Raw genomic sequence first — 68,960 nt, 5'->3', positions numbered from 1 at the left:
AGTAAAGAAATAAATGGAAAGGAAGCCCTGGAAACGGAGTTAAGAGAACAGATAGAGAGCAGCAGAATCAGAGACTGGGACCGACATGATCAGAAAAACAAAGTCACCAGACAAGAAAGGTAGAAAAAAATCATTTTATTTTAATTTTAGTGTTTGGAATATGTGCAATTTGAGAATTTGCATCTGCTGTCTTATTTTGAAGTGTATAGCAATGTGTTTCTTTCTGTTTTTCTGGTATTGTACTGCATATAGAGTCTAGCTTCTTAGGATTTCAGGTTAATTTTTGAAGAATTTGAAGATGGGCTATCTTTGTTCTGCATGTGTGACTGCAAGGCCAAGTGTCTGAGTAGGGATCTGTTTGTTTGGTTCTGAGATTTTGATATCATATAGAGGGGCATAATCGAACGCGAACGCCCATCTCCATGGGCGTCTATCTCCGAGGACGGGTACGTGAAGGGGCGGGCCAAACCGTATTTTCGAAAAAATGGGCGTTCATCTTTTTTTTGATAATACGGTTTGTGCCGGGCAAATGCATCGGATTTGGTTGGATTTGAGCTGGGCGGTTTCGTTTTTCAGCTATAATGGAAACTGAAGACGCCCAGCTCAAAAACGAACAAATCCAAGGCATTTGGTCATGGGAGGGGCCAGGATTCATAGTGCACTGGTCCCTCTCACATTCCAGGACACCAACCAGGCACCCTAGGTGGAATCGAAGACACTGAACGGTAATTGACATCTGCGCATCCAACTTATTATTTTTCAACAATGGGGAAACTGACAACCTTTCCTAGACCAATGCACAACTCCCTCAGCCAGTGACCTATTTACTAACTCACTAATGATTCTCACAATGGAATCTCTCATAGCCTTATAAATGGTGACAGAATAAGCATCCAATTTGCAAAAGGTATTATTCAACTTTTAGATTATATTCGACACTTGCTTCAGGGACACTGATGCAAACACATCCCAAGTGGTTCCAAAAATGAAATCTGTCTCTGATTGAGGTAAAAGCAAGCCTACAAACCACTGAGTAATGTCTGCAACATTCGGATGGAAAGCATGTGGAAACAACTGAGATGAAATTCCTGGTTTTGTGGTATGTACAACAGCAGTTTCACCACCAAAAATGATCTGTAGACTCAGCTATAGAAGTTGAAATCATGTTATCAAAATATTCTTTCTTAGCCAGTAACACTACTTTTTGATATTGATACAATTCTGTTGCTAACTGCACTTTTGTTCCCTCCTGACAGACTTTTGTGATGGTGGTGGTAGTGAGGGGAGGGGAGGGGAGGGGAGGGGAGGGGAGAAGAGATGCATTTTCACGGTTATTTTGTCACCAGACAGACAGATATTCTTAACCTCTTCTGTAGAATTCTGTCTTCTGTCTAACATGTTGGATTGGAAAGAAGAAAATATACGATCATAATTCGACTTCAGAACTGCATATAGCACAGAAACATTAATGCTTGCCCTAACCACATATATTAAACATCTTTGCCAGAGTGATCAGGTGATACTGCTCCATTTCGGCAGCTTTTGATGCTGTCGATCATGTAGCACTACTAGAGCGATTGGGTCAAATAGGCATCTCTGGTCCTCTTCTTAAAAGGTTTGATGAATTCTTTTCAAACAGAAGATATTCAGTTAAACAAAATCAAGTTTCCCACAACTGGTTCCCAAAAAGTGGAGTCCCTCAAGGATCCCCGATCTCAGTGAATGAGCAGAGACTTTCAGTTTGTTTGATGCTCTGTATTGCCTGGGAGGTGGTTATACCAAACCCTAGCTCTCCTACCTTGGGGAAAGTGAGAGGAAAACTTCTTGAGGTATTATATCACCGTAGAAGCATCCCTGCTGGGCAAAACATGGCTATGTTGGGTATCCTTTTACCTGCTCTCTACAATAAAGATGTGTAAGTTCATCTTCAGCCATGTCTGCTTCTTCATTTTCCATTTTACTGGAACTAGCGGACTGCTTGCCCATCTGTTTTTTAGGACTGCGGTTCTGTTTAGGCAGGGAAGACACATGGGCACATAATATGTTGCACTTACTTTATAAAGGAAACAATATGTGTTCTTGTGAAGTTTTTTTTTAGACCAATTTTTTTTTTTGGCTGTCTCACCATGAAATAGTTAGCTGTAGGGCAGTTTGGTGCAGAGGTCTTATTTCTCCACTTATTTTTTGATAGTTGTGTATTAACCATATTAGACTCACATAGTTTATATTTGAAACAAAAATAGTGAGTTTCTTGAAGAGTGTTTCAAGTTTGAGTTGTGAGTCATTTGATAGTTTTATAAAGCACATGCGCGCATACAGGGCTAAATTCAGTAAATGGCATTCAAATTTGGGCACTGAAAAAAATTAGCGCTAAGTGCTATTCTATAAATGGCACTCTTGAGTTAGGCACAGTTTATAGAATAGCGCTTAGTACCGGGACCTGGTGCAAATCCTCACACTTAAATTACGCATAGCTCTGCAATATTCTATAATAGTGCGCCTAAACTCTAGAAACGCCCCTGACCTGCCCATTCCTGCACCCCCTTTTCGGATCCATGCTTAAAAATTTACAAGCACATCTATATAGAATATGACTAGGAAAATGTGTGTAAATGCAAATTGTTGGCAATTAGCGCCAATAATTGCCACTCAATTATTGGTGTTAATTGGCTCATTCAGTTAAATTGCACATGCAAATTGGACGCACACCCAGATTTGCATGCACAATTTGGAGTGCCATATATAGAATTTGAGGGATATTGCCTTTGTAAAATAAGTGCAACATATGCACCTATTTCTCTTGACAACACAAGCATCCTTATATTTCCTGACACATACAGTGGGGACAGTAATTACATTAAAATGGTGAGGCCTCATTCTGCAGCTTCCACATAAGTACTAGTGATTATACTTGGAAGTGTTGATTTTGCAACTTCAGCCTATAAGCGCCAGCACTTATAAGTATAGTGGCCTGATTTTCAAAAACCTATAATCATAAGTGTTGTCAATTAACCAGTGCAAGCTGCAAAGTGTGTTTTTCTAAAATTTGGAGACAAAAATGAAAAAGAGGGGATTAGGGAAAAGTAAGTTTTTAGAGGGGTAGTTATCAAGCTTCTTTAGGGTACTATCCTGCCTTATTTGTCCCTTTATCTGTGTTAAAGGGTGATAATGCTGGTTTTGGTTAGGTTACTCCATGGTACTTAGTAATGAGATGCAAAACATGCAAATCCATGTAGAACAGTTTATTACTTTGGAAATTCTATAACATAATTTGCAATGAACACCAAGTGTACACAGCAAACCACGCATTGTAACGCCAGGAAAAAGCTGGGTTATTTTCCCATCCTGGAAGCAGAGCGAAGTGTTCTGGCAGATGAGTATAATAAAATTGAATCAGAGAGGTATTCAGGCGCAAGGCCATGTGAAGGGGCATTTTCGATATGATATTTAAGTCTGGCTTTGGATGTCTTGACCTGCACGGTCCATCCAGTCTGCCCAAGAAGATAAATTCATATGTGCTACTTTTTTATTTGTACTGTCCTCTTCAGTGCACAGACCGTATAAGTCTGGCCAGCCCTATCCCCACCTCCCAACCACCAACCCCGCCTCCCAACCACCAGCTCTGGCACAGACCCTATAAGTCTGCCCAGCACTATCCCCACCTCCCAACTACCAGTCCCGCCTTCCACCACCAGCTCTGGCACAGACCGTATAAGTCTGCCCAGCACTATCCCTGCCTCCCACCTCCGGCTCTGGCACAGACCGTATAAATCTGCCCAGCACTAGTCTCGCCTCCCAACCACCAGTCCCAGCACAGACCGTATAAGTCGGCCCAGCACTAGCCCCGCCTCCCAACCACCAGCTCTGCCACCCATTCTAGGCTAAGCTCCTGAGGATCCCTTCCTTCTGCACAGGATTCCTTTATGTTTATCCCAAGCATGTTTGAATTCCGTTACCGTTTTCATCTCCACCACCTCCCGCGGGAGGGCATTCCAAGCATCCACCACCCTCTCCGTGAAAAAATACTTCCTGACATTCTTCTTGAGTCTGCCCCCCTTCAATCTCATTTCATGCCCTCTCGATCTCCCACCTTCCCATCTCCGGAAAAGGATTGTTTGCGGATTAATACCTTTCAAATATTTGAACGTCTGTATCATATCACCCCTGCACTTGTTTCTTCTTTCCTCCAGGGTATACATGTTCAGGTCCGCAAGTCTCTCCTCATACGTCTTGTAACGCAAATCCCATACCATCATCGTAGCTTTTCTTTGCACCGCTTCAATTCTTTTTACATCCTTAGCAAGATACGGCCTCCAAAACTGAACACAATACTCCAGGTGGGGCCTCGCCAACGACTTGTACAGGGGCATCAACACCTCTTTTCTTCTGCTGGTCACACCTCTCTCTATACAGCCTAGTAACCTTCTAGCTACGGCCACCGCCTTGTCACAATGTTTCATCGCCTTCAGATCCTCAGATACTATCACCCCAAGATCCCTCTCCCCATCCTTACCTAGCAGACTCTCACCGCCTAACACATACGCCTCTCTTGGATTTCTACTCCCTAAGTGCATCACTTTGCATTTCTTCGCATTGAATTTTAATTGCCAAACCTTAGACAATTAAAACATCTTTAAAAGAAATATTCCAAATAGTAGTCACTGAAAATAAACATTGATTTCCAGCAGTCTACAGAATAAAGGAGATTCCAATTGTCACCAAAGGAAGTTGGATAAAGTAGAAATAAATTAACATCAAAATTAGAGCAGGTGGTATTCCAATTTACAATCTAACCAAAATTCAAACATCTATTTTCTCAGTTCTTTTTTCCCATGCATTACCAAAAATCTAGACAATTGTTCAGGTTCATAGAATATATATATCTATTATTTTTGAAAAAAATTAAACATTTGCATGGAAATCTTAATTGAAATGTGGCTTCTATTTCCAAAGATTTCTGCTTCAATTCCAGAAATTTCTTTCTCCTTTGCTGAGTCCATTTAGAGATATCTAGGAAAATCAAAATCTTATTGCCCATAAACTGAGGTTGTAAGTTCTTAAAATACAGTCTCAACAAAGCCTCTTTATTTTGTATAAATACAAAGGAAATTATCAAAGTTGCGCAGATTTTGATTTCTTCTTTAGACTGCTCCAAAAATCCTGATATATCCAATGATTCAGATGTTACTACTGGTTGTATAGGAGCTGATTGAAAATCTTTTCCTTGTATTTTTCTTTTATCCGTAAGGTAATATAATTTTTGCAATGGATGAAGAGATTGATCTTGATATTTGAAAATCTCCTTTAAAAGTTTATTAAACAAATCTCTAGCAGGCATGTATTGTGTTTGAGGAAAATTTAGTAAACGTAGGTTTAAATTTCTAGAAGAGTTTTCTATATATTACCAAACGATCTCCTGCTATTTGAGATTGCTGTTCTTAAATTTTAATAAAGTCCGATTCCATTGCAACCTGTTTAACAGAAATCGCTTCAAATTTTTGTCTAGAATTATTAAATGAGACTGAGATAAATGAAATACACACCTTATGCAGGGCTTCTAGGGCCGACCAAATAGATTCCAGGGTTATATCCTGGGGTTTCACCAGAGGCTGGATCACCATCACGCAGCACAACTAAGCTTCCTCCTCGAGATTAACATTCCGGGTCACCCTCGTTGTCGCTCCTTCTAACGCCATTCCTGGCGAGGCCTGGATTCCCCCCATCACAGAAAGATCTTCTGCCATCTTCTCTGGCGGGGTCTGCCGCCCCTTCGAGTCCTCGTTCCCACTCGGTACTACGGCCCCATCAGATTGCGGCAGTGGGGGGGCTAATGGTCCTAGCGGGCTGAGCGAGAATTCGATCTCCAAACCGGGGCTCTTCATTGCCCCAGTAACGGAAACGCCCATCGGTGTGGAAACCAAAAACGCCGAAATGGAAGTTTGTCCCAAAGAGGGGGTCTCCAGCCTGGGGAGGGGAGGTCCCTTTGGCTTGCCCTTTGTCTTTAGCATGCTCTTTTACTCAAAAAAAGGTGAGGAATTTTGTTCTCAAGCAGAGCGTTCCACTCCTGCGTCCTGCTCAATCGCCATCTTGGAATCCCCTTTAAATTTTATTTTAAGATAAAGCAGTGTGGTAGCTGTGCTTTTTTGTTTGGTTTATTTGTAGTTGTTAATTTGTAATGTACTGAATGGAATATTTGAAATTTTTGTCTGCTATTTTTATAGCAAGGGGACAATAGTTTTGTTTTTCTGGTAATATCCTGCATGCCAGAGTCTGGTTTAGGGGGAGGGGTTAGCTGACTTTTTGTCTACATATTTTATTAGTTTATGGTCAGTCAAGGATTCTTTTGTTGGGCCTAGGGACTTGTGTACTATTTTCAATGTGGCTACTTTAGGGGTGTGGTTATCGTAGGGATGGAGCTACAATGACCCCACCCTTAAGGTTGACACTATATGAGTACCAGCACTTTTTTTCCTACAAAAAAAGCACTGCCTATATATATGTAAGGGCTCACACTTCCTACCACAAGTGTAACAGGTAGAGTGGGATCCCCTTCTCTACAGTGCTCTGCACTGACCACTAGGCTACTCTGAGGACCTGCTTGGTGCTCTAATAGGACTGGCTATAACATCTGAGGTTGTCATGTGCTGTTTCTTTCACATCTTTGTGGGGTGGGAGGGGGTCAGTTACTATTAACAGAAGGAAAATAATCCTGAAATTTCACTGACATTTTCTCTGTCATTTCAAACACATGCATATTTCTAGTAAATGCCACAATTTACATGTATAGATGCTGGAAAGATGATCTCTTTATGTTATAAACCTACATCAACATGCAGCGTACTTCATGAAGCAGATATGTAAATCAAAGTATGCAGCTGGCTGCAGCTATGGGAGAATTCAGAGGCCCAACTAAGGAGACTTAGATCCAGTGCTTTTTTTGTAGGAAAAAAGATGCTGGTACTCATTATGGGCGGGGTCACCACATATGGCTCCATCTCTGTGATAGCCACACCCATATTAGCCACAACCCTTATACCAGCCATGACACATATAAACAGGAATCATTGAAAATATTATACTAGTATAGGAGAAAAAAAGAACTTGTGATTTTTTTCATTATAAATAATTTCTGTAAGCTGTTACAGCTCCAGTATACCCAGTGCAAAAGAAGACAGCAGATGTAAATTCTCAAATTGGACATATTCCAAACTTATGTGCTACAGTTAAGTTTCTTCATCAGAGCGTACTTTGGCTTTACTAAATATTTCAGATGTTCTCTTCAGGGAGCAACTGAACATCAATACACAAGGACTCCTGAGGCAGGCCAGAGCGGCCGAAACACGATTCATGTCGAGTCCAGTCTTTATCAATAAACTCTTGCTGTGAACTTTTTTTGAGTCCAGTAGTAGTTTCATCGACATCATCCACCTTGTCACCTTCGCTGTGCCTTTCTCTTGGTTTGTAGAAGTTTATTTTCTTCAGTGATTGTCGACCCTGTCCTCCCCTCCCATCGATGCCCAGCGATTCTCCTCTCTCCCTTTCCCTCCCCTTTCATCCATGTACAATGATTCTCCTCTCTCCCCTGCCCTCCATATCCAGCAATTCTCTCTTCCCTGATGTCTCCTCCCATCCACGTCCAGTATGTGTCCTCTCTCCCCTGTCCTCCCCTCCCATCCATGTTCAGCGATTCTTCTCTGCCCTCGTCCTCCCCCGCCATTCACGTCCAGTGATTCTCCTCTCTTCCCTGACCTCCCCTCCATGTCCAGCAATTCTGCTCTCTCCCCTGCCCTCCCCGCCCATTCATGTCCAGCAATTTTCTCTTCCCTGCCCTCCCCTCCATGTCCAGTGATTCTCCTCTCTCCCCTGCCCTCCCATCCATGTCCAGCAATTCTCTGTTCCCTGCCCTCCCCTCCCATCCATGTCCAGCGATTCTTCTCTCCTCTGTCCTCCCCTCTCATTCACGTTTAGTGATTCTTCTTCCCCCAGCTCATCCTCCTTCTCCACTGCCTGCCAGCCAGTGATGCAATAAAGAAAGGCTGCCAGTGTCGAGGCTTCCCTCTGTGAGTCCCGCCTACTTTGTTTCAACTTCCTGTTTCCACATAGGCGGGACTCGCAGAGGGAAGCCCCGACGCTGGCAGCCTCTCTCATTTACTGCACCATCTGTGCTACCGAGTCCCTAAAAAAAGTAACAAGGGGAGTGAGAGGAAGGGTGCAGGACTCACTGGGAAAAAAAAGATGCCGGTACGCCGTACCGGTGCGTACCGGCACAAAAAAAGCCCTGCTTAAATCTTTCATAAGAAAACTGGGTGTAAAGAGCCTCTCACTTATAGCCCTGCACTATACATTTTCCAGCTCATTTCTGGCATTGGCAGAATCAGCTGATTGTAACATGCCTGGGAGGGAGGTGCGTAACACTGAAGTGTGGATCCCCGAAAGTGTGGGGATGGGGCAAACACCCCTGATTTTCCCCCTCTAGGATTTGCACTCTATGCAAAAGTTGATAAGCAAAAAATGAATAGAGAAAATTGAAGATTCCATCTGTAAAGGACTTGCCACCTAGCTGAAAAGCAATATCGATAGATGAGAGACAAGTGACAGGAATACGGATTATAGAACTGGTTACAAGTGCAGGAAAACCCATAGTCTGGAGAATACAGAAAGGTTTTACCCCTACCTTAAAGTTTCATGATAACTAAAGATTAATAAGCAAACAGTATATAAGTGGATACTTTATCATTGGACTAACAGAGTGAAAAGTGTATTATTAACTTGTGGGAGTTAACAAGCAATAGTTATTAAAATAGCTTTTTAAGGTAGAAAGTGAAGGGATATAGTAGGAAAAAAGAAGAAAGGAGAACCACAGGTAAGATAATGGAAGAAGGTGTGGCAGTGAACAAATGATCAGGAAATGAAAAGGAGCTAAAAGATTTCCTTCCATAGAGAACAAGAAGAAATGAGGGCTGAGATATTCGGTTTGATGCTATGAGATTTTGCATAACAGAATAAGGAATTTGCCTCACAGTGAGACTGGAGATGCACATAAAGAGGATCAAGAAGGGGAGGGTAGAGCCCAAGGTCTGAGATTGGGAGATGATTTTGGCTACAATGTTCTGAAATAGATCAGAAAAGTAGAGAAAAGGGAAACATAACGAGCAAATGGTTATAGTAATCTAAGAACTATTGAGGGTAAAGATGAGACTCTTGTCCCTTCTTTTGTAAGTACAGTATATTGATCATTCATATATACTTAAAGTTCTGTCTCATAAAGAGCCACACGCAACACATTTTGAGCATCTTTCTCCAGATCATTAACAAAGCTGTTTAACATATAATATGTAGTACCAAAGGATATTCCTCCTGCAGCCAGAGAGCCAAACACAGGAATAGTACTCAGAAAATATTCGACTGCCATGAGTGCACCACCTGCAGCCTTAGTTAGCAGCTTAAAGACAAGATCAACAGATATTTCATGGGCCACTGGGGACTTTATGGCAGCTTTCAGGATGTCTATGGGCTTGTTAACCTTCTTAGCAAGTTTAGCAAGTGACTCTTCATCTAGACCAAATGCTTTGCAATAATTTGATAGAGCTTTTACCAAGATGGCAACATCACAAGCAACAGAGAGACCTGGCACAGGAATGACAGCAACAGTACATGACACTGTGGCTAATTTCCATATATGCTGTTTTAAAGCTTCTTTTTTCTTTTCTAACACCTTTGATGAAATGTTGGGCAAGGAGAGAAGAAAAGCATGCCTCTTATGCATGGGCAGTTCTGCCTCCAGTGTGTCCTGCAACAGTTGAAAATCATATTTTTCTAAATCCCAACTCGTTATAAGAAAAACTTGGGCTTTCACTTTCTCGTTCTCCAGGCTTTCTGTACAGTTTGATCTGATTATGTCCAGGATCTTTCCTTCATCATAGCTAGATTTACGACGTCTTTTTGATGCATCCACATCTGCATCCACTTTGCTGCGCACAAAGTAAAACTTTTTCCCCATGTCCTGAATATCACGAGCCAGCTTGACATGGTTGGATTTGAAGCGTTCTGAAGCAATGATAATAAAAAAGTCATACCGACTGAAATTAACTTTCTCAAGGTATGTATGTGCCTGAAAATTTGGAGTTCCAATTCCTGGAAGGTCCCATATAATTATATTTAGGTTCTTTGGATGTGGATAAGGGGTAGGCTCCAATGTAGTTTCATTCACACCTGTCTGAGCTGATCCTTCTTCTTCATCATCCAGACCCCTGATGGCATTAACAAAGGTTGATTTCCCAGATCCTGACTCGCCAGTGATGGCAATGTTCAGTTTGGCAGATTCCATTGATTCCAGAGTTTCCATGATTTTAGAAGCAGCCTCAGTCAGGTCCCCTGATTCTACTGCAGCCTTGAACTCATCAATTTCCTCTTGAGAGATTATTTCATATTCCTCGCTGGGATCAGTATCAGCCATTTTAGTTAGCAGGGTTGTGTGTGCTTCAAATTGCAGTAAGGACAACTCTTTCCAGAAATGTCAGCCTTTCTTAGTGATTCAGCTTAAAATAGAAAAGAGGCACATTATATTATTATTATTATTATTATTATATTAGTAAGTCACCTAATACAATTCATAATATTACCACTATAAGACCTTAATGTTCAGAGATTCAAACTTTGCTGCCCCTTTTTATAATAACTCACAAAATTTTAATTTTCAGGGCCTTCAAATGAAACATCTCTGAATTGTACCTGTAAGGCAAATGTACTAGAAAATTGAAACGGGAAAATGTGTATGCAGATTTCACAAGTAGTACAGCGTTATTATTAACTCAGATTAATTAAATCCATTCAATCTTTAATATACTCCCCTGCACTGAATATCCTGATGCATTCCCTAGTAATCAGTCAGTTAGATTACTGCGATTCATTATACATGGGTATCCGAGTTAAAGATCGTCACAGACTGCAGATTGTCCAGAATACAGCTATTAAAATCATCAATGGTCTCAACAATTTTGATTTGGTCACACCCTACTTCTAAAATGCTCACTGGTTGCCCATCTCTCACACCATCACATACACAATTTTGAAGTTAGTATTTAACATTCATATTTTTGATGAACCTCCCTACTTAGCATGCTATTTAGTTTTATATCTTCCTCCTTGGGCACTCAAATCTGCACACCTTCAACATCAAAATGTGTGTAACTATAGGGAAATTCACCATGAACACTCTAGACATTCCATTTTTTCACTCCAAGCTCCTAAACTTTGGAATTCATTACCTACTCACTTGCGTCAGTGTTCTTCCATTGACCAATTCAAATCTGAGCGCAAAACCTTTTTCTTTTTTGAGATGCATTTTCCAATGTCCCAAGATCACTCCATTAAATTCCATTGTTTTCATGGGATTGGTAGAGTGTGGCGCAGAATACCTCTTGTTTGATCCCCCACCTTCTTTCCTATTGTATTTATTTTATTTATTTATTTGTAGCATTTGTATCCCACATTTTCCCACCAATTTGCAGGCTCAATGTGGCTTACATTTGCCGTAATGGCGGTTGCCATTTCTGGGTAACAGAATTACAAATGGTATTGCGGTAAGGTGCAATCATACATGGTAACATACATGGAACATAACATATATGGAACAGATCATGGTGTATATATATATATATATATACACACACACACCATGTGCATACATACATGGTAAAGAAGAATACATTGTGGTATTGCATGAAGGTTCCTGAGTAATAATTTAGATTGTCACATACATTAGGTCATCGATTATAGAGAGACCCTCTTCAATATAAGGTTTAAAGTGATAGTGCTTGATTATTCATAGCAAAGAGGTTATTCAGTCATGTGAAAGGAGTTCAGTTTTGTGTAGATCGTGTATAATGTATTATTTAGTGTTTAAGATGGATGTTTATGATATGCATTCTTGAAAAGATCTGTTTTCAGTAGACTTCGGAAGATGGTTAGGTCTTGCACTGTTTTTATGGGCTTCGGTAGTGCGTTCCATAGCTGCATGCAGATGTATGAGAAACTGGTCGCGTATGTGGATTTGTATTTTAGCCCTTTATAATTAGGATAGTGGAGATTGAGGAATGTGCGTGATGATCTTTTTGCGTTCCTAATAGGCAAGTCTATAAGATCTGACATGTAGGTCGGGGCTTCCCTGTAGATGATTTTGTGGACCAGGGTGCAGACTTTGAACGCAATTCGTTCTTTTTGTGGGAGCTAGTGTAGTTTTTCTCTTAGGGGTTTGGCGCTTTCGTATTTCGCTTTTCCAAATATGAGTCTGGCTGCTGTGTTTTGAGCGGTTTGAAGTTTCTTAATGATTTGTTCTTTGCATCCGGCATAAATGGCATTGCAGTAGACTAGATAGCGAATGCTACATACCTGTAGAAGGTATTCTCCGAGGACAGCAGGCTGATTGTTCTCACTGATGGGTGACGTCCTCGGCAGCCCCCTCCATCGGAAAGTTTACTAGCAAAGGCCTTTGCTAGTCCTCGCGCGCCCATGCGCACCGCGCATGCGCGGCCGTCTTCCCGCCCGAAACCGGCTCGAGCCGGCCAGTCCAGTATGTAGCAAGACAATACACTTCAAGGGAAGACTCAACTCCAAAGGGGAGGCGGGCGGGTTTGTGAGAACAATCAGCCTGCTGTCCTCGGAGAATACCTTCTACAGGTATGTAGCATTCGCTTTCTCCGAGGACAAGCAGGCTGCTTGTTCTCACTGATGGGGTATCCCTAGCCCCCAGGCTCACTCAAAACAACAACCATGGTCAATTGGGCCTCGCAACGGCGAGGACATAACTGAGATTGACCTAAAAAATTTACCAACTAACTGAGAGTGTAGCCTGGAACAGAACAAACAGGGCCCTCGGGGGGTGGAGTTGGATCCTAAAGCCCAAACAGGTTCTGAAGAACTGACTGCCCGAACCGACTGTCGCGTCGGGTATCCTGCTGCAGGCAGTAATGAGATGTGAATGTGTGGACAGATGACCACGTCGCAGCTTTGCAAATTTCTTCAATGGAGGCTGACTTCAAGTGGGCTACCGACGCAGCCATGGCTCTAACATTATGAGCTGTGACATGACCCTCAAGAGCCAGCCCCCGCCTGGGCGTAAGTGAAGGAAATGCAATCTGCTAGCCAATTGGATATGGTGCGTTTCCCTACAGCCACTCCCCTCCTATTGGGATCAAAAGAAACAAACAATTGGGCGGACTGTCTGTGGGGCTGTGTCCGCTCCAGGTAGAAGGCCAATGCTCTCTTGCAGTCCAATGTGTGCAGCTGACGTTCAGCAGGGCAGGAATGAGGACGGGGAAAGAATGTTGGCAAGACAATTGACTGGTTCAGATGGAACTCCGACACAACCTTTGGCAAGAACTTAGGGTGAGTGCGGAGGACTACTCTGTTATGATGAAATTTGGTGTAAGGGGCCTGGGCTACCAGGGCCTGAAGCTCACTGACTCTACGAGCTGAAGTAACTGCCACCAAGAAAATGACCTTCCAGGTCAAGTACTTCAGATGGCAGGAGTTCAGTGGCTCAAAAGGAGGTTTCATCAGCTGGGTGAGAACGACATTGAGATCCCATGACACTGTAGGAGGCTTGACAGGGGGCTTTGACAAAAGCAAGCCTCTCATGAAGCGAACAACTAAAGGCTGTCCTGAGATCGGCTTACCTTCCACATGGTAATGGTAAGCACTGATTGCACTAAGGTGAACCCTTACAGAGTTGGTCTTGAGACCAGACTCAGACAAGTGCAGAAGGTATTCAAGCAGGGTCTGTGTAGGACAAGAGCGAGGATCTAGGGCCTTGCTGTCACACCAGACGGCAAACCTCCTCCAATGGAAGAAGTAACTTCTCTTAGTGGAATCTTTCCTGGAAGCAAGCAAGATGCGGGAGACACCCTCGGACAGACCCAAAGAGGCAAAGTCTACGCCCTCAACATCCAGGCCGTAAGAGCCAGCGACTGGAGGCTGGGATGCAGAAGTGCCCCTTCGTCCTGTGTGATGAGGGTCGGAAAACACTCCAATCTCCACGGTTCTTCGGAGGACAACTCCAGAAGAAGAGGGAACCAGATCTGACGCGGCCAAAAAGGAGCAATCAGAATCATGGTGCCTCGGTCTTGCTTGAGTTTCAACAAAGTCTTCCCCACCAGAGGTATGGGAGGATAAGCATACAGCAGGCCCTCCCCCCAGTCCAGGAGGAAGGCATCCGATGCCAGTCTGCCGTGGGCCTGAAGCCTGGAACAGAACTGAGGGACTTTGTGGTTCACTCGAGATGCGAAGAGATCTACCAAGGGGGTGCCCCACACCTGGAAGATCTGTCGTACCACACGGGAATTGAGCGACCACTCGTGAGGTTGCATAATCCTGCTCAACCTGTCGGCCAGACTGTTGTTTACGCCTGCCAGATATGTGGCTTGGAGCCCCATGCCGTGACGGCGAGCCCAGAGCCACATGCTGACGGCTTCCTGACACAGGGGGCGAGATCCGGTGCCCCCCTGCTTGTTGACATAGTACATGGCAACCTGGTTGTCTGTCTGAATTTGGATAATTTGGTGGGACAGCCGATCTCTGAAAGCCTTCAGAGCGTTCCAGATCGCTCGTAACTCCAGGAGATTGATCTGCAGATCGCGTTCCTGGAGGGACCAGCTTCCTTGGGTGTGAAGCCCATCGACATGAGCTCCCCATCCCAGGAGGGACGCATCCGTGGTCAGCACCTTTTGTGGCTGAGGAATTTGGAAGGGACGTCCCAGAGTCAAATTGGAGCAAATCGTCCACCAATATAGGGATTTGAGAAAACTCGTGGACAGGTGGATCACGTCCTCTAGACCCCCAGCGGCCTGATACCACTGGGAGGCTAGGGTCCATTGAGCAGATCTCATGTGAAGACGGGCCATGGGCGTCACATGAACTGTGGAGGCCATGTGGCCCAGCAATCTCAACATCTGCCGAGCTGTGATCTGCTGGGACGCTCGCACCCGCGAGACGAGGGACAACAAGTTGGTGGCTCTCGTCTCTGGGAGATAGGCGCGAGCCGTCCGAGAATCCAGCAGAGCTCCTATGAATTCGAGTCTCTGCACTGGGAGAAGATGGGACTTTGGATAATTTATCACAAACCCCAGTAGCTCCAGGAGGCGAATAGTCATCTGCATGGACTGCAGGGCTCCTGCCTCGGATGTGTTCTTCACCAGCCAATCGTCGAGATATGGGAACACGTGCACCCCCAGCCTGCGAAGTGCCGCTGCTACTACAGCCAAGCACTTTGTGAACACCCTGGGCGCAGAGGCGAGCCCAAAGGGTAGCACACAGTACTGGAAGTGGCGTGTGCCCAGCTGAAATCGCAGATACTGTCTGTGAGCTGGCAGTATCGGGATGTGAGTGTAGGCATCCTTCAAGTCCAGAGAGCATAGCCAATCGTTTTGCTGAATCATGGGGAGGAGGGTGCCCAGGGAAAGCATCCTGAACTTTTCTTTTATGAGATATTTGTTCAGGGCCCTTAGGTCTAGGATGGGACGCATCCCCCCTGTTTTCTTTTCCACAAGGAAGTACCTGGAATAGAATCCCAGCCCTTCCTGCCCGGATGGCACAGGCTCGACCGCATTGGCGCTGAGAAGGGCGGAGAGTTCCTCTGCAAGTACCTGCTTGTGCTGGAAGCTGTAAGACTGAGCTCCCGGTGGACAATTTGGAGGTTTTGAGGCCAAATTGAGGGTGTATCCTTGCCGGACTATTTGCAGAACCCACTGATCGGAGGTTATGAGAGGCCACCTTTGGTGAAAAGCTATCAACCTCCCCCCGACCGGCAGGTCGCCCGGCACTGACACTTGGATGTCGGCTATGCCCTGCTGGAGCCAGTCAAAAGCTCGCCCCTTGCTTTTGCTGGGGAGCCGCGGGGCCTTGCTGAGGCGCACGCTGCTGACGAGAGCGAGCGCGCTGGGGCTTAGCCTGGGCCGCAGGCTGTCGGGAAGGAGGATTGTACCTACGCTTACCAGAAGCATAGGGACCAGTCTTCCTTCCCCCGAAAAATCTTCTACCTGTAGAGGTAGATGCTGAAGGCTGCCGGCGGGAGAACTTGTCGAATGCGGTGTCCCGCTGGTGGAGAGACTCTACCACCTGCTCGACTTTTTCCCCAAAAATGTTGTCCGCACGGCAAGGCGAGTCCGCAATCCGCTGCTGGATTCTATTCTCCAGGTCGGCGGCACGCAGCCATGAGAGCCTGCGCATCACCACACCTTGAGCAGCGGCCCTGGACGCAACATCAAAAGTGTCATAAACTCCTCTGGCCAGGAATTTTCTGCACGCCTTCAGCTGCCTGACCACCTCCTGAAAAGGCTTGGCTTGCTCAGGGGGAAGAGCATCAACCAAGCCCGCCAACTGCCGCACATTGTTCCGCATGTGTATGCTCGTGTAGAGCTGGTAGGACTGGATCTTGGCCACGAGCATAGAAGAATGGTAGGCCTTCCTCCCAAAGGAGTCTAAGGTTCTAGGGTCTTTGCCCGGGGGCGCCGAAGCATGCTCCCTAGAACTCTTAGCCTTCTTTAGGGCCAAATCCACAACTCCAGAGTCATGAGGCAACTGAGTGCGCATCAGCTCTGGGTCCCCATGGATCCGGTACTGGGACTCGATCTTCTTGGGAATGTGGGGATTACTTAATGGCTTGGTCCAGTTCGCAAGCAATGTCTTTTTCAGGACATGGTGCAAGGGAACAGTGGACGCTTCCTTAGGTGGAGAAGGATAGTCCAGGAGCTCAAACATTTCAGCCCTGGGCTCGTCCTCCACAACCACCGGGAAGGGGATGGCCGTAGACATCTCCCGGACAAAGGAAGCGAAAGACAGACTCTCAGGAGGAGAAAGCTGCCTTTCAGGAGAGGGAGTGGGATCAGAAGGAAGACCCCCAGACTCCTCGTCAGAGAAATATCTGGGGTCTTCTTCGTCCTCCCACGAGGCCTCACCCTCGGTGTCAGACACAAGTTCACGGACCTGTGTCTGCAACCTCGCCCGGCTCGACTCCGTGGAGCCACGTCCACGATGGGGGCGTCGAGAGGTAGACTCCCTCGCCCGCATCGGCGAAGCTCCCTCCGCCGACGTAGTCGGGGAGCCTTCCTGGGAGGTGGCCGCGGTCGGCACCGCACGCGGTACCGACGTCGGGGACCTCAACCTGGGCGATGGACCAGCCGGCGCCACGCTCGACGGTACCGGAGGCGCAAGCACCGCCGGTACCGGAGGGGTAGGGCGCAACAGCTCTCCCAGAATCTCTGGGAGAACGGCCCGGAGGCTCTCGTTCAGAGTGGCTGCAGAAAAAGGCTGAGAGGTCGATGCAGGCGTTGACGTCAGAACCTGTTCCGGGCGAGGAGGCTGTTCCGGGCTGTCCAGAGTGGAGCGCATCGACACCTCCTGAACAGAGGGTGAGCGGTCCTCTCGGTGCCGATGCCTGCTGGGTGCCGACTCCCTCGGCGACCCAGAGCTCTCGGTGCCGACACGGGGAGGAGACCGGTGTCGATGCTTCTTCGACTTCTTCCGAAGCATGTCACCGGAGCTCCCCAGCACCGACGAGGAGGACGTAGAATCCATCCGTCGCTTCCTCGGGGCCGAGACCGAAGAGGGTCGATCCCGGGGGGGCTGTACTGCAGGAGCCCTCAGGGTAGGAGGAGACCCACCCGAAGGCTCACCGCCACCAGCAGGGGAATGGACAGCCCTCACCTGCACTCCTGACGATGCACCTCCGTCCGACGACATCAGCAGACGAAGTCTCGGTACCACCTACGTCGATGCAGTCGCCCGATGCCTCGGCGCCGATGCAGAGGTCCTATGCCTCGATGCAGTCGATGGAGCGGCAGCCAAGGAAGATGGTCCGGACGCTGACGACGTCGATGCACTCGATGCCTCCGGTGCCGATGCCGACGAAGAGCCCGAGAACAAAACGTTCCACTGGGCTAATCTCGCTACCTGAGTCCGCCTTTGTAACAGGGAACACAGACTGCAGTTCTGAGGGCGGTGCTGGGCCCCTAGACACTGAAGACACGCAGAGTGCCTATCAGTGAGCGAGATTACCCGGGCGCACTGGGTGCACTTCTTGAAGCCGCTGGAAGGCTTCGATGTCATGGGCGGAAAAATCACGCCGGCGAAATCAAAGGCCGAAATGGCGAAAATTGAAGCACCAAAATTTAAAGGGAGAAAAATCTCGACCGAGGCCAAACTAGGCCTACCCCGACAACGAAAGAAAACTTACGGGGCAAAAGCTGTGAAAATTACGGGAAGGGCAGAAAACCCGAAAGGGTCTTCCGGAACACTTCCGGAGCGCTTCCCGAACTTTTTCAACGAAAAACAAAGAAAAAACATGTCGAAAAGGACGCGCGAGGTCGACTCTCTGGGGCACGAACGGCGTAACACGACCGTACCGAGCGCGGACGAAAGAAGACTGGCCGGCTCGAGCCGGTTTCGGGCGGGAAGACGGCCGCGCATGCGCGGTGCGCATGAGCGCGCGAGGACTAGCAAAGGCCTTTGCTAGTAAACTTTCCGATGGAGGGGGCTGCCGAGGACGTCACCCATCAGTGAGAACAAGCAGCCTGCTTGTCCTCGGAGAAGACTTAGCACCATTGATTGTACTAGGCTGCAGAATACTTCCCTTGGGAAAAAAAGTTTGATTCTTTTAAGTTTCCACATTGAGTAGAACATTTTCTTTGCTGTATTTTTCGCATGGTCTTCAAGTGTGAGATTTCGGTCAATTGTGACTCCCAGTATTTTCAGCCTATCTGAGACCGGAAGTGTGTAGTCTGGGGTGTTTATGGTATTCGTTTTGTTTGTGTTGTATTGTGAGGACAGGATGAGACATTGTGTTTTTTCTGCGTTTACCTTTAGTTGGAATGCATCCGCCCATGAGTTCATTATTTGGAGGCTGTGTGTGATTTCATTTGTGATTTTGGTTATGTCTTGTTTGAACAGGATGTATATCGTGACATCGTCTGCATAGATGTATGGGTTGAGTCCTTGGTTGGATAGCGATTTGGCTAAAGGTGTCATCCTTAAGTTAAAAAGGGTTGTTGAGAGCGGTGATCCTTGTGGTACTCCACATTCAGGTTTCCATGGTGTTGACGTTTTTGAGTTTGAAATCATTTGATAGGGTCTTGCTGTTAAGAAGCCTTTAAACCATCTTAGTATGTTTCCTCCAATCCCAAAGTAGTCTAGGATGTTCGGGAGTATTTGGTGGCTGACCATGTCGAACACGCTGGACATATCAAATTGTAGGAGTAGCACATTGTTTCCAGTTGCAATTAGTTGTTTAAATTTGGTTATGAGAGTGGTTAACACTGTTTCAGTACTATGGTTAGATCGAAATCCTGATTGTGATTCATGTAGTATTGTGAATCTGCTTAGGTAATTGGTGATTTGTTTGGTTACCATACTTTCCATTAGTTTTACTATCAGGGGGATGGATGCTACTGGTCGATAGTCGGTTGTGTCGTTTAATTTTTTCTTTAAGTCTTTGGGTATGGGTGTAAGTAATATATTTCCTTTGTCCTTGGGGAAAAGTCCATGTTGTAGCATGTAGTTCAGGTGTGACGTAAGGTCTGTTATGAAGCGTTTGGGGGTGAATCTTATTAGGCTGCTGGGGCAGATATCCAGTTTGGAGTGGGTTTTGGAGAATTTGTTGAGTGCTTGATTGATAGTATCTTCGGTTAGCAGATCAAAGTCATTCCAGGTTCGGTCAGCTGGGTATTCACCAGGAGTAGGGTCCAGGCAGTCCATAAATTTTTCGTGATCATTGGTATTGAGTGGTAATGTGGATCGAAGTTTTATATTTTTCTCATTGAAGTATTTGGCAAGTTGGTCTGCCAATGGGGTGTCTATGCTGGCTGTGGTAACCGGTGTGGTGTCTATTAGTTTATTCACGAGTTGGTAGAGTTTCCTGCTTATTTTCGAAAGAGAAAGACGCCCATATTTCGAACCAAATCGGGAGATAGGCGTCTTTCTCCCGTGGGTGCCCAAATCGGTATAATCGAAAGCCGATTTTGAGCGGCTTCAACTGCAATCTGTCGGGGAAACGACCAAAGTTGACGGGGGTATGTTGGAGGCGTGGTGAAGGCGGGACTGGGGCATGGTTATCGGCCGAGGAGAGATGGGCGCCCTTGGCCGATAATCGAAAAAAGAAAGGCATTTTTAGCGCAAATTTGGGTCACTTTTTTTGGACCCTGTTTTTTCACGAACAAGTCCCAAAAAAGTGGCCCAACTGCCCAGATGACCACTGGAGGGAATCAGGGATGACCTCCCCGGATTCCCCCAGTGGTCACTAACCCCCTCCCACCAAAAAAACCCCACTTAAAAAACCTTTTTTGCCAGCCTCTATTCTAGCCTCAAATGCCGTACCCACGTCCATGACAGCAGAATGTGTTCTATCCTGTGACAGCCTTTCCCTGGTTGTGATGTGCATCTCGGGTGAGTGTGACACCTTTTCTGTTATGTGCACTGCAGAGTCACATCAGCAATGCATTGTGGTGGATGTAGGGTATTGGGCTCCGTGTTTCCACTAGCTTGTGTTAAATGCTCACGATGTTGGTAGGTGGTAGGCTCTACTCCCATGGTGCTTTTCCCCCTGCCTACTGAGTCAGAGTGTGCCCTGTTTTCTTTCTGGTAGTCCATGAGGTAGTGGCCATTTTTGTAAACCAGTTTTAGATCTCTTTCATGTGTTAGCCACGTTACAGAACCTAGTTCTTACCTTGAATGTTACTGAAAGAGGGCATTATACAGCATTCTGCCAGCTCTGCACTACTGCTCATCTCAGTACCAGGGAGACTCGTTGCCAGTGGGGCACAACCTCTGATCTGCAGTTAACTGTGAGTAAACGTGCTTATTCCAATAAGGGACGTTATCGGAGCGATTAGGCTTCAGGTGTCAACTGTTGTGCCAAGGTTATACAGCAGCAACAAGTCCTAGAGGCCTGCGTGTATGCAGGTCCCTGGAGCACTGTTAGAGGGTACCGCAGTGCACTTCAGGCAGGTGGAACCAGGCCCATCCCCCTCCCACCTGTAACACTTGTGCTGGTAAACGGGAGCCCTCCAAAACCCACTGTACCCACATGTAGGTGCCCCTTTCACCCCTAAGAGCTATGGTAGTGTTGTACATTTGTGGGTAGTGGGTTTTGGGGGAGGGGAGTTGGGGGCTCTGCACCCGTGGTAAGAGAGCTATGCATGTGGGAGCAGTTTCTGAAGTCCACCGCACTGACCTCTAGGGTGCCCAGTTGGTGTCCTGCCATGTCAGGAGGGCCAGTGTACTACGAATCGTGGCCCCTCCCACGACCAAATGACTTGGATTAGGACATTTGTGATCTGAGCATTTTTAGTTTCCATTATTGCTAAAAAAAACCAAATGCCCAGCTCACAAACGATTAAATCCATGGCACATTTGGTCCGTACAAACCGTATTTTCGAACCGAAAGATGGACGCCCATTTTTTCGAAAATACGGTCTGGTCCACCCCTTCACTTCCCCGTTTTCGGAACTAGTCGCCCATGGAGATGGACGTTCGATTATGCCCCTCTTTATGTGCGTCTTTGTAGTCTGGTCCTATTTTGGTTTTGCAGTATGCTCTTTTGTTGTCTTATTGTATATTTGTATTTTCTTTGCATTTGTTTCCAAGCTTTGAGTGTATGTTCATTTTTTATTTTTTGCCATGCGCATTCGAGTCTCCTGACTTGTGTTTTTAGTTTTTTCAGTTCTTTGTTGAACCAAGGTATTGAGTTGTGTCTTCTTGTGGTTCTTGTTTGTAGTGGTGCAATTTCATCTAATATGTTTCTTAATCTGTCGTCCCAGCTTTGAAGATAGTGTTTGGAGTCTGTCTGTACTAACCATTCATCTTTGTAGATCTGTTTCCAGAATGTACCAGGATCAATCTGTCCTCTAGTGGTGTAGGTTGTGCATTCTTGCTTGGGTTGTGTGTCTTTTTTCCGCCATTGTAGGGCTACATTTAATTTATGGTGGTCTGTATGTTGTTTAGTTTAATAGTCTAGCCCCTTTTTGATTGTAGACTGTACGCTGCCTGGATGGTACTTCCCTTTAGGCAGGATAGTAAATTTTAATAAAGTTTAAAACTTGAGGGCTTAGTCCATTTGTTATAAAATGAATTTCCTTTTTGATTTATGGGTAAAACACATTAATAAATTCAGGACTGAATGGGGAAATTATTGTGACTTTTACACAGCCTCTAATTTTGTCCTTCTTCAGTAAGCTGCATTTTAATTTTCTTTATCTTCTCTGCTGTCTATTAAATCCTTTTTCTCTCACCATAGCTGCAAATCTGGTTATTTGGTTCTTGAAAATCCCTGGTACTCCAATGAGTTTTCCCAAGTTGCCAACTGTACTGGATCTATGGACAACTGGATGTCTCTGTAGTTTTTTTTTTGGTTTGCTTGTTTCCTTTTAAGCACACCACTGTCTTTTGCTTTACTTTACCTTGTTAATATCCCAACTACCCATATTTTCACTATTTCCTGAAACATTGTATGATATCTTTGATTTGGTCAGTTATTTCAGCTTAGAAAAAATTCTTTAGAGCTGATATTCAGCAGGTTTTATCTGGGTAGGGGTGGCTAGTACCTGGATAAATCCCACTTACAACATCTAAACCAGGTTTTTCAGAAACATCTGGATAATGGTGCTCAAAATCTATAGAGATTGCTTCAATACTATCCAGATAGTACCGGGGCTGTCCAAGGGCTGAGTTTCACTTATATAATCAACCAGTGGTGATATTCAGTCTGCTAACTGGGTAACTGCCTGAATAAAGTTAGGACAGCTATGTGTCCTAACCTTACCTGGTGAGTTATCTTGGTACCAGCCTGAAAATTGTCGGTACCCAAATAAGTCCCGGTGGCCAAGTAATACCCTGATATCCATATACCAGCATTGACTATTTGGATTCACCCAAGCTCTGGCTCCTGAACCAGTTAAAAAAAAACTATTCCAGATAAAAGCAGCCTTTCCTGAAGAACTGGGCATACAAGGGGACAGGAAATTCCCAGGCTGGAGTAGGACTTGAAGACAGGGAAGATCTCAGGTGCCTAGGATGTTTCTCTGTGGGAAGGCTAATGAGGAAAGGATCCCTCGGTAGGAAGAACCTCCCTGGGTGCACAAATAGTATATAAAGGCTCCCAGAGGGACCAGAGGCGTGGAGCTCCTGCAGATTCCTGACTACAGCAGTGTCTGGCCCCAAGAGCAGTGGATAATTTGTTTAGCTCCTGCTTTATCCAGGGAGGCCCTGGCTACGTTTTGGGGTTTGTCTCCTGCGGAAGTAGCGGACTATGCCTGTCTTAAAAGGGCCATCTTGGACAGATATGGTTTGAGCAAACAAACATATCGCCGGCGGTTCCGGTTGAAGGTGGATGGAGGGGGATACTCCGAGAGCCCTGGCTCAAAAACTCAGGGACCTAGCTATTAAGTGGCTGGAACCGGACAACAGGTCAGTGTTGCAAATTATGCAAGAACTTGTGTTGGAGCAGTTTCTGGAAGCTCTACCCAAGCTAGTAAGAGTGGACTTGGTTAAAAGAGGGTGTGAGACATTTGAAGCAGCAGTCAAGGGGATGGAATGCTAATTGGCATCTCAATGTTTTTTTTTTTTTTTTTTTGGGGGGGGGGGAGGTGGTTATCCCTCAGTCAAAGGGCATGTCTTTTAGAAGTCCTCCAGGATATAATGAAAGGGGGATGGTGGAGGAGAGGCAGTGTTATCGGTGTGGGAAACACTTATGTCACCAGGTCCCCCTTCTGGTGATAGGCCTGGGCTGCTCCTGCTTAGCCTTCCTGGCTTCACCATTGGCTAGAAGGCTCCAACCACTGTTCGGTCCTTGCTCTGTACTTGCTGGCTCTGACACCCTTTCTGAATGGCAGTCACCCATCAGTATTTTACGGCAAGCTCCAACAAAATGCACAGCAACTGCAAGGCTTCTTATAATTTAGAGGTTTATTAGATTTATTCCCTGGTCACATAGGCACACCCTTATAGGTTTCCCTTTTCAAACATAGTCCAGCTCACTTTCTTAGGAAGTCTTAATAAGTGTCCAGCTACTTCTGACGCTGCTTAACTCCTCAGCAGTTTGTCAGTTCCACCAGATTTGCACCCTTCGTGCATTCCCTCTTACAGTCTCAAATGATTCAACAAGATAGTTTTTAATTTCACTTCTCCCCACCTTCCCTTCTTCCATAATGCTCCTTTTCCTCATAGGTAATACATCAGGCTAACATCCTCCACAGGCTTCTTCCCCATTGCATCAACCTTCTTTCCCCAGTCCTAAACAGTTCTGGTATTGTGGCAGACAGGAAACCTTTTACTTTACCCCCTTGGGTCTGTGCTAGAGCTGAAATCTCCATACACTTCTCCTCTAGCCCCACCACTGCCTCTATTTTATCATACTCCATAGCCTCCTCCCCACAGGGTTTCCACAGCTGCTCCTCATCACCCTGATCAGAGACCATTTCCCAATCATTCTCCCCACCCTCCAGCTCCTGCAAGTTTTGCCTAAGGTGTGATGCATCCTGGGAATGGTAGTTCCTTCTCCTACTCAATATTTTGACCGGTTTCTTAGCCACTAGGGGGCGAATCTCATGCATAGTAGGTACCTGAGAGTGAACCTTTCTCTTCTTTAAGAATACCTCCTTCTCGAGCCTCTGACTCCGCACTCTTTCAGTCAGATCTTTCCCAGACTCCTTACACCGGCTAAGAGCAAATATTCAGTGCTACACCAGATAAGTCGAGTGGTTTAAGATAGGCCTGCAATTTAAAAGGCCTATCTTTAACCGCTACTAACATAACTGACTAGTGATGAATATGTGCTTAGTTGGTTTAGTTGCAACAGGCTAACCCCCCCCCCCCCCCCTAGATATTCAATGCCGGTTCCCAGAAATGGCCCAGCATTGAATATATGGGTCAGTGCCAGCAGTGGCTGCTAAGCGCTGCCTGCCTCTGGCTGAATATCAGTGGAACATATAAAATTAAGAACATAAGAATAGCCATGCTGGGTTAGACCAATGGTCCATCTAGCCTAGTATCCTGTTCCCAACAGTGGCCAATCCAGGTCACAGGTACCCTGCAGAAATCCAAATAGTAGCAACATTCCATGCTACCAATCCCAAAGCAAGCAGTGGCCTATGGACTTTTCCTCTAGGGACTTGTCCAAACATTTTTTAAACCCAGATACTAACTGCTGTTAGTACATCTTCCGGCAAAGAGTTCCGAAGTTTATTCGTTGAGTGAAAAAAATATTTCCTCATTGAGTAGGCCCTAGTCTTTGTACTTTTTGAAACAGTAAAAAAAATCGATCCACTTCTACCCGTTCTGTACCAATCAAGAGGGAGGTAACTACACAGAACAGCAGTGCAACCCTAAAATCATAGGTATGGAGAGGTAGCTTACAGAGTGGCAGTTACAATCCTAACCACTTTAACGGGCAGATCAGATGGGCTGCATTGGTCTTTATCTGTTATCATTTACTACATAGGGGGGGGGGGGGGCTGGAGGTTCAGTCCCTTTTCTGGGGGGGACCATAAGCATGAAAATGCATGCTAGACAGGGCTCCCTATTCCTCCCCAGTGCTCTGAAAACCCAAATGCCAGCTCCGAGCTGGGTTTGCTGTGGGAGCAGTACCAATGTTTGGTGCACTGCCTGCTGAGCACTGGGGAGGAATACCTAATGCCTTGTTTAGCATGCATTTGCATGCTACTTGCGCTTAGAGCCAATGAGCTCATTGTTACATATGCTCTCCAGCATTGATCATAGGAAGAAGGCAAACACGGGCACTAATCCAGTACTAATGGCCTCTAGTACCCGCATTTCTCTTTGATCATCGACCCATCAATTCCTATCCCTCCCTCCCCACTATGGTGCCTGAGGTTCTCTCTCAATTCCCTCTCCCTCCTCCCTCCCACATTGCCCATGGCTCTCTCTCAATTCCCTCCCTCTCCTCCCCATGGTGCCTCCGGTTCTGTCTCAATTTCCTCCCTCCCCCTCCCCTGCACAGTCTGGCATCTCTCCCAGCCCTCCCCTCCCGGACCTGACTGTGGCTCTCCCTGCACCTGCAGTACCTTTTTAAACAGCAAATCTTTGGCCTCTCCCCCTCCCCTCCCCTCCCCTCCGCTCCAAGACCTGACTGAAGCTCTCACTCCACACCCCCACAACTGCACCCACAATACCTTTTTAAATAGCAAGCCTTCTACCCTGCAGGGCAGCAGCAGTCAAACTCTACAACTTCCTATTTTCAGACGGGGCGGACTAGGTCAGAGGGAATGCTTGGCGCATGCCACAGGCAGTCTTTGAGTACAGCTGCCACTGGCCTGCAGGGCCAAAGGCTTACTGTTTAAAAAAGTATACCAGGTGGGGGTGCGGGTACAGGAGCAGAAGAGGGAGTGAAAGGGAGAGATGCAGTCAGGTCGAGAGAGCAGGGAGTGATGCCAGGCAGCATGCAATTAATTGTTAATTACAAACATATGAACATACTGGGACAGACCAAAGGTCCATCAAGTACAGTATCCTGTTTCCAACAGTGGTCAACCCAGGTCACAAGTACCTGGCAAGATCCCAAAACAATAGAATGCATTTTATGGTACTTATCCAAGAAATAAGCAGTGGATTTTCCCTAAAACCATGTTAATGGCTTATGGGCATTTAGGAAAATAGCCAAACCTTTTTTTAAACCCCGCTAAGCTAACTGTGTTTACAACATTCTCTGGGAATGAATTCCAGAGTTTAATTACACATTGTGCGAAGAAATATTTTCTCCGATTTGTTTTAAAATTACTACTTTGTAGCTTCATTGCGTGCCCCCTAGTCCTAGTATTTTTGGAAAGAGTAAACAAGCAATTCACATCTACTTGTTTCACTCCACTCATTATTTCATAGACCTCTATCATATCTCCCCTCGGACATATTTTGTCCAAGCTGAACAGCCCTAGCTGCTTTAACCTTTCCTCAGAGGGAAGTTTTTCCATCCCCGTTACCATTTTTGTCGCCCTTCTCTGTACCTTTTCTAATTCCAAAATTTTGGGGGGAGATGCGGTGACCAGAATTTCACAAGGTACTTGAGGTGCAGTCGCACCATGGACTGATATAAAAGCATTATAACATCCTCATTTTTGTTTTCCATTCCTTTCCTAATAAAACCTAACATTCCATTTGCTTTCTTAGCCACCACTACACACTGAGCAGAGGGTTTCAACGTATCATCAACGATGACATCTAGACCTTTTCCTGATCAGTGACTCCTAATGGGAAACCTTGCATCACGTATCTATAGTTCGGGTTCCTCTTTCCCACATGCATCACTTTGCACTTGCTCACATTAACATCATCTGACATTTGGATGCCCAGTCTCGTAAGGTTCTCTTGTAATTTTTCACAATCCTCTGGCAATTTAACAACATTGAATAACTTTGTGTCGTCAGCAAATTAAATTACCTCACTAGTTATTCCCATCTCTATTCATTTATAAATATGCTAAAAAGCAGCAGTCCTTGTACAGACCCCTGCAGAACCCCACTATCTACCCTTCTCCATTGGGAATACTGATTATTTAACCCTACTCTCTGTTTTCTATCTTTTAACCAGTTTTTAATCCATGAAAGAACACTACCTCCTATCCCACGACTTTCCAATTTCTTCTGGAGTCTCTCATGAGGTACTCTGTCAAATGGCTTTTCAAAATCCAGATACACAATATCGACCAGCTCACCTTTATCCACATGTCTATTTACCCCTTCAAAGAAATGTAGTAGGTTGGTGAGGCAAGATTTCTTTCCATGTTTGCTTTGTCTTATTAATCCATGCTTAGATATGTACTCTGTAATTTTGTTACCTATAATAGTCTCTACCATTTTGCCCAGCACCAACATCAGGTTCTCCAGTCTATAATTTCCGGGATCACCTCTATAACCCTTTTAAAAAATCGGTGTTACATTGGCCACCCTCCAATCTTCCGATACCATGCTTGATTTTAAAGATAAATTATAAATTACTAACAATAATTCCACAAGTTCATTTTTCAATTCTATCAGTACTCTGGGATGATTACCATCCAGTCTAGGCAATTTGCTACTCTTCAAGTTTACAGAAATTTGATTCAGTTTCTCTGACTCATCTGCATTGAATACCATTACTGGCACCGGTATCTCTCTCACATGTTTCTCGGTGAAGACCAAAGCAAATAATTCATTTAATCACTCCACTATGGCCTTGTCTTCCCTGAGTGCCCCTTTTACCCCTCGGTCATCTAGTGGTCCATTTGATTCTTTTGCTGGCTTCTTGCTTCTAATATACCTAAAGACGTTTTTAGCATATGCTTTTGCCTCCAACACAATCTTCTTTTGAAAGTCTCTCTTTGCCTTCCTTATCAGGGCGTTGCATTTGACTTGCCATTCCTTCTGCTGTTTCCTATTATTTTCATTCAGATCCTTTTCCATGCCGGCTGTCGTGTGACATTTCTTCCTCCATTTTTAATACATGGAATATATCTGGCCTGGGATTCAAGGATCGTATTTTTGAACAGCATCCACGCCTGATATAAATTTTTACCTTTGCAGCTGCTCCTCTATGTTTGTTTTTTTACCGTTCTTCTCATTTTATCAGTCTCCTGTGCGTCCTTACTCCAGAGCTTATATCAAATCTCATCATGTTATGAACAGTGTTGTCAAGCGGCCCCCAGCACCATTACTTCCTGCACCAGATCATGCGCTCCACTAAGGACTAGGTCTAGAATTCTTCCTCCTCTTGTTGGCTCCTGAATCAGCTGCTCCATAAAGCAGTCCTTGATTTCATCAAGGAATTTTACCTCCCTAGCATGCCCTGATGTTACATTTACCCAGTCAATATCAGGGTAATTGAAATCACCCATTATTATTGTGTTCTCAATTTTGTTAGCCTCCCTAATTTCTGATAACATTTCTACATCTGTCTGTTCATACTGGCCAGGTGGATGGAAGTATACTCCTATCACTACCTTTTTCCTCTTTACACATGGAATTTCAATCCATAGGGATTCTAAGATGTGTTTCATGTCTATTTCTTTCAAGGCCCTCCAACATATAATGGTACACTCCACCAGTTTGATCCATCACTGCAATATAATTTGTATCCTGGTATGACAGCGTCTCACTGGTTGACCAACCAAGTCTGAGATGCCTATTATATCTATTTTTAGTGCAATATATTCTAACACTTCCATCTTAAGTACATAATAAGCACATAAGTATTGCCACACTGGGACAGGCCAAAGGTCCATCAAGCCCAGCATTCTGTTTTCATCAGTGGCCAATCTAGGTCATAAATACCTGTCAAGATCCCAGAAAAGCTCAATACATTTTGTGCTGCTTATCCCAGAAATAATATCACAAGACTACTAACAGAGTGTGCTATGCACATAGCACTTATCTTATGCAGCTGGTGTACTCTTACACCCCGACATGTCCCCGTTTCATAACACTTTATCAAGGGAGAGTACCACCGCATCAAGTTTCTTACTGCAGCATGGTACTCCCCCTTGATAAAGTGTTACGAAACGGGGACCTGTCGGGGTGTAAGAGTACACCAGCTGCATAAGATAAGTGCTATGTGCATAGTTATAAGTATGGCTATGATTAAATGAAATATAGATTGAAGGATTTATGTATTTTAGGAGGTGGGGGGTGAGTCGATGATTAACATAAAAACACGAGCATGTGATTCACCTTAGAGTGAAATGAAAATAGCCGTGTTAGTTATGAGACTCTACCTCACTTAGAACTATATAGCCAACTCGTTAAACACACTCTGTTAGTAGTCTTGTGATATTATTTGAATACTGAGTGAGGCCGTGAACAGTTGGACAGTATCCCAGAAATAAGCAGTGGATTTTTCCCAAGTCCATTTTAATAATGGTCTATGGACTTTTCCTTTAGGAAGCTGTCCAAACCCTTTTTAAACCCCGCTAAGCTAACTGCCTTTACCACATTCTCTGACAATGAATTTCAGAGTTTAATTACATGCTGAGTGAACAAATTTTTCTATGATTCGTTTTAAATTTACTACTTTGTAGCTTCATTGCTGCACTTGGAAAAGAGTAAACAAAAATGATTCACGTCTACCCGTTCCATTCCACTCATTATTTTATAGACCTCTATCATACCTCCCCTCAGCCGTCTTTTCTTCAAGCTGAAGAGCCCTAGATGCTTCAGCCTTTCCTCATAGGGAAGTCGCCCCATCCCCTTTATCATTTTCGTCACCCTTCTCTGTATCTTTTCTAATTACACCATATCTTTTTTTGAGATGCGGCAACCAGAATCGAACACAATATTCGAGGTGTGGTTGCACCATGGAGCAATATAAAGGCATTATAACATCCTCATTTTTGTTTTCCATTCCTTTCCTAATAATACCTAACAATCTCTTTGCTTTCTTAGCCGCCGCAGCACATTGAGCAGAGGGTTTCAACGTATCATCAATGACAACACCTAGATCACTTTCTTGGTCGGTGACTCCTAATGTGGAACCTTCCATTACATAGCTATAATTTGGGTTCCTCTTTCCCACATTCATCACTTTGCAATTGCTCACATTAAACGTCATCTGCCATTTAGAAGCCCAGTCTCGTAAGATTCTCTTGTAATTTCTCACAATCCTCTTGCGATTTAACAACTTTGAATAACTTTTTGTCATCAGCAAATTTAATTACCTCACTAGTTATTCCCTATCTCTAGATCATTGATAAATATGTTAAAAAGCAGTGGTCCTAGTACAGACCCCTGCAGGACCCCACTATGTACCCTTCTCCATTTAGAATATTGACCATTTAATCCTACTTTCTGTTTTCTATGTTTTAACAAGTTTTTAATCCACAATATTTCTTAGGCTTCTGGCATTTGCATATAGGTATTTCAAACTATGTTGTTCTTATTTGCATCTTGCTCAGCAGCTGACAGTGATAATTTGCAATCTTGAAAGTCTGTCTGCTTTTTATTTAAAGACACCTGGTCCCTATGAAGAAAGACCAAGGAGACTAGGGCTTTTCAGCTTGGAGAAGAGACGGCTGAGGGGAGACATGATAGAGGTATATAAAATAATGAGTGGAGTGGAACAGGTGGATGTGAAGCGTCTGTTCACACTTTCCAAAAATACTAGGACAAGGGGGCATGCGATAAAACTACAGTGTAGTAAATTTAAAACAAATCGGAGAAAATGTTTCTTCACCCAACGTATAATTAAACTCTGGAATTCATTGCCGGAGAACGTGGTGAAGGCGGTTAGCTTGGCACAGTTTAAAAAGGGGTTAGACGGTTTCCTAAAGGACAAGTCCATAAACCACTACTAAATGGACCAGGGGAAAAATCCACAATTCCAAGAATAATGTATAGAGTGTTTGTACGTTTGGGAAGCTTGCCAGGTGCCCTTGGCCTGGATTGGCCGCTGTCATGGGCAGGATGCTGGGCTCGATGGACCCTTGGTCTTTTCCCAGTGTGGCATTACTTATGTACTATGGTCTCTACTGCCACCTCGCTAACGGGGTGCCCTATCTTCCCTGTTTTGCTGATATCTTTCAAAGATAGCTTGTCCGAGCCATCCACTTTTGAGTGACTGTCGGCCTTCCCCCAGTTTCTAGTTTAAAAGCTGCTCTATCTCCTTTTTAAATGTTGATACCAGCAGCTTGGTCCCATCCTGGTTAAGATGGAGCCCATCATTATGGAATAGGCTCTCCCTTCCCCAGAATGTTGCCCAGTTCCTAATAAATCTAAAATCCTCCTCCTTGCACCATCACCTCATCCACGCATTGAGACTCCGGAGCTCTGCCTGTTTCTTGGGCCCTGCACGTGGAACAGGGAGCACTTCTGAAAATGTTTCCCTGGAGGTTCTGGAGTTCAGCTTTCAACCTAAGAGCCTAAATTTGGCTTCCGGAACCGCCCTCCCACATTTTCCTATGTCATTGGTACCCACATGAACCATGACAGCTGGCTCCTCCTCAGCACTGTCTAAATTCTTATCTAGGTGCCGCATGAGCAGTGCTGTACTGGAGCCGGCTCGCACCGGCTTGCAAGAGCCGGTTGTTAAATTTTTAAAGTTCTTGCTAGCCGGTTGTTGTGGCAGGCGAGCCGGCTCCCAGGGGCGCCGCAACCTGGCGGTGAGGTAAGCATGGCAGGAGGGCGCCACAAGCCATGCTTACCTCATCCCCTGTTGCTCTGGGGGGTTTAAATTGTTGATTTACCTCCATCGCAGCAGCCGCAGTGAAAGCCCGTCTCTAGCCTTCCCTTCATTCCCGTCAGTGTCCTGCTTTTTTCTGATGTCATTTCCTCTTTCCGCGAGGGCGGGACACTGACAGGAAATGAAGGGAAGGCTAGAGATGGGCTTACACTGCGGCTGCTGCGATGGATGCAGGGGAGCGAGGAGAATTGTTGGGTGGGTATGGATGGCTGGAGGGGGGCAGGGGAGCGAAGAGAATCGCTGGGTGGGTATGGATGGCTGGAGGGGGTCAGGGGCGTGAAGAGAATCGCTGGGTGGGTATGGATGGCTGGAGGGGGGCAGGGAAGACAGAAGAATCGCTGGGTGGGTATGGATGGCTGAAGGGGGGCAGGGGAGAGAAGAGAATCGCTGGGTGGGTATGGATGGCTGGAGGAGGGGCAGGGAAGAGGAGAGAATCACTGGGTGGGTATGGATGGCTGGAGTGGGGGCAGGGGAGAGGGGAGAATCGCTGGGTGGGTGTGGATGGCTGGAGGGGGGGCAGGGGAGGAGAGAATCGCTGGGTGCATGTGGATGGCTGGAGGGGGGGCAGGGGAGAGAGGAGAATCGCTGGGTAGGTGTGGATGGCTGGAGTGGGGGCAGGGGAGAGAAGAGAATCGCTGGGTGGGTATGGATGGCTGGAGGGGGGCAGGGGAAAGGAAAGAATTGCTGGGTGGGTATGAATGGTTGGAGGGGGGCAGGAGAGAGGAGAGAATTGCTGGGTGGGTATGGATGGCTGGATGGGGGGCAGGGGAGAGGAGAGAATCGCTGGGTGGGTATGGATGGCTGGAGGGGGGTAGGGGAGAGGAGAGTTGCTGGACATGGATGGAGGAGAGGGAAGGGAGAGAGAAGAAATGCTGGACATGGATGGAGGGGAAGGAAGAGTGAGGAAGGAGATGAGATGAAGGAAAAGGAAGAGAGGAGAAAAACTGCACATGGATGAAGAAAATAGGCAGAAGCTGGATCCTCTGGACAGTCAAGTCTGCGGAGGACCCAGCTTTTATTTACGGATGTAGGACAAGAAATGAAGAAGAAAGGTGGAAAGTAAAGAAATAAATGGAAAGGAAGCCCTGGAAACGGAGTTAAGAGGACAGATAGCAGCAGAATCGGATACTGGGCCAGCATGACCAGAAAAACAAAGTCACCAGACAACAAAGGTAGAAAAAAATCATTTTATTTTCATTATAGTGTTTGGAATATGTCCACTTTGAGTTTATATTTACTTACTTATTTATGGCATTTTATCCCACATTAACCATGAATTAGATTGGAACCTGGGATCATTAAAAAAAATTTCCTGGAGTAATGCATTGCCCCCCCCCCCCCCAGGCTCTCTCCCCCCAGCTCTGCAATTTTGAGGGGGCAGAGGTGAATGGGGGGGCACAGAGGTGGACGAGGGGTGCAGAGGTGGACGGGGGGGAGGGGCGCAGAGATGGACCAGGGAGAGAGCCTGTTGTTAAACATTTACCAGCACACCACTGTACGTGAGGTACACCACCTTCGCATCAAGCGATCCTCACGTCCACCAGCCACCCAGCTATCTACATGCCTAATAATTGAATCTACAGCTACAATGGCAGTCCTAACCTTTCCCTCCTGTATGAAAAGCAATGGAGACACATTCTCGGTGCGAGAGGATGTTGGATTCCCTGGAGGGCAGGTCCTGGCTACAGGATCACTTTCTGCCTCTCCACAGTGATGCTCTCCCTTCAGGAGACCTTTCTCCTCCACGGCAGCACAAAAGTTGCCAGACTGGAGGTGGGACTTCTCTACTATTTCCCTATAGGCCTGGTCTATAAACCTCTATGTCTGCCTCAGCTCCTTCAGGTCTGCTATTCTAGCCTCCAGAGATCGAACCCATTCCCTAAGTGCTAGGAGTTCCTTGCGCCGAGTATACACATACGACTTCTCACCAACTGGGAGATAATCAAACATGTGACACTCAGTACAAAAGACTGGAGAGCCCCCATCTCTCTGCTGGACTGCTGCCTGCATCTTATTATTGGTGATTTTCTAATTAAGTTACTAATGAAATGGAAATATAGAAACTAATGTCCCTTAAGATTTCTGGTTATATGCTATGCTAATATTTAGTTTTTATTATTATTATTCTTTTAATGCTATTAGTAGGTACCCCTCAATGGATCTAAGTAGACTATTTCTAAGCTAATTGCAGGCAAATAGAGATGCCCTAATTAAATATGCAGTCTCCTAATTGGTTGAAGGGCCTATATATTAGAGATTAAGCCAGGGGTGGGTGGGAGGAAATTGAAGTCTAAACTGAGGCTTCCTGTGGACATGAATTGAGGTTGAAGGGGGGCAGTCTCGGGAAAAATGTCAGGAAGTATCTTTTCAAGGAGAGGGTGGTAGATACTTGGAAGGCCCTCTCACGGGATGTGGTGGAGATGAAAACGGTAACGAAATTCAAAAATGTGTGGGATAAACACAAAGGAATCCTGTTCAGAAGGAATGGATCCACAGAAGCTTAGCGGAGATTAGGTGGCAACACCGGTAATTGGAAGCAAAGCTAGTGCTAGGCACACTCCTACAGTCAATGCCCTGAAAATGGCAAGGACAAATCAAGGTCAGGTATACATATAAAGTAGCACATACAATGAATTTATCTTGTTAGGCAGACTGGATGGACTGTACAGGTCTTTATCTGCCGTCATCTACTATGTTACTGTGTTATATTAGCTGTGTTTTATAAAATTGTTATAGTAACTGTAAAAAAGCCCTCTTAAGTGCTAGCCTATGGAACTGTAACTTTATATGCTAAGAAAAAGCTATTCCCTACACTCCTATACTAAGTGAGTGCAGCAATTCAAAAATAATGTCCTCGAGGTTACCTATTTAATTCTGAGCCTACCTTTCCCTAAGTTAAAAAAACAAAAAACAAAAAACAATTTCCCAGCAAATTCTTACCAATGAAGAGCTCTCCTTCTCTGGAACTGTTCTCACAGCACTTCTTCCAGTCTGGACTGAATAGAACAACTCAGCCCTTCCTCTCTGCCCTAGTAACATCTATGTTTGTTCTTCTTCTTTGGTGATTCACACTGCAATCAAGGCCCGCCCCTTTGAACTTTTCTTTAATAAGTCACTGTGGTTTGATTGACAGATAACTGAACACAGTGCAAATCCTGGTGCCTAAAAGGTAAACTCTCTATCTGTATTGATAGAGATGTCTTTGAAATAACTAAAGTTAAAGAGTCTAAGCTGAGGCTTCCTGTGCCTATTAGCTGTGTTTTATACTATTACCATAGTAACTGTAAAATAGTCCCCTTAAATGCTAGCCTATGGAACTGTAACAGTTTTGTAATCATTATTAATAATGAATGCGTTAATCACAGTGTTAGCTGTGATTAATGTGCAGCCTTACTTCTGGTTAGAATGTATACTCCACTTTTTTTATTTTTTTTCCCATTTTTTTGTGTGCATGTTTCATTTAAAATGAAATTAAAAGCCAAATGAAATTTCCTTTCTTTCTTCTTTGTTTATTTTTTTAAAATTGAAATTCAATGTGAAATTGTGTTAAAATGCTCTCTTTAATTTCAGACAGATGTACATTCCTACCAGCTAGTGTCATTTTTAATTACTACACCAGCAGAGTTACTGAAAATAGTTGCTGCCTTGTGAAGACTTCATGAATGGGGTAAGATACTGTGAAAGACATCCAGGGTGCAGGATAGAGGGAGAGAGATCATGGGTAAAGCAAGTTTTAGAATGATGAGTCACAGGATGAGAGTGAAAGGGGATAGATTCTGGAGAAAACTAAAGAAATATTTCTTTACAGTAAGGGTGGTGGATGCATGGAACCACCACCCAGTGGAGGTAGGGACGAGGACAATAAATGAATTTGAGATAGCATAGAATGAGCATATAAGATTTCAGAAAGAAAGGATCCTCAGGAGCTTAACCGAGATTGGATAGCAGAGCCGTAGAGGGAGGCGGGGCTGGAAGTTGGGAGGCGGGGATAGTGCTGGGCAGACTTATACGGTCTGTGCCAGAGCCGGTGGTGGGAGGCAGGGATAGTGCTGGGCAGACTTATACGGTCTGTGCCAGAGCCGGTGGTGGGAGGCGGGGCTGGTGGTTGGGAGGCGGGGATAGTGCTGGGCAGACTTATACGGTCTGTGCCCTGAAGAGTACAGGTACAAATCAAAATAGGGTATACACAAAAAGTAGCACACATGAGTTATCTTGTTGGGCAGACTGGATGGACCATGCAGGTCTTTTTTCTGCCGTCATCTACTATGAAGTGATTTTGGAGCTGTTGGTATGGATGGGCAGACTGGATCAGCTGCTTAGTCTATATCCGCTGATATTTTCTATGGGGATCTTTTACAAAGGTGTGCAAGCAGTTTTAGTGTGCGCTAATGATTAGCGCATGTTACATGGGCATATCTAATGTTTAAGACGTATAAAGAAAGGCTTGCTGACCTGAACATGTACACCCTGGAGGAAAGGAGGAACAGGGGTGATATGATACAGACGTTCAAATATTTGAAAGGTATTAATCCGCAAACGCACCTTTTCCGGAGATGGGAAGGCGGTAGAACGAGAGGACATGAAATGAGATTGAAGGGGGGCAGACTCAGGAAAGATGTCAGGAAGTATTTTTTCACGGAGAGGGTGGTGGACGCTTGGAATGCCCTCCCGCGGGAGGTGGTGGAGATGAAAACGGTAACGGAGTTCAAACATGCGTGGGATATGCATAGAGGAATCCTGTGCAGAGGGAATATATCCTCAGAAGCTTAGCTGAAATTGGGTGGCGGAGCAGTTGAGGGGAAGAGGGGGTGGTGGTTGGGAGGCGAGGATAGGGGTGGGCAGACTTATACGGTCTGTACCAGAGCCGGTGATGGGAGGCGGGACTGGTGGCTGGGAGGCGGGAAATACTGCTGGGCAGACTTATATGGTCTGTGCCCTGAAAAGGACAGGTACAAATTCAAGGTAAGGTATACACATATGAGTTTGTCATGGGCAGACTGGATGGACCATGCAGGTCTTTATCTGCCGTCATCTACTATGTTACTATGTTACTATGTTTAGTGCAAGCTTATTTTTAGCGTGTGCTAAAAATGCTAGTGCACCTTTGTAAGAGGACCTCTATGTTTCTGTGGTTTCCATTTTTAAAAAAAACCTTTGTTGACTATCGGGCTCATTTTTGAAAGAGAAGGACGACCATCTTTCAACATAAATCGGAAGATGGACGTCCTACTCCCAGAGACGTACAAATCAGTAAAATGGAAACCCAATTTAGGTCATCTCCAACTGCAGTCCGTCACAAGGACGTCCAAATTTCAAGGAGGTGTGTCGGAGGCATAGAGAAGGCGGGACTTGGTCGTGCCTAACGTTTTTGACCCATAATCAAAAAACAAGGGCGTCCCTGATGAACACTTGGACGTTTTTCACCCGGACGTGTTTTTATTACGAATAAGGCATAAAAAGGTGCCCGAAATAACCAGATGACCACCGGAGAGAATCGGGGATGACCTCCTGTTACTCCCTCAGTGGTCACTAACCCCCTCCCACCCTCAAAAAACATGTTTAAAAATATTTTGTGACAACCTCTTTGCCAGCCTCAGATGTCATACTCAGGTCCATGACAGTGCATGCAGATCCCAGGAGCAGTTTTAGTGGGTACTGCAGTGCACTTCAGACAGTCAGACCCAGGCCCATACCCCCCTACCTGTTACATTCGTGGAAGAAACAGCAAGCTCTCCAAAACCCACCATAAACCCACTCTACCCATATATAGATGCCCCTTTCACCCATAAGGGCTATGGTAGTGGTGTACAGTTGTGGGTAGTGGGTTTTGGGAGACTCAGCACACAAGGAAAGGGAGCTATGTTCCTGGGAGCATTTTATGAAGTCCACTGCAGTGCCCCATAGGGTGCCTGGTTGGGGTTCTGGCATGTCAGGGGGACCAGTGCACTACAAATACTGGCTCCTCCCACCTCCAAATGGCTTGCATTTGGACGTTTTTGACATGGACGTCTTTGGTTTTGAAAATCGCTGAAAGTCAGAAACGTCCATGTCTAGGGACGTCCAAATCTAGGGATGTCTAAATTTAAGGATTTGGCCGTCTCTGACAGTATTTTCGAAACGAAAGATGGACGTCCATCTTGTTTCGAAAATACGGGTTTTTCCCGTTCCTGGATTTGGAAGTTTTGTAAGGACATTCAAATCGCAACTTGAATGTTTTTTTTCGAAAATTCCCCTCTATGTGACCCATGTTAAAAATTATCTAGTAATTACAGTTTCTGTTTTTATGGGTTTTGTTTGTTAATTATGGGTCTTATTTTAGAAGCACTATTTGTGTTTTGGGTGTCCCCAAATGCCACAGCATTAACAGATAGTCTCTAGAAGGAACAGAAGGGCTCAGTTCAGTCCTCATCCCCCCCCCCCCCCCCCCAGCTCAACTCTTCATTTATAGTCAATTATTGTAACTAAGAGAACAAGAGGGGAATTTTTAATTTTCATTAGTCTGAATTATTTTAATTAGTTTCTAAGAAGGAAACCCTAAATAAATTACAAATTACAAAAGTCAATAAGATCGTTATATTCATCTGATATCCCTAGTACCTTAAGAAGTTTTTTTCCCCAGAAATTTTATTACAATTTCATACAAAACCAAAATTACAAAGCGCAATGTAATGTAGAAAGTACAAAATACATAGACATATTGTGCATAGGGAGAAGTAAACTAATTTAGTACATATGAGTCCATTATTGCAGAGTGTGTATATAGTCTTTAAGAGGTGACCATATTAGGTTCTTCTTGCTGACAGCTCCTTAAAGATGTGCAGAAGCTAGTTCGTATTTGTAGTATAACAGAACAGATTGCCACAAGAAATGCTCATTTAGAGAAGCTGAGTTTTTCCAATTCGCTTATATCATTTGTTGGCCTATTGTGATTAATATATCAAATAGCAAACTACAATGATCTGTTAGACAAATATCAGATGAACAAGATTTGAATATTATCAATGATAAAATTAAGGTTTATGTTAAGCTTGAAAATCTCACATATTATTTTCCATATTTATTGCCAAAAATGTTTAATTTTTTCACATTCATATAACATATGTACTAACGTACCAATGTTAGCTTGACAATGCCAGCATAAGTTAGTTGCTAATAGTTTTGCATTGTGCATTTTACGTGGGGTCCATACAGCTCTGTGGTATAAGAAAAACATTGATTGCATAATATTTGCTGAAGCAAGCGGCCTAGTCAAGGATGACCAAAGTTTGGGTTGTATAGAATTTGAAAGTTTGTATTTAGTATCTATTTCCCATGTCTCCTGTATTGTAGAGTTAACTTAGTTAAGTAGTTAAGTAGTAACTTTGTAATGAGTTGTAAGGAGTTTCTTATAAATATTAGACACCATGTGACCTTTGCTCATTAGTGTTTTAACAAATTGATATATTGAAGGTTCTTGAATGTCACGTTTTCCAAAAGCAGGAAACAAGACCAGGAACAAGACAGAACTCAGATAGGAACAGCAAGACTTCACCTGCACTAGCCACCCTTCCCCAGGAGTTGAGCCCCTGGCTGCAGGTGGCCGACAGGACTTACAGGATAGGGCCTGCAGTGAAGGGCGACTAAAATGATAGCGGGGATGGGACGACTTCCCTATGAAGAAAGACTAAGGAGGCTAGGGCTTTTCAGCTTGGAGAAGAGACGGCTGAGGGGAGACATGATAGAGGTATATAAAATAATGAGTGGAGTGAAACACGTGGATGTGAAGCGTCTGTTCACACTTTCCAAAAATACTAGGACTAGGGGGCATGCGATGAAACTACAGTGTAGTAAATTTAAAACAAATTGGAGAAACATTTTCTTCACCCAATGCGTAATTAAACTCTGGAATTCGTTGCCAGAGAACGTGGTGAAGGCAGTTAGCTTGGCAGAGTTTAAAAAGGGGTTAGACAGTTTCCTAAAGGACAAGTCCATAAACCGCTACTAAATGGATTTGGGAAAAATCCACAATTCCAGGAATAATATGTATAGAATGTTTGTATGTTTGGGAAGCTTGCCAGGCGCCCTTGGCCTCGATTGGCTGCTGTCGAGGACAGGATGCTGGGCTCAATGGACTCTTGGTCTTTTCCCAGTGTGGCATCACTTATAACATAGTAACATAGTAAATGACGGCAGAAAAAGACCTGCATGGTCCATCCAGTCTGCCCTACAAGATAAACTCATATGTGCTACTTTTTGTGTATACCTTACCTTGATTTGTACCTGTCCTTTTCAGGGCACAGACCGTGTAAGTCTGCCCAGCACTATCCCCGCCTCCCAACCACCTGGCCCGCCTCCCACCACTGGCTCTGGAACAGACAGTATAAGTCTGCCCAGCACTATCCCCGCCTCCCAACCACCAGCCCTGCCTCCCACCACCGGCTAAGTACTTATGTACTTATGGGCCGGAACTGGAAGCTGCAAGCAGCCACTAAAACAGGGAACACTGACAAACATGAGACAAAATTTAAAGCTGCCAGGCAGCCACTGAACAAGAAACACAGACAAACAGAAACTAAATACAAAAGACAAACAAGGAACAAGACTTAGGAAACAAACAAACCCCAAGTCAAACTACACACAGCCTAACCAGAATCAGACAAGAACTAGAATAAAAGCCAAACTAGGCAGAAGAGCAACAAGCACCAACAAACCAGGGCCTTAGGTGATACAAAGGCAAAGCAGAGAATTTCCAACTGGCTAATAAGCCAGGCATCAGCTGAGGCTTAGCTGCAGCAATCACCAGGCAACTACGGGTGCTGTTTAGGTTCAACCAAAGCAAGCAAGTCTGGCAGCCCGGAAGATCCAGACCAGACTGGGCTGAAATCTGGAACGGGTGACAATGACCAGACAGTCCATTGCAGCCACCAGGTCTGGCCACCAGGTGGCGAGAGGAAGGAGAGCATGAAACATGGGCACAACTGTGACAGTACCTCCCCCTCAAGCCCCGCCCCCCCCGACCTCCACAGGGAATTCAGGTCTCCACAGGTAACAATGATGAAACCTACAGAGGGACTTCCAAACATGACCAGGAGTAGCTTGGCTGAAACTTGAACAGGAACCTGGACTGGCATAAGGACTGGCTTTCGCCTCTTGGCTAGAACTGAAACTCGGCTCGGACTCAGCCTCTTGACTGGAACTGGAAGTCAGCGTGGACTCAGCAGCTTGGTTAGCACTAGAACTCAGCATGGACTCAGCAGCTTGGCTGGACTCAGCACCCGGCGTAGACTCGGCATCTCGGCTGGCACTGAACCTTGGAGTGGATTCAGCTTCTTGGCTGGAACTGCAACTCGGCATGGACTCAGTAAGTTGGCTGGAGCTGGAACTCAGCTCGGCCTCCGCATCTCAGCTGGAGCTGGAACTTGGCTCGGACTCCGCATCTCAGCTGGAGCTGGAACTCTGCTCGAACTACGCATCTCGGCTGGAGCTGGAACTCGGCTCGGACTCCGCATCTCGGCTGGAGCTGGAACTCGGCTCGGACTCCACATCTTGGCTGGAGCTGGAACTAGGCTCGGGCTCAGCAGCTTGGCTGGAACCACAACTTTATCCGGACTCAGCATCTTGGCTGGAACTGGAACTCCGCGTGGACACAGCGACTTGGATGAAACTCAGAGCAGAAACTAGACCGGGCCTCCAGGAAGGCAGCAGGCAAGCCAAAACCCTGGGACTACCACAATGCTTTCTTTCTGCGTCCGCTTCAGGAGTGTCCCACAAGCCTGGATCGGAAGTAAGCAGGTTATGATACTTGAAGAGCGAGGTCTTAGGATCAATGGCAGAAACTGGGTTGATAAGGAATCCAAGCCCCCTGAGGCATTCCTGCTCCGCAGCAGCTTCAGGGGTATTCTTCAAGGCTGGGTCAGTACAAAGTTTGTCACGGTACTGCTGGAGCGATATCCCACAAAAAAGGTCAGAAACTGGGTTGAGACCGGAATCCGAACTGGAACCAAGAGCTGGACCCGGCCAGAACCCCGGAGTGCCAACAAAGGAAAAAGTCATAGGCCGGAGACCCAACAGGTAGGATGATCATGCCGAGCTCATGGTCTTTGCATTCTGTCACGTTTTCCAAAAGCAGGAACTACGTTAGTGAGCCCTTGGACCACTGCCGAGGAGCGGCAGTGGCAGGCAAAACCACCCCACACCAGGAACAAGACAGAACTCAGATAGGAACAGCAAGACTTCACCTGCACTAGCCGCCCTTCCCCAGGAGTTGAGCCCCTGGATGCAGGTGGCCGACAGAACTTACAGGACATGGCCGGAACTGGAAGCTGCAAGCAGCCACTAAAACAGGGAACAAACACTGACAAACATGAGACAAAACTGAAAGCTGCCAGGCAGCCACTGAACAGGAAACACAGACAAACAGAAACTAAACACAAAAGACAAACAAGGAACAAGACTTAGGAAACAAACAAACCCCAAGTCAAACTACACACAGTCTAACCAGAATCAGACAAGAACTAGAATAAAAGCCAAACTAGGCAGAAGAGCAACAAGCACCAACAAACCAGGGCCTTAGGCAATGCAAAGGCAAAGCAGAGAATTTCCAACTGGCTAATAGCCCAGCAGCAGCTGAGGCTCACAGCTGCAGCAATCACCAGGCAACTACGGGTGCTGTTTAGGCTCAACCAAAGCAAGCAAATCTGGCAGCCCGGAAGATCCGGACCAGATTGGGCTGAAATCTAGAACGGGTGACAATAACCAGACAGTCCATTGCAGCCACCATGTCTGGCCACCAGGTGGCGAGAGGAAGGAAAGCACGAAACATGGGCACAACCGTGACATTGAGTAAGATCAGATGACAGTAAGTCAGTTTTTTTAATACAGTGTGACAATTGTAGCCAAACATTGTGTATTAGGAAGGTGAAATTGCATTTGAAGCTCCTGAAAAGGTAATACGTTACTTCGGCCCTTTTGACATAGATCATGAATGGTCCATATATTACACTTAGTCCAAGATTCCCAATAGAATATGTTTTGGTTGATTTGAAATTTGTAATTGTTCCAGATCGTTATTCGTGATGTAGAGGGAATGGGTGAATCGAGCAGCTTGTCAAGATTCTGCAAACAAACTTTGGTGTTGTTAATTATAGGATTGTCTAACTTGAAAGGGACTATGTTCATACAAATAAGATGGTGCTTAGGAAAAGAGCGAAATAAAGATTGTTCTAATTGTAGCCATATAGGGACATATTCTTTTTCAGTAGGAAACCAGTGACATTCTTGTTGAGCAATAAATGCTTTGTCAAGAAAGAAGACTCCAAGTTCTTCCTTTTGAGCTTTTAATTTTTTTAAGGAAATTCTGGGGGGTTTGGATTTCCAAAGAAAAATGGTCAGACGTTTTTCTATTTGTTTATAAAACAAGGATTGGAAAAGGACTGGAATCATACTTAATATATAGTTTATTTGGGGGGAGATCATCATTTTGATGGTTTCTATTCTACCCCACCAGGAGATATGTAAAGGATGCCATTGCAGAATAAGGTCCTTGAGGAGTTTGACTATTTTTTCACTGTTGCATTTAATAGTATCCTGTAGTGTGTATTGTAGATCAATACCAAAATATCTAAGTCCTTTAGAGGACCATGCAAGATTGTATGGTTGGATTATATCAGGTACTGCATGTATGTTAAGCGGCAGGACTTCTGTTTTAGATTGATTAATTTTGTATCCAGAGAAAACCAAAAAGGATTGTATAAGAGAGAAAAGAGGAGGAAGAGAGGTCTCAGGATTGGAGATATAGAGGAGTATATCGTCTGCATAGGCGGAGATTTTAAACTGTTCATTTTGACAAATAATTCCTGTTATTTCAGCATGTGAATTGATGGCAAGAAGGAGTGATTCCAAAGCCAGACTGAATAGGTATGGAGACAGGGGACAACCCTGTCTCGTACCTCTTTGTAGTGCTATAGTCTCAGATAAATGATTATTGGCAATTATTTTAGCAGTGGGGCGGGTATAAAGAACTTTGATCTTATTTATAAAATCTGAAGTTGCACCAAACCAGCTTAATGTTTGAAATAGGTATCTCCATTCCACTCTGTCAAATGCCTTTTCTGTATCTGACATTGCTACAATAAGTACATAAGTACATAAGTACATAAGTAGTGCCATACTGGGAAAAACCAAAGGTCCATCTAGCCCAGCATCCTGTCACCGACAGTGGCCAATCCAGGTCAAGGGCACCTGGCACGCTCCCCAAACGTAAAAACATTCCAGACAAGTTATACCTAAAAATGCGGAATTTTTCCAAGTCCATTTAATAGCGGTCTATGGACTTGTCCTTTAGGAATCTATCTAACCCCTTTTTAAACTCCGTCAAGCTAACCGCCCGTACCACGTTCTCCGGCAACAATAGGACATTCTTGAGTTTTGGAGGCTTGTTGCAAATGGAAGAACAGCCTAGTGTTGTCTGATATAAGTCTATTTGGCATGAATCCTATTTGGTTTGGAGAGATAACTTTACTAATTACTTTCTAGCTCTTTGCATCGAGCACACACATATGACATCTCACCAACTGGGAGATAATCATACATGTGACACTCAGTGCAAAAGACTGGATAGCACCCCTCTCGCTGATGGACTACTGACTGCATCTTAGTATTATTGAGTTGTTTAATTAAAACTTCTTAAGGTAGATTATAAGATCTACCTTAAGAAGTTTTAATTCAACAACTCAATAATACTAAGATGCAGTCAGTAGTCCATCAGCGAGAAGGGTGCTATCCAGTCTTTTGGATGGAGTGTCACATGTATGATTATCTCCCAGTTGGTGACATGTCATATGTGTGTGCTCAATGCAAAGAGCTCCTAGCTCTCAGAGAACGAGTCTGTTCTCTCGAGGTTAGAGTAGCAGCCTTGGAGGAGCTGAGGGAGACAGAGAGGTATATAGAGGAGGCCTACAGGGACATTGCAGAGAAGTCCCACCTCCAATCTGGCAACCCCTCTGCTGCCCTGGAGGAGGGAGGCCTTCTAAAAGGAGAGCATCACCCTGGTGAGGCTGGAAGTAATCCTGTAGACAGGACCAGCACACCAGGAAATGCAATATCCTCTCGAACCGAGGATGTGTCTCTAGGGGCTAGTGCCCAGTGGGAAGGGTTAGGACGGCTGTTGTAGTTGGTGATTCGATTATTAGGCATGTAGATAGCTGAGTGGCTAGTGGACATGAGGATCACCTGGTCACTTGCCTGCCTGGATTTTAGATAATACTAGGGAGGAGCCGGCTGTCTTGGTACATGTGGGTACTGATAACATAGGAAAATGTAGGAGAGTGGTTCTGGAAGCCAAATTTAGGCTCTTAGGTAGAAAGCTCAAATCCAGAACCTCTAGGGTAGCATTTTCTGAAGTGCTATCCGTTCCACGCGCATGGCCTAAGAGATAGGCAGAGCTCCGGAGTCTCAATGTGTGGATGAGACGATGGTGTGGGGAGGAGGGTCTTAGATTTGTTAGGAACTGGGCAACATTCTAGGGAAGGGGGAGTCTATTCTGAAAGGATGGGCTCCACCTTAACCAGGGTGGGACCAGGCTGCTGGCATCGGCATTTAAAAAGGAGATAGAGCAGCTTTTAAACTAGAGACTGGGGGAAGGCCGAAAGTCGCTCAAAAGCACATGGTTCGGAATAAGGTATCTTTTAAAGATATTACCAGAACAGGGAAGATAGGGTATCCCGATAGTGAGGTTCCAAAAGAGACCATAGTTTATCAGGTGTCCTTAAATTAAAAAAAAAAAAATCAGACAAAAGATTGCAAATTAATATTGTCAAGTACTAAGCATGATGTAAATAGGAACAACAAACATAGTTTGAAATGGGAGAGAGAATATACTGTATTGCACTAAATGATGTGACAAGGCTACTGCCAGAGCAGCTAGGATGAAGCAGTTAGACCCTGAAATACAAGTACCAGAAGCCAATGGAAGGAGGGAGGCAGAGAGTAGTCTGGAGACAAGGGAATGGATTCCCACCTCCAGCAGAAGGAGCCAGGGGGATAGCCAGGCTGAGCCTATAATTTTGTCACCCACTAGGGGGAGGCAGAGGGAAGAAGCTCAGTTCCCCTGGATACGCAATCAATATACCATGTGGCCCAGCTGGGATAGAGAGGGGCCCAGGGAGAGGGAAGAAGATGACTGGATGGATTATATGGAAGGGGGTAGATCAAATGGACGAGGAAGCCCAGGAGGGGAGAGAAGCCTTCATGGAGTGGGAGAGTTCGAAGGCAGGGATGCCCAGCTCCCGAGAGTTTGGAAATGGTGTTAAGAGGTAAGAGTAACCTGCTTTACTGGAAGCCTGCTTTATTTGAAAGCCTGCTTTATTTACCTGCTTTACTGGAAGCCTGGTTTATTTGGAAGCCTGCTTTACTTACCTGCTTTAATGGAAGCATGATTTATTTGGAAGCCTACTTTATTTACCTGCTCATAGAAAGTGGAGGAGTGGCCTAGTGGTTAGGGTGGTGGACTTTGGTCCTGAGGAACTGAGTTCAATTCCCAGCACAGGCAGCTTCTTGTGACTCTGGGCAAGTCACTTAACCCTCCATTGCCTGCCGCATTGAGCCTGCCATGAGTGGGAAAGCACAGGTTACAAATGTAACAAAAAAAAAAAAAGCTGACTTTGAAAACCTGCCTTGTTCTGGAAAAACCCTGCGGGGTTGGAAACATATTTTGGGTGGAACCTGTTTGTTTGGGGATAACGTATGTACTGAAGTTTGAGACAGCTGTTATTGGCCTGATAATAAAAATCGTTTGACCTAGCCACTGTCAAAATCGTTTGACCTAGCCACTGTCTGCAAGTGTGGTGAGATCTGGAAGTTCGGCGGGTGGACGGCTCCACTTTGCTGGAAAGCAGTGGACCCTTTTCACAATGAAAAATTAGATATAATAGGCATCTCTGAGATCTGGTGGAAGGAGGATAGCCAGTGGGATACTGTCATACCGGGGTACAAATTATATCATAGTGATAGGGTGATCAAATTGGTGTAGGGGTAGCATTGTATGTTAAAGAGGGCCTTGAATCAAATAGATTGAAAATTCTGCAGGAAACAAAAAACATCTTGGAATTCCTATGGATTGAAATTCCATATGTAAAGGGGAAAAGGATAGTGACAGGAGTGTACTACCGTCCGCCAGGCCAGGATGGATGCAGAAATGTTATCAGAAATTAGGGAGGCAAACAAACTGGGCAACATGATAATAATGGGTGATTTCAATTACCCCGATATTGACTGGGTAAATGTAATATAAGGGCATGCTAGGGAGGTAAAACTCATTGATGAAATCAAGCACTGCTTTATGGAGCAGCTGGTACAGGAGCCGACAAGAGATGGAAAAATTCTAGACCTAGTGCTTAGTGGAGCGCATGATCTAGTGCAGGAGGCAATGGTGATGGGGCCACTTGATAACAGTGATCATAATATGATCAGATTTGATATTAGCTTTGGAGTAATTATAAACAGGAAATCCAATACCTTAGTGTTTAACTTTCAAAAAGGAGACCATGATAAAATGAGAAGAACAGTGAAAAAAAACTTAGAGGACCAGCTGCGAGGGTCAAAATTTTACATCAGGCGTGGATGCTGTTTATTTATTTAATTTATTTGTTGCATTTGTATCCCACATTTTCCCACCTATTTGCAGGCTCAATGTGGCATACATAGCACCATGCTGGCGATCGCCAGTTCTGGTATGACAAATACATAGTGATATCATGTGTGACAGACACATTATGGAATCGGAAAGGAGGAAGAGTTATGTTATGTCCATTTCGAGTATTAAATTAAAATGTTTTCTATTGAAACAACCACACACCTGAGCACAAAGTCTCTCCTGGACTCAAAAGTCTCTCCTGTCCTCAATACCATCCTGGAAGCCCATGCCAAATATATTCCATGTATTAAAAAAGGAGGGAGAAAGACCAAATGACAGCCGGCATGGTTAAAAAGTGAGGTGAAGGAAGCTAACAGAGCTAAAAGAAAATCCTTCACAAAATGGAAGAAGGAACTGACAGAAAATAATAATAAGAAGCATAAGGAATGTCAAGTCAAATGCAAATCGCTGATAAGAAAGGCAAAGAGGGTCTTTGAAAAAAGAGATTGTGTTGGAGGGAAAACACATAGTAAAAACTTTTTTTTAGGTGTATTGAAAGCAAAAAGCCAGCAAAACAATCGATTGGACCACTAGATGACGAGGGGTAAAAGGGGCAATCATGGAAGACAAAGCCATAGCGGAGACATTAAATGAATTCTTTGCTTCGGTCTTCACCAAGGAAGATTTGGGAGAGATGCCGGTGCCTGAAATGGTATTCAAAACTGACGAGTCAGAGAAACTGAATAAAATCTCTATAAACCTGGATGATGTAATGGGGCAATTTGACAAATTGAAGAGTACCAAATCTCCTGGACCAGATGGTATTCATCCCAGAGTACTGATAGAATTGAAAAATGAACTGGCTGAACTATTGTTAGTAATATGTAATTTATCTTTAAATTGAAGCGTGGTACCAGAAAGTTGGAGGGTAGCCCATGTAATGCCGATATTTAAAAAAGGTTCCAGAGGGATCCGGGAAATTATAGACCAGTGAGTCTGATGTCGCTGTTGGGCAAAATGGTAGAGACTATTATAAAGAGGAAAATTGCAGAGCATATTCAAAAGCATGGACTGATGAGACAAAGCCATCATGAATTTAGTGAAGGGAAATCTTGCCTCAACAATCTATTACATTTCTTTGAAGGGGTAAATAGACATGTGGATAAAAGTGAGCTGGTTGATATTCCAGCTTATTTTCGAAAGGAGAAAAACACCCATGTTTGGGAGATGGGCGTCCTTTTTTTTATTTTATTTATTTTTTTGTTACATTTGTACCCCGCACTTTCCCACTCATGGCAGGCTCAATGCGGCTTACATTGGGCAATGGAGGGTTAAATGACTTGCCCAGAGTCACAAGGAGCTGCCTGTGCCTGAAGTGGGAATTGAACTCAGTTCCTCAGTTCCCCAGGACCAGAGTCCACCACCCTAACCACTAGGCCACTCCTGTGGGTGGCCAAATCGGTATAATCGAAAGCCGATTTTGGTCGTCTTCAACTGCACTCCGTCGCGGGAACGAATAAAGTTTACGGGGGTGTGTGAGAGGCGTGGTGAAGTAGGGACTGGGGCGTGGTTATCGGCCGAGCAGAGATGGGCGCGCTCGGCCAATAATGGAAAAAAGAAAGGCGTTTTTAGCGAGAATTTACTACACTTTTTTGGACCCTTTTTCTCACAAACAGGTCCCAAAAAAGTGCCCTAAATGACCAGATGACCACCGGAGGGAATCGGGAATCACCTCCCCTGACTCCCCCAGTGGTCACTAACCCCCTCCCACCAAAAAAAACCCCACTTGCAAAAACCTTATTTCCCAGCCTCTATGCCACCCTCAAATTCCGTACCCACCTCCATGACAGCAGAATGTGTTTGATCCTTTCACAGTCTTTCCCTGGGTCAGATGTGGCTCTCGGGTGCACTGCAGGGTCACATCAGCATTGCATTGTGGTGGGTGTAGGGTATTGGGCTCCGTGATTTCACTAGCTTGTGTTACAGTCTCACGATGTTGGTAGTTGGTAGGCTCTTCTCCCATGGTGCTTTTCCCTCTGCTTACTGGGTCAGAGTGTGCCCTGTTTTGTTTCCGGTAGTCCACGAGGTAGTGGCCATTTTTGTACGTCCATTTTAGATCCCTTTCGTGTGTTAGCCACATTACAGAACTTAGTTCTTACCTTGAATGTTGCTGAAAGAGGGCATTGTACACCATTCTGCCAGCTCTGACCTACCGCTAATCTTAGTACCAGGGACACTCGTTGCCAGTGGGGCACAACTTACCACAGCTTAAAATGCCTTACCACAGGGTACGTTCAGGCATTGCACAGTAAGTCTGACATTGGCACGCGCTTCCCACTTGATAAAAAAATAGATTTTATTTTTTTAGTGTTGGGGTGGGTCTGGGGGCAGAGAGTAGGCTTGTTCTGAGCTAATCGTTTAGCACAGCTACCTTCCTGCATGCTAACCAGTGTGTGCTTAATGCCTACAAAACAGGTGGCAGTAGGAGCTCATGTGCTAATGACCACGCAGTAATGGGAAGACTAGCGTGTGGCTATTAATTAAAAAAATAGGAAATTCAGCCATTTTACCCATGTTCTCGAATAACAAGTTTGTTAAAAGAACAATTTAGTAAAATGGCCCCTTTATTATTTATGTATTTACTTGTCTATTAAATCCCCCTTCTCCCTCTATGGATGCATATCTAGTTGTTTGGTTCTTGAACAGCCCTGGTGCTCCATTGAGTTGTACTGGATCCATGAATTAACTGGAGACCTCTGTAATTTTTTCTTTTAAGCAAACCACTGTCTATTGCTTTACTTCACCTAGTTTATGCCCCATCTACCCATATTTTCCTATATCATGAGACATTGTATGATATCTTTGATCTCATTACTGCTGCAGTAATTGGGATTTATTTGTGTTTGGTCAGTTATTTCAGCTTAGGGAAATTCTTTAGGGCTGATATTCAACTGGACTTATTTGTGTAGGGGTGGCTAGTATTAGTATATATATATCAATATCAACAAGATTCTTATTGACCGTTATATCCCTTGGATAAGGATACAATGCGGATGACAGATTAATAGCAAAACAGCAACAATACATAAAAATAAAATTAAAAACCTAAGATATTTATAAAATTCACATCTACCAAACAAAAAAGGGTTTAGTTTTCTGCGAAATACATCATAATTTGTCTCAATCTTAATAACAGTAGGAAAATAATTTCAAAAAAGGTGAAAACATAGTATTGGCCATCTTAAAAAAGTGCATGCCTTTAAAAGGAAGTGGACAAAATATAAAAGAACTATATAATTGTACAGAGAACCAAGTCAATGGTGCAACAACTAGATTTATCAATAGTTCTGATACAACTCGATGAAGAATCTGAAACATTAAGCAAGTTGATTTATATAAAATTCTTTACTGAACAGGAAGCCAATGCAAATTAGCTGTGTGAGAGGAAATGCTACTAAATGCACTAAGTTTGAATATTAATCTGGCCGAGGTTTTCTGAATCAGTTGAAGTTTTTTCACAAGCTTTGAGGATAGCCCCAGATAAAGGATGTTGCAGTAATCATTTTGATGTACCAATAAAGCAAAAGCCTTTTGCTCAAAATAAGAATGAACCAATCGTAATTGCCTCAACTTGACAAAATATCTTTCTCCACAATTGATAAGTACCCGAATAAACCCTACTTACTAGGTCCATACCAGGTTTTTCAGCATCATCATCTGGATAATGATGCTAAAAGTCTGGACTGATCACCTCAAAACTATCCAGATAGTACCGGGGCTGCCCAAGGACTGAGTTTCACTTACGTAGTTAGTAGTGATATTCAGTTTGCTAACCTGGTAACTGCCTGAATAAAGTTAGAGCAGCTAACCAGCTTATAATCGAAAGTGATCGCCGGCCATCTTCCGACACAAATCGGGAGATGGCCGGCGATTTCTTAAAAGTGGCGAAATCGGTATAATCGAAAGCGGCATTTTTGACAGCATCGCTGCTTTCCTGTCGCTTCGCCGGCGAAAGTTCAAGGGGGCGTGTCGGTAGATTAGAGAAGGCGGGGCATGGGCGTGGCTACCAGATGGCCGGCTTTCGCCGATAATGGAAAAAAAAAGTGGCGTTAAGCAGTATTTCGCCGGGTTTACTTGGTCCTTTTATTTTCACGACCAAGCCTCAAAAAGGTGCCCCAACTGACCAGATGACCACTGGAGGGAATGGGGGATGACCTCCCCATACTCCCCCAGTGGTCACCAACCCCCTTCCATACTAAAAAAATAAAACTAAAAACCTTTTTTGCCAGTCTGTATGCCAGCCTCAAATGCCGTACCCACCTCTATGACAGCAGAATGTGTTGTATCCTCCGACAGCCTTTCCCTGGTTGCGATGTGGCTCTCGAGTGAGTGTGACACCTTTTCTGTTAGGTGCCCTGCAGAGTCACATTAGCAATGCATTGTGGTGGGTGTAGGGTACTGGGCTGTACTCCTTTGGTGCTTTTCCCCCCTGCTAACTGGATCAGAGTGTGCCCTGTTTTGTTTCCTGTTGTAGTCCATGCGGTAGTGGCCATTTTTGTAAGCCAGTTTTAGTTCCCTTTCCTGTGTTACCCACGTTAGAGAACGTAGTTCTTACCTTGAATGGTGCTGAAAGAGGGCATTGTACACCATTGTGCCAGCTCTGACCTACTGCTAATCTTAGTACCAGGGGACTCTTTGCCAGTGGGGCACAACCTCTGATCTGCAGTTAACTGTGAGTAAACGTGGTTATTTCAAGAAAGGACTTTTTCAGAGAGATTAGTCTTCAGGTGTGAACTGGTGTGCCAAAGTTATACAGCAGCAATAAGTCCTAGAGGCTGTATGCAGGTCCCTGGAGCAATTTTAGTGGGTGCAGTACATTTGTGGATAGTGGGTTTGGGGGGGGGGGGGTTGGGGGGCTCAGCTCCCAAAGTAAGGGAGCTATGCATGTGGGAGCTTTTCTGAAGTCTACCGCAATGACCCCTAGGGTGGCTGGTTGGTGTCCTGGCATGTCAGGGGGGCCAGTGCACTAAAAATGCTGGCTCCTCCCATGGCCAAATGCCTTGAATTTGGCCGGGGTTTGAGATGGCCGACATAACTTTCCATTATTGCTGAAAAACAAACCCGGCCATCTCAAACCCGGCGAACTCCACGGCATTTGGCCGGGCTAAACCATATTATCGACAAAAAAGATGGCCGGCCATCTTTTTTGATAATACGGTTCCGGCCAGCTGTAGCACCACCGCCAACATAGATCGCCGGCACGTCGCGTTGCGCCCCCCCCAACCGAGGTCACCGGGCTCCCCTCCACCCGCTGCCAGTGCCGGGCTCTCTGAACTAACCTGAAGCGCCTTCATCTTTGACGCAAGCAGCAGCAGCAGGGCAGACCTCTCCTTCCTTCCCTGCCCCACCCTCGCAGACGTTATGTCAGGCAAGGGCGGGACACGGAAGGAAGGAGTGGCCTGCTGCTGCTGCTTGCGTCGAAGATGAAGGCGCTTCAGGTTAGTTGTGGGAGCGACGGAGAGCGGGTGGGCCGGACTGTGGCAGCGCCGCCCCCCCCCCCCCCTGTCTCCCCTCTCTCAGCGGCCCTGGCCTGAAGTGGGAATCAAACTCAGTTCCTCAGTTCCCCAGGACCAAAGTCCACCACCCTAACCACTAGGCCACTCCTCCACTCCATACTGATTTGGAAGCCGAGTTTGAGTCCCAAAGTATGGAGATGTGAAAGGGGCTTAGAATTGAAGCCATTGTTGGGCAGACTGGATGGACCGTACAGGTCTTTATCTGCTGTCATGAACTAGAGGACATGAATTGAGATTGAAGGGGGGCAGACTCAGGACTAATGTCAGGAAGTATTTTTTCACGGAGAGGGTGGTGGATATGTGGAATGCCCTCCCGTGGGAGGAGGTGGAGATGAAAACGGTAATGGAATTCAAACATGTGTGAGATAAACACAAAGGAATCCTGTTTAGAAGGAATGGCTCTGTGGAATCTTAGCAGAGATTGGGTGGCGACGCCGGTAATTGGAAACAAAACGGGAGCTGGACAGACTTCTACAGTCTACGCCTTGATCTTGACTGAATAGATAAGGATGGGCTGGAGTGTAAACTTTAAGGTACTTTGATGTTAGCTTCAGAACTTAGTACAAGAACAGTACTGGGCAGACTTCTACAGTCTGTGCCCTGAGAAAGGCAAGGACAAATCAAACTTGGGTATACATATAAAGTATCATATACCATGTAAAATGAGTTTATCTTGTTGGGCAGACTGGATGGACCATACAGGTCTTTATCTGCCATCATTTACTATGTTACTATATATATGTTACTATCAGGCTCATTTTCAAAAGAGATATATGTCCAAAAAGTGACACAAGTCAGCATTTGTACGTTTATCTCACAGAAATGTCCAAATCAGTATTATCGAAACCTCTTTTTGGACGTCTTTCTCTGAAGTCCATCAGAAGGATGTCCAAACCTCAAGGGGGCGTGCCAGTGGTGTGTTCAAGGCGGGACTTGGGCGTTCCTAAGACTTGGACATTTTTCAGCCATAATAGAAGAAAACAAAAACGTCCAAGACTAAAACTTACAGGTTTTGAGCTAGACCTGTTTTTATACCAAATAGCTGCAGTGGGAGTGAAACCCACTTCCCTGGGATTAAAGTCTGCTGCACTAACCACTAGGCTGCTCCTCTACTCCACACAAGAGGTGCCCCAAATGAACAGATGACCACTGGAGGGACTCGGGGATCACCTTCCATTACTCCCCCAAATCACAAAACATTTTTCCAAACAGCATTTTCAAAAGGAAAAGATAGACTTTTTTTTGTAGAAAATGACCTTTCCTGTTCTGATTTTTGATGTTTTGCAAAAAATGTCCAAATTCAGACTTAGATGTCATATCCAAAAATACCCCTTGTACATTTGACTTGCCCAAAGTCACAAGGAGCAGTAGTGGGAATTGAACCCATGTTACCAGGATCAAAGCCCGCTGCACTAACCATTAAACCACTCCTTCTCTATTTTGGGTGTCTTGCATTGGACGTCTTTTGTTCGAAAAAGGACCAAAACAAAGGATGTCCAAATCACAGGATGTCCATAGTATTTTCGAACACAAAAGATAGACGTCCATTTTTTTTTTTTTTAATGATCTTCTTTTCTGCTTGGAAATTGGACGTCTTTGTAAAACATCCAAATTCTGATTTAGACATTTCTTTCGAAAATGCCCCTCTATGTATGTTAAGAAAGTCTTGTATGCTATTTTACCAGTGTTGAACAGCTATGGGGCAGGAGATAGTTTTAAGCAACTGGCACTATTCCAAGGGGAGGAGTTGTTAGGGTCCCCAGAGCTTTTAAAACAGAGGAGTCTGGAACATTACTGTGAGAAAACTACATTAACTGTGAGAAAACTTTGAGGACTGTATTTTCACTAATAGGCTTGGATTGAGAATGGCCATGGTGAAAGACGGTTGGGAGCAGCTGTTGACTGGGTGGGAAGCCAGGCAGCAGGGCCTTGCTTCCACAAAGCCTAATTTGAATATGAATTTCTAGATTATTTATACCCTTGCATTTACAAGTTGTTTGGAACATTACAAGTTTGAAATTATTAAATGGACTGCTAAAAGCACTCCAGTGACTAGGCTGTTGTCAGATGTGAACTTGTTATTTACTTACCCTAAGTGTAAAAGCAGCAGAAAACAAGGACCTTGGCAAAACTGCAGCAGCATTTGGGTGAATTTCTTTGGGTTACTTAAGAGTGAAAACACGTTCTCTGTGTGGTGGTGGGCTATTTGCCTGTTTTGTTAGGTATGAAATAGTTGTGGCTGCCAGTGTTTAAGTCAAATTGTAACTGCTTCAGCTGAATATTTTAAAAAAATTATATGCTCTCCTTTTAGCAAAAACCATTCAAGGTGGAATATTGGGGATTTATTGATTGATTGATTTGTAGCATTTGTATCCCACATTTTCCCACCAATTTGCAGGAGTAGCTTAATGGTTATCATAGCAGCCTGAGAATCTGGGGAACTGAGTTTGATGCTCACTACAGCTCCTTGTGACTCTCAGGAAATCACTTAAACCTCCATTGCCCCAGGTACTGGTTGACAGACAGACGCCAGAGGGTGGTGGTAAATGGAATTCACACGGAGGAGGGAAAGGTAAGTAGTGGAGTGCCTCAGCGATCGGTGCTGGGGCCGATTCTGTTCAATATATTTGTGAGTGACCTTGCTGAAGGGTTAGAAGGTAAAATTTGCCTTTTTGTGGATGATACTAAAATTTGTAACAGAGTGGACACCCGGGAGGGAGTGTAAAACATGAAAAAGGACCTACGCAAGCTAGAAGAATGGACTAAGGTTTGGCAATTAAAATTCAATGCAAAGAAATGCAAAGTGATGCACTTAGGGTGCAGAAATTCATGGGCGACATATGTGTTAAGCGGGGAGAGTCTGATATGTACGGACGGGGAAAGGGATCTTGGGGTGATAGTAGCTGAGGATCTGAAGGCGACGAAACAGTGCGACAAGGCAGTGGCCGTAGCTAGAAGGTTGCTAGGATGTATAGAGAGAGGTGTGACCAGCAGAAGAAAAGAAATGTTGATGCCCCTGTACAAGTCGTTGTTGAGCCACAACAAAAAAGGAGGTGAAAACCCTTGAAACAAAGAAGTAAGGAAAACGAACGAGGATACTAAAAAGAGTCCTTTATTAAATAAAAATGCTTTATTAAAAAAACGACCCGACACGGCCGTGTTTCGGCCCAAAAGGCCTGCCTCAGGGGTCTTGAATAGCCTCTGATAATGTTGTGTGAAATGTACACTGTTGAAAATACACTACAACAAAAGTTTCTTTGGTCTCCTCTGTTCCAAAAAAAAATAGGTAAACCGTCAATACCAGGAACAAGCCTGTTCTGCGTCTCTCCTAAGGAAACATGTGTACAATTGCCAACTGTTTCCTTAGGAGAGATGCAGAACAGGCTGGAGTATTGTGTTCAGTTTTGGAGGCCTTATCTTGCTAAGGATGTAAAAAGAATTGAAGTGGTGCAAAGAAAAGCTACGAGAATGGTATGGGATTTGTGTTACAAGATGTATGAAGAGAGACTTGTGCACCTGAGCATGTATACCCTGGAGGAGAGGAGAAACAGGGGTGATATGATACAGACGTTCAAATATTTGAAAGGTATAAATCCGCAAATTAATGTTTTCCAGAGATGGGAAGGCGGTAAAACAAGAGGACATGAAATGAGATTGAAGGGGGACAGACTCAAGAAAAATGTCAGGAAGTATTTTTTTCACGGAGAGAGTGGTGGATGCTTGGAATGCCCTCCCGCAGGAGGTGGTGGAGATGAAAACGGTAATGGAATTCAAAAATGCGTGGGATAAACATAAAGGAATCCTGTTCAGAAGGAAGAGATCCTCAGAAGCTTAGCCGAGATTAGGTGGCAGAGCCGGTGGGGAGAGGCGGGGCTGGTGGTTGGGAGGTGGGCCTTGTTCTGGGCAGACTTCTACGGTCTGTGCCCTGAAAATGGCAGAAACAAATCAAGGTCAGGTATACACATAAAGCAGCACATATGAGTTTAAATTGTTGGGCAGACTAGATGGACCGTGCAGGTCTTTTTCTGCCGTCATCTACTATGTTACTATGTTACTATATGTATATAATATATAAACTGTATATAATATGTAAACTGCTTTGATTGTAACCACAGAAAGGCAGTAAATCAAGTCCCATCCCCTTTCCCTATATATAAGACCTCTGTTTAAAATGCAAGGCAGAATGGACCAGTGCAATGTATCAGCAATGTAGTGGGGTTTCTGAGCACTTCAGCACTGAAGACCTGTCACATTCAGCCCCCTTTGATAGGAAATTTTGATCAGAGGGGAAAGGAAGTGGCAGGCCTTGAGTATATGCCTGTGCTCAAGGGACCTCTCCACCTGACTGCAGCAGCCCAGTCCAGCCCTATGTTGGCAGCGGCAAGGAGAAGAAGGTCTGCTAGGCTAAGGGGAATGCTCACCACTTGTGGGTGAGGTTTGGAAGTAAAGGAGAGCTGCTGGTACCTATCGAGGGAGAGTTTGAAGTGAAGGGGAGGTGCGAAGGGAAGGGGAAATATTGGTCACTAGTGGAGGGGAGATGGTCACTAGTGGAAGGTTGGGAAGTGAAGGGGAGATGTTGGTCACTTGTGAGTGAGTTGCTAAGGGAAAGAGCTGCTAGTTCACAGTTCACACTTCACTTTGGGGCCTTTTTACTAAGCTGTTAAAAAGTGGCCTGTACTATTATTAGCATGTGGATTTCCCACACGCTAAGGCCACTTTTAGTGCAGTTGTAAAATGGCTGCATTTTCCCTTTTCAGAATTAATGGTCACGCATTATTTTCCAAATTAGCTCCTGGCCATTAGCGTGTGAGCCTTTACCATCACCTATTTACTAGGCGGTAAGGGCTCCCATGCTAACCATGTGCTAATCGGTTAGCATGCAGTGATATAGCTGCACTAACTGATTAGCACTGGTCATGCCTACCTTACACCCCCAAACACACCTCTGCGCTACAAAATAAAATCTATTTTTTATCATGTGGGAAATGCATGCCAATCCCAAAACTAGCATCCCACTGTAGTGCCTTTTAAACCTGCGGTAAGCACACGTTAATGCTTACCACAGCTTAGCAAAGGGACCCCTCTATTTGTTATATTGCAAATAGTTTAAAACATCTAAGTGGAGTAGAATTCTAAATAGTGGGATAGAATCCTATAATACAAATTTAAGCATTATAAGGGAATGGGGATAAGGTGGAAAAATTAACCACTAAGATACAAAAGGGGGTTAGGATGTGCTAAAGGTCTCCAAAGACACCAGTGATAAAGTTGTACTGGAACACTTATGGAGGGATGGTAAGGGAAACAGCTGCCGGTCACTTGGAAGGGGAAGAGCTGCTGGTCACTTGGGGCTTGGGAAGGGATACAAGGATGCTGGGCTATGGGTGAACTGGGGAGTAGAAAAGGGAGATGCTGGGTATGCTGGAACCATATGGGAGAGGCCATGTGGGGTTTGGATAGGAGAGGAATGAGAGGAGCACATAAGCAGAGCTGGGGAAGTGATGAAAGGGGAGGTAATCAGACTGAGTGGGAGTAAAAAAACAAAAAACAGAAGAAAGGGATTGAAGGCAGGGAAGTGATGATTGAATTGAAAGGAGCCAGGGCTGGTGAGATGATGAGGAGAGGAAAGGAAAGTAGAAGAAGCTGGAGAAAGAAAGAGTAAGTACAGAGGGTAGAAATGGGGAGTCAGTGAAAGGCAGGAGGAGGCTGATGAAGGAGTATGAAAAGGGGGATGGGAGGGTTAGGGAGCTGGTAAAAAGTGTACTTCAGTCTGAGGCCAAAATAGTGTATGACCACTACTAAATATAAAGAGTATTTGCTAACTAAAACTGCCAGTGCACTCTTCTTCATTGTTCTCCCTACTGGCTTCAGAATTGTGTAAAGGTGTGGACATGGGGCTGTCTGTCACTGCTGATAGGAAAAGAGAAATAAATACTGGCACCCCAGGAAAGGAAGAAATGCCAGAGTTCATATCCCACTTTTTCCAATGACACTCCTTGTGACCTTTGGCAAGCCATTTTGTCACCTCTAACTTCACATTGTAAGTTTTTTTTTGGACAGTGATATATTGTAGATGAAAAATGTAAATTGTCTTGAGTTAAAAAATAAAATGGTAAATCATTAAACACGTGAAAAATACTTGTTATAAATGTTCCCCATTGTACATTGAGCAAAGAAACCACCGAAGTGGAGGACAAGGAAACCATAAGGTTTCCGCAAAAGCAGTCAGGTTGTAAGGTCAAATAGATGAGACTGCCAGTACTTGACAGATTCTCAAGGATGTATTTTATTGTGCAAAAAAGGACCCAACATAGGACCATGTTTTGGCTTGAGAGAGCCTGCTTCAGGGGTCTTTTGTAGGCAAGATCTAGCAAGTGTCCTTCTATATTGTCAAAACACAGCAAACATCCACAAGAGAATCATGATATCTGTTCATCAAACAAGTTGTCCCTGGGAAAAGCGTGGGAACAAACAAACAATGCACCTTATCTGGTGGGGCAGACTAGAGCCCATCAAATAGGTGATAAGGCCTAGTCTGCCCTATGGTGCTAATTTAGAGCTTCTTTTATAAAGCCACGCTAGCGATTTCCTATGTGGCAAATGAGAGGAAGCCCATTCAATTCCTTTAGGCTTCCTATCATTTGCCATAAGGGAATCGCTAGCGCGGCTTTATAAAAGAAGCCCTTATTTAACTGTTTGCTGAGTGTGCTCCCTATTTAATGTCCTAATCAATTCTTTAAAAATTTAGATGTTACTTCCATGCTTTTTAGAACAAAACAGAACACCTCAGAAAGGATGCAGCAGGAGAAGGTTTCCCTGATTTTGACATTCAGCTTTTTTGTTATCTGCATCTTGGTGGATCACAGTTTATACATTAGATCATTCCTCTGGATATTAATTGAACAGAGACCAGTTCATCCCATTCCATCAATGATGATATTTGGTACTACGACACTGTGACATAAGAAAGTAAGTTGTTTTATATATTGCAGGATACTTTAATGACAAGTCTATTTAGACTGTACTATTTCCATTTAAACTACAACAGATGTCCCTTTATGGGGAAATGCCAGATTTACTGTTGGACACATCTTTTGAAGGATATTTTAAAAGGTAATTTATTTATCAAGGGCTACAGAAATATAGAAAACATAGAAACATGATGGCAGATAAAGGCCATATGACCCATCCTGTCTGCCCATCCTCTGTAACCCCTAATTCTTCCTGTTAAGCGATCCCACATGCTTATCCCATGCCCTTTTAAATTCTGGAACAGTCCTCGACTCCACCACCTCCACCAGGAGGCCATTCCACGCTTCCACCACCCTTTCTGTGAAATAATACTTCCTTAGGTTACTCCTAAGCCTATTCCCTCTTAACTTTGTCGTATGCCCCCTCATTCCAGAGCTCTCCTTCATTTGAAAAATTCAGCGACATGCTGAATGCAAAGAAGCTCATTCAATTCCTATGGGCTTCTTCACACTTAGCTCACACTAATTGGTAGTGCTGCTTTGTAAAAGAAGTCCCAAATGTGATAACTTTTGAGAGAAATACTCTTTTACTTTCATCTCCATTTTTAAATTCATACAATTGTGTTCTTATTTACTGTAATTCTTCTCCATCAAAACTTGTTTGGTTATTATCTGAAGCATTGCAATTTGGACAACTAGCTCCTAGATTTTATAAATTAATCAGAAAAAATAGTTCAATGAATATTGTCACAAGAAACCAGTATTTCTTTTCTGGATTTTCAATGGTCTTTCCTTTAGTCTAAGATCAATAGATCTCTAGCATTGGGTCTAATATTCAATCCTTATTTTATATGATACACTAACTTTTTATGGACCCCTATGAAACAGAATAAAGCAAATAATCAGATATTGTTACTTTAGAGCATATGATACATTCTTGGGCAAATTTACAAGCTTTTTATTTAAGGTTCTTATGTTTTGGTCTTTATGCCTACCTGACCATCTTTCAGATGAGAACAAGAAAATGTTCCATATTTTGGTGACAATTGCATTGAAAACAGTATTTGAGGAATGGAAAAATAATCAAATTAATCAGAATCCCTAATTAGTTCTATATTCACTGGATGGAAGAGGGGGAGAGAAAAGGAGGACAGACACTGGATGGAAGGGGAAGAGGAAGACAAGAGAGAAAGAAGGGAAATGCTGGTCCGCTGGGAGGAAAGACAAAAGGGAAGGGGGACAGGAGGGAAGAAGGAACAAAAGGAGAAGCTGAACATGAGGAAGGAAAGGGAAATAGAGATATGATGCTGGACATGGGGAGGGGAGGATAGGGAGTAAATTGATTTTTTACTCATTCCAAAAGTACAAAGACTAGGGGACACTCGAGGAAGTTATGTGGAAATACTTTTAAAACAAATAGGAGGAAATATTTTTTCACTCAACGAATAGTTAAGCTCTGGAACTCTTTGCCGGAGAATGTGATAACGGTTAGTGTATCTGGGTTTTAAAAAGATTTCTGTTTATGTTTGAGCAGGTATATCTTTGTGTGTGTGTTTGAGTGTGTCAGTACAACTGCCTCTATATCTCCTTTCCAACTCTATCTCTTCTTCTCTCTATTTGTGTAGTACTTCCCTCTGATCTCTTTCCACATCTGCCCTTTTTCTCTTGCTTCTTTTTCTCACTCCCTTTCTTTCACATATCTATCTATCTTCCTTCCTCTTCTTTCTATTGCTGGCTTCTGTCTCACAATCTCTCTTCTTATCTCTTTAGTCCTTTATCTCATCTGTCTGTCTCTCTCACACACAGAGTGATTTATGTATACCTGATTGATTTTGGAAATCATTATTCACTCCTCTCAGCCATTCATTTCTTTCACTGGTTCAGCTTCTGTAAAATGTCAACTACAAAACTAATCTATCTGTTGTGTCTCAGCCCTGCCATAGAGAAGAGGCTACTATCATCCTATTACGGGCAAACTAACAAACTGCATACATTGGGCCCAAGCCAACTTATTCTTATAGTCCCTACCTGATTTCCAATTATCACAGATTTTTAAAATGTGGTACATCTGCCTTTAGTTGACAGTCTCTTTCTATTCCATCCCTCCTTCCTTGCCCTAACATTAATTGGTATCTTACTTGGTAACAGGGTGCTAAATCATGTGTTGGATTGTTTAAGACGCTTAAAGATTGACAGGCTGTAGGTTGTTATCTTTCCCATCCAAACCCAGAAGATTTTCAAGGCCCTCAGACAAAATGGGCCAGAGTACTTAAAGAATAAGTTAGCTCTCTACACACCTTTGAGACCTCCAATATCCTCAAGAATCATCACTACCTGTCCCCTCATCAAAAGAAATTGTATGATGTGATACTTGCCAGTGAGCCTTCTCAGGACTAGACCCCACACTCTGGAACTTAATGTATGACCTCTACTTCAGGAAGCAGGTGAAAGCCTGGCTCTTCTTCCAAGCCTTTAATATATAGGTGTCATGAAACATCTAGTCACCTGCCTGGGATTGCCCCGTGGCCACTTAGACGGTCTATCCCCAGCACAGCTCAGGTCCACCTGCTCCTGCCACTTGTGCTCTATACTAGCTTCCTCCTCCCACCAACTGGGTCACAACCGCATCTGGGCGAGTCTCCAGCTTTCAAATTATCCCCATGTTTATCCCATGCATGGGGATAATCTGGGGGTAACTGGATAACATGAAAAGAAGTTTAAGGGACATTCGGAAGTAACACCAGTAATTGGAAAGCAAAGCCAATGCTGGGCAGACTTCTAAGATCTGTGCCTTGATCGTGGCTGTATAGATTCAGCTTCAGAAGTTGGAGAACAAGGCCAATGCTGGGCAGACTTCTATGGTCTGTGCCCTGATCATGGCTGAACAGATTTGGATGGGCTGGAGTGAGGCTTTTCAGGGGCTTCGATGACAACTTCAGAACTTTTAGAACAAGGACAGTGTTGGGCAGATTTCTACAGTCTATGCCCTGAAAATGGCAAGGACAAATCAAGATCAGGTATACATATGAAGTATCACATCATACCTTATGCTATGAGTTTATCTTGTTGGGCAGACTGGATGGACTATACAGGTCTCTATCTGTTGTCATCTACTATGTTATTTTATATTGCAATTTAACAGAGACCCCAGTAAATAATGTGCATTAATAACAATAATGAACATTAATGCAGGTTAATAAATCTAGCCCTTAGTGTGTACCTAAGGCAGCAGAGAGTGAATTGACTTGTCCAGTGTTACAAGGAGTATCAACTGGAAAGCAATAACAACTATCATTACTTTAAATAAACACTACCAGAATAAACTGTGCAAACATTCCAAAGTGAACAATGAGGGGGGAAATTCCAAAGCAACAAAAGAACAGGAGGAAACATTACAAATTAACAAGAAAATGGGAGGGAACATTCCAAAGGGAACAAGAGAAGGTGAAGGTTGTCTAGCAGATCTACTGAGGTTAATCTTATTATTTAGGAGGAGGAAAATAAGAACACTCAAGTGTGGCAATAACATTCAGGATGAGATATGGGGAGACAGAGGAAGACTTCATGCGTGGGAATAATATAGTAGGATGAGAATAGGATTGGACAGGATTGAGGATTGCTAAGGAGGAATAGAGGGTAAGGTGTAGAAAAAAATGGAGCAAATGTTTCAGTGATAGGAAATGGGGAAAACGCTTAACTAAAATGACTTTATCAGCGTTGTGTTTGGGAGAAAAATTGGTCACATACTTGTGTAAATGATCTCTCATAAAATATAGACTGGTGTAAAGGTAAGCACCATGACATGATAGCACATACTTTGCTGGCGGGTGTGCAGAGGCCCTTAAGGTATAAAAACAGAAAATAATTGTTTCTAATAAATGTATCATACCTAAAAGAACCACAATAATAAAAATACTAATGATATAAAATTCAAATTTGGTAAAATATATTTTTCTTAAGCAGTAGTAATATTGTAGTAGTAGAAACACAGAGCCCCATTTTACAGAGAATGTAGAGATCGAACTAAGACATAAAGATCAGGATATGTTCATTTCCTGTGGTATTGTAGAAAATGATCTGCTGAGTCACAGTTTATTCTACAATACCTGCAGGAGTGCATCTTCATTTGTCAGCCATTTTACAGAGATACACCTGAAAAAACCGCAGCAACTTGTAAGTGCCTGCAATTCCCCGTGTAAGTTGGTATATTGCAAAATGCATATACGAGTACATGTGTATCTCAGCCATTTTACAAACCTATACATATGAATGCTATTAATTAACTACAGAGGCCAAATTCTTTGGGACCGATATTCAGACCGCAGAAATTAGCCCGGCTAACTCCTGCGGTCACTACTAAACCCAGATATTCAATGCTATGCTGTTTCCGGCATTGAATATCCGGTTTATTTTTGGCTAGTTAGCAGATAACCGGTTATGGTGGTGTTTAGACTTAGCCGGTTATCTTCAAACCAGCCAAAGATGTCCCACGTATTCACATGGCCAAATATAGTCACTAAAGTGGGGCTGGAAATTGGAGGGTAGCCGGTGATGTCGGCTGATATAACTGGCCATATGCTACCCACTAACTAGTGATATTCAGTGGGAGATAGATGGCTATCCCCCCCCTCCAAATATCGCCGGATAGCCAGTTATAGGGCTTTTAACCAGCCAGAATAAAAGGACTCCTGTTTGTCTCAGTCTTGAAGACTCAGTTGTGCTTTTTTTTCTTTGATTACTTGTGTTTGTATACTGTTTTACCCTCTCTCTTGTTACTTTATAAAAAGTGTCATAAAGTATCATTTGGATGGATTTCTTCTCAAAACGTGCAAATCGGTATTTTTGAAACCTGTTTTCCAAACGTTTATCCTTGCAATTCATCTCCAATGCATCCAAATCACAAGGGGGTGTGTCAGGGGCGTTCTGAAGGTGGTATTAGGGCGTACCTAACACTTGAACATTTTACAGCCATAATGGAACAAAACAAAAACATCCAGGGCAAAAATCTGAATAGTTTGGGCTAGATCTGTTTTGAAAACAAACAAGACAGAAAAAGGTGCACTAAATGAACAGATGGCAACTGGAGAGAATCAGGGATAACTCCTAATTCTTCCCCAGTGGTCACTGACTTCCACCTCCCAAAAATATGAATAAAAATATTACTTATCAGCCTCTATGGCAGCCTCAGATGTTAGTGCCAGGTCTATTAGAGCTGCATGCAAGGTCCCTGGAGTAGTGTAGTGGTCAATGCAGTGCACCATTGAGAAGAGGACTCAAGACCCTATCTCCCCCTACTTGTTGCACTTGTGGTGGAAACTATGAGCCCTCCAAAACTTACCAAAAACCTACTATACCAACATATAGGTGCCCTCTTCACCTATAAGGGCTATTGTAGTGGTGAACAGGTAGGGTAGTGAGTTTTGGAGGGCTCAGAAGACAAGATAAGGGAGCAACGGTGAGATATGTACTTGGGAGCATTTATATGAAGTACACCCAAATGCCCCATAGAGTGCTCCACAGATGTCCTGGAATGTGGGTGGGGGGGGGGGGACCAGTCTACTAAGAATGCTGCCCCCTCCTACATCCCAATGACTTGATTCTGTACATTTTGCACTTGTACTTTTTTTTTTTTAATTGTAAAAAAAAAAATCGTACAAAGCACAAAAGTTAGTTCAAAATGAAATTTTTGAAAAAAAAAATAGACTTTTTTTTAAATGGGCTTATCTCCTAGTCGGATATGGGATGTTTAGCACAAAACGTCCAAAGTCTGACTTAGACGCCATATTGAAAATGTCCCTCCGATAATATAGTATAGATCCAAGATGGCAACCAAGCAGGTTGTGTGAGACAGACGCTCCCTTTGAATACTAAAAATATACCTTCTTTCCTTCAAAATATGCCGAAAAGGAAGGGTAAACCGAAGGAACCACGCCTCCCAAAGCAAATACCCTCCTTACCGGGGCAGTTGTCTATCTCCTCATTTCGTTTTAACCCTGCTCATGGGCGCTTTCACTACTGGGGCAAGGAAGAGCCCTGGTCAGGAGAGTAATTTATCACTCAGCCCTCTGGGACCTGCTACTCCTCCTCCCCCGCAACCGGACGGAATTCCTGTACCGAGTGCTAGAGAAAAAACAGACTTGAAGGAGTGGCATACTCCCTCAATAGAAGCAGGTAATGAAAACATCTCGGTGGAAGGAGAGATAGTACAGCGACTTTCATTAATGACACCTGGCGATACAATGGCAAACGCGAATACAAATATTGATCTACAAGAAGAAATTTCTTTGTGTACTATGGTGGTTCAACTGTTGGTAAGGTATAACTACATAAGTACATAAGTATTGCCATACTGGGAAAAACCAGAGGTCCAACGAGCCCAGCATCCTGTTTCCAACAGCGGGCAATCCAGGTCACAAATACCCAGCAAGATCCCACAAATGTACAAAACATTTTATACTGCTTATCCCAGAAATAGTGGATTTCCCCAAGTCCATTTAATAACAGTCTATAGACTTTTCCTTTAGGAAGCCGTCCAAACCTTTTTTAAACTCCGCTAAGCTAACCGCCTTTACCACATTCTCTGGCAACGAATTCCAGAGTTTAATTACACGTTGAGTGAAGAAAACTTTTCTCCGATTCGTTTTAAATTTACTACATTGTAGCTTCATCGCATGCCCCCTAGTCCTAGTATTTTTGGAAAGCGTGAAAAAAAACTTCACATCTACCCGTTCAACTCCACTCATTATTTTATAGACCTCTATCATATCTCCCCTCAGCCACCTTTTCTCCAAGCTGAAGAGCCCTAGCCGCTTTAGCCTTTCCTCATAGGGAAGTCATCCCATCCCCTTTATCATTTTCGTAGCCCTTCTCTGCACCTTTTCTAATTCTACTATATCTTTTTTGAGATGCGGCAACCAGAATTGAACACAATATTCGAGATGCGGTCGCACCATGGATCGATACAAAGGCATTTTAACATCCTCATTTTTGTTTTCCATTCCTTTCTTAATAATACCTAACATTCTATTTGCTTTCTTAGCCGCAGCAGCACACTGAGCAGAAGGTTTCAACGTATCATCAATGACGACATCTAGATCCCTTTCTTGGTCCGTGACTCCTAACGTGGAACCTTGCATGACGTAGCTAAAATTTGGGTTCCTCTTTCCCATATGCATCACTTTGCACTTGCTCACATTAAATGTCATCTGCCATTTAGACGCCCAGTCTCCCAATTTCGTAAGGTCCTCTTGTAATTTTTCACAATCCTCCCGCGATTTAACAACTTTGAATAACTTTGTGTTATCAGCAAATTTAATTACCTCACTAGTTACGCCCATCTCTAGGTCATTTATAAATATGTTAAAAAGCAGCAGTCCCAGCACAGACCCCTGGGGAACCCCACTAACTACCCTTCTCCATTGAGAATACTGACCATTTAACCCTACTCTCTGTTTTCTATCTTTTAACCAGTTTTTAATCCACAATAGAACACTAATTCCTATCCCATGACTCTCCAATTTCCTCTGGAGTCTTTCATGATTTCGCTGGAATCAATCTGGTCTGCCCTTGAATCTCTGCATAAGGTCTATACATCCTTTATCTCTGTTTCATTAAATAATGCAACTCAAATAAGAACTTTAAAAGAAAAGGTTGAAGGCATTTTGAATAAACAATCTATCTTAGAAAAAGATGTTGCTAAAGTATTAGAACAACAGGCTCAAGTCTCTGGAGATCAGTTATTGCTTTATCGAAAAAATTGAAAACTTAGAGAATTCATCTAGAAATTTGAATCTTCGTATATTGAATTTTCCACAATCGCAATATGTCACTCCGAGAGACATGTTTATAAAATTCCTAAGAGAGGTTTATAAATATTCAGAACAATCTCTCCCACCTTTACAGAGACCATATTATTTGGATTTGAAATCAAAGCAACAACAAAAGGTTTCAACGCTGCAGGATAATCTTGTGGGACATAGATCTTCTGGAACGATCTATAGAGAACATTGAAACCAGGGCAACTCTAGTTGTGTCATTTGTATTCCTACAAGATAAAGAAGCTCTACTAAGACTTTATTTCAAAAATATTCATCCAGAATGTAAAGGAAGTAAAGTTTCAATATTTCCTGTTATTTCTAGATGGACACAACAGAGAAGAGATTTCTGGATATGAAACAAGAATCTATTGAGTTAAAAGCATGTTTTCAATTGAGATTTCCTTGTAAATGTTTGTTATTATTTAATGACAAAAGTTGTTTTCTTTGAACCAGAACAACTTCATAATTTTCTTAATATGCAGAGCAACAAAAAACAGCCTTAGATATGAAGTGGCCTGATTAATAGGGGTTACGTCCTGCTTATTTCTTTTTGACAAATTCCGCAGTTAAACCAACTTCCAATGGCATTATTTACAACTTGGTATCTTTTCTGTCCTTTTGTGGACTATTATAACCAATTATGTTGTATTATAAGAAAGAATTGCTTTTCTTTCTTAATTATTCTGTTCCTTTTCATGGTATTTTTATTCAGATATTGGTGTATCTTTTCAAAGATTGTTTCTTTGTTATAAATGGAAACTTAATAAATATAAAAGAAAAAAAA

At 44.1% G+C, this 68,960-nt stretch overlaps 1 protein-coding gene across 1 annotated transcript; it reads right to left on the bottom strand.

The window, feature by feature from the left end:
* Positions 1-9,247: 9,247 nt before the first annotated feature.
* On the bottom strand, positions 9,248-35,190 carry LOC115460591 (interferon-inducible GTPase 5-like). Its single transcript, XM_030190355.1, has 2 exons — positions 35,143-35,190; positions 9,248-10,538 (listed from the first exon to the last, which is right to left on the bottom strand). The coding sequence occupies exon 2, from the start codon at positions 10,454-10,456 to the stop codon at positions 9,248-9,250; it is 1,209 nt and encodes a 402-aa protein (XP_030046215.1). The 5' UTR covers positions 10,457-10,538; positions 35,143-35,190.
* Positions 35,191-68,960: the final 33,770 nt, after the last annotated feature.

Source organism: Microcaecilia unicolor, chromosome 1 (assembly GCF_901765095.1).
Source record: "Microcaecilia unicolor chromosome 1, aMicUni1.1, whole genome shotgun sequence".
Lineage (NCBI taxonomy): Eukaryota > Metazoa > Chordata > Amphibia > Gymnophiona > Siphonopidae > Microcaecilia > Microcaecilia unicolor.
This window is presented reverse-complemented; position numbering and strand designations above follow the sequence as displayed.

Bases quoted from the DNA above. Each gene is read 5' to 3' on its own strand.
- LOC115460591 (XM_030190355.1), bottom strand. From the start codon at position 10,456: ATGGCTGATACTGATCCCAGCGAGGAATATGAAATAATCTCTCAAGAG.